Raw genomic sequence first — 61,428 nt, forward strand, 5'->3', positions numbered from 1 at the left:
TTTTGCATGGTGTGTGTTCATCAGAATATCCTCCGTTAGATTTGCTTTAAGGACAGATTACAACTGTGACCGGCTAAACGATCACAAATGAACATATTGCATGGCTTGTGTAAATTATTCTTAATGATCAAAGCATATAAAATGTAAGCATTGCAAGTGTGTCAGTTCACAATTACTTCACATTTTATGTTTTTTCACAAAAAATGAACCTTTACATATATACTGTGATGTATTATGTATAGGGAGTTAAATTTTTTTGCGATAAGAAACATATTACATTATTTATTTAGAGATATTCAATTTTAGCTATCTCAGCAATCTTGAAATATTAATACCAAAATGAAAATGTTTGCTTATACGGAATTGTGCATGGTGTGTGTTTATCAGAATAAGACTCCCTTGAAACTCTGGGTTTTTTAAAAACAATTTCTTTTAAGATTCCCCGTTTAATTTGCTTTAACTTGTACAAAACGCCTTTTTGCATTGGTTCAATCTTAGCTTATTGGATTGCACCTAGAGTTCACTTGCAATTGATTCGATCGTTTATAAAGAAAAAAAACTTTCAAGAGGGTGTATCTTATTTCTGCTTTAATAACGAGATACAAATTAAGTCACATGTTAATTGATTTCAATCATTTTTAATATTATGTATATTTATTTATTTTATCTTATTAAATTAGTTTTTATTTATCTATTTATTTACTTGACTTACATATGTATTCCAGTTCGCCCCTTTGGTAGCATAGGGTCGCAATGCAATATACATGTATTTATTGAATAGGAAATTTTATATTCTCTTTTGTTTTACACAAAACTAATATTGTTTTGATGTGCGACGTTTTCATTCTCTTTCTAAAACTTTGCCTGTATCACAAAAATTCATACATATATATCATTAAGGCAGTCCCAAGCCTTCTTAAAAGGATTAAGTTTTGCTCTTACATTTGTGTTTTCAAGAGAAAATCACTTTAAGCCAAATTTTCCCGAATTCAATGTTATTTAACTTCTCGTCTGGGCGTTGAATATACGCAAATGTAGAGCTATTGGTGCATTTTAGTTTTATATTCATGCAGAAATAAATCATCGTGGCTTTCGAACTAATTAACTCGTCGAAGATTTCTGATGAAATCCGTAGAACATTCGTGTTCTGATGAATTAAATGAAGGTGAGACGGTAAAATATTTCTACTTTTATACCACCAAACTAAATGTAACAGCTCCGGGTTTCTTGTGTAAGATTAAGTCTAATTTTAAAATAAAATGGATTATATTTTCATAATTCTGTCATTTCATGCACGATCTTCTTAATGTAAATTGCTAAATTATCGAATTGTTAAAAAAATCAATTAGTAGTTGCTACTCCGATGACCTACTCTCTCAAAGGAATCAATATTCTTGTTTGCTATAATAGAGGGAATGTGGCCCTTAAAATTTAATGCAATGATTACTTGTAATTAAGAAAGGACAAATTTAAACAAGGCTGAAGCTGAATCATTAATGCTAACAAAGAGTTGAAGAAGTTTCACTGTGCAATCAGCAAAGGTAGTTTCAAAACAAGAAATTGTCATTGTAAGCTAAAAACTTGCGTCTCTATTTATATTGAAGATTTGGGGGCATAATCCTGTGTAAGTAACATCGAAGGGTATATTGTTTTTGTCCTGTCTGTCTGTTTTCATAACTAGACCATAACTATTGCACTGTCAAGGGTAAGTGTATATCACTATAGTCTACGCCCCACTTTACAATCGTGTTACCATATGCATCGGAGGCAAAATGTTTCACAAACACAACTTGTTCTGTAAGTGTTTTCCCCGCAAAATATTGTGTTCTTGTGACAAGACTCTTCCTTTGGTACAATTACCTTTTCACCTCGTTACATTACATTTGAAGAGCGCATTTTGTTAAAACACTGAGGGTTACTAGAAGAAATTTCAATGAATTTTCATATAGACATATGACAAAAATAATCAATAAATGGCACATCTGTGACTTCGTTCAGGGTTGCGTTTTCCTAATTGCTTTTTCTTTATGCTATTTTTTTTTTTTTTTTTTTTTTTGCTTTTATTTATTGACAATTCAATATAAATGCCAATTTGACTAAAATTTTATAATCGAAGTTTTAGTAAACCTTGAAAATAAATGAATTAAAGCCATATCTGGTGTACCGTAAAAAAGATCAACAAAAGTAGAGAGTCTGCTATTGCAAACAATAGCGTTCCATGGCAACTATTGATAATTTTGGACAAGACAATTTTTTGTTTCACTAAAACAATACCCATTAGATAAGCTTGGACAACCATCAATTCGTATCAGTCCTTTCAATACTTTGATTTAAAAATCTAAGTTAAAGAACTTTCACTTTCCCCCTGTTTCCATGGAAACTATTGACAATTTGCAATTTTTAAATCCATTGAGCACAATTACAGATACTAATCATTACTTAAATAAAATTTCATGAACAATGTTCAAGGTAAAAGAGAGAACACTCGCGGGCAAAATTCGACGCTTTTTGCAGGTTTCCATGGCAACGGTAGACATTTTGAAACTGAATGACCACACAACACAACTACAACCAATGATCCTCCTTTGAGGAAAGTTTCAGGAAGATTGTCCCAGCCATCTCCGAAAAACAGCCTGGAGAACGAAAACATGCGTACAATCGCAAAATGTCACCCGACTTTGTTCGGGGAGACATAATAACTAGAAAGTTTGCTATTGCAAGCAATAGCGTATGTCACCCCGAACTGGACAAGACTTTCATTTTTTCATCACTAAAACAATACCCATTAGCAAAGCTTGGACTAGCTGCAATAATGTAACCCTCTCAGTTTTGTTTTTTTGTTGTTTTTTTTTTTTGTTTTTTGTTGTTTTTTTTTTTGGAGGGGGGGGGGGGGGGCAAAAATTCCATCGCATCTCCGTAATGGTGCAAATGCGGCAGTGAATCACTCCCGCACGGATTTCGGCTCAAATCATCAGTAAACGGCTATTTTATTAACATCTCTTACCTGGACTCCAAAAAAGTAATTATGCAAGACATATATCGATCCAAAAATATTCACAACGACCCATATATTGTCGGTTATTTTTCGTGTATGTCAACATCACAACTTGAATTTATCCGCCATGTTTACTGACCTTGATAGATTTTAGTTTGGGACAGCCGATGAGAATTTAGAATCTATAGGAGCGGATTTTTTAGGAATTCCCTTATTTTAAGCATACATATCGCTGTTGGCGTAAATATAACACTTGAAATGGTTTTATTTATCGATATTTTTTTGATACATTTCAGCACAGTCGTTTATAAACATCGACATTTGCTTTATTAAGTTGTTCTAAATTTCAAGCGAAAGTCTCAGTACGTCACGCGTGATCTGTCATGGCTGCTGCTGGTAAACATGCAGATATATTTTACATGGTTTTCAAGTTTAGCGGGCTATGTTGTTGACAGTGAATAAAAATTCCGTCTTATGAGAAGTAAGTTGACTGTAAAAATAATTTATTTTGCCTTCAATCGCCCGTATTTAAAAAATATATTTGCACCATTACGGAGTTGCGATGGAATATTGTAGCCCTCTCCAGAAAACATCAGATGAAAAAAAAATCGGAGAGGGCTACATTATTGCAGCTAAGCTTGGACAACTATCAACTCGTATCAGTAATTTCAGTACTTTGATTTAAAAATCAAAGTTAAACAATTTTCACTTTTCCCTGTTTCCATGGAAACTATTGTCAATTTGCAATTTATAAATCCAGTGAGCACAATTACAGATATTAATCATACATCAATAAAATTTCATTAAGAATGTTCAAGGGACAAGAGAGAACACTCGCGGACAAAATTCGTCGCATTTTGCAGGTTTCCATGGTAACGGTAGACATTTTGAAACTGAATGATCACACAACACAACTACAATCAGTGATCCTCCTTTGAGGAAAGTTTCAGGAAGATTGTCCCAGCCATCTCCGAGAAATAGCCTGGAGAACAAAATCATGCGTACAATCGCAATATGTCGCCCGACTTTGTTCGGGGCGAAATAAATAATTAAAATAAAAGATCATTTTATTAGACTTAGTTACTTATATTACTTTAGGTAAAGAAAGGAATCTCCTGTAAATCGCAATTTTACGCGTTTCAAAGATATCAAAAATTAAAGCAACATGAGCTGCATTTTTGAAAATATTATTTTGCTGTTAAAATGTGTCATTATGATAAATTTGTACGTAACTCAAACCTTTATGATTAATTAGACTAAAATAAAGCAGACGAAAAATATACAATCCATTATACATTTTTATATGATAAATCAGTATAGTACAGGATGACAATAATGTAATTTTGATTCAATCAAAGCTTATAAATAGTTCTTCCATCGAAAATATGAACAACAGAAGTTCATTAATGTTATTTTTTCTGTCATTGAAATAGTTACAATTTTGCAGCAAAAAATTTCGACACCAAAGATGCAGAGTTGTATGTGTTTCACAGCATATATGTGTGTAATCAACCAACAAAGATAGTTTCAAAACAAGCACTATTTATATCGAAGATTTGGGGGGATATAGTTTTTTATCTGTCTGTCCATCTATCTTTCCGTTTTTATGCCCCCGAATCGAAAGATCCTAAGGGTATATTGTTTTTGCCCTGTCTGTCTGTTATCAACTTTAACCTTGCCCATAACCATTGCGCTGTCAAGGGTAAGTGTATACCACTTCTATGGCACGCCAAATTCACAAAAATGAGCTAAACCTAGTTTCACAATTGATAAACTAGGTTTATCGACTGTAAACTATAGTTTACAAATCGTAAACTATAGTTTTCATCTGTAAAACTATATTTAACGAATGTTAACTATAGTTTACGAATGATAATCTAAGTTTATCTGTCTGTAATTAAACGTTAACAATAGATTTTGTTGATAAACATAGATTCACGTTTGTAAACTATAGTTTACAATCGTAAACTATAGTTAAGAGTTGTTCATCATAGTTTCACAAATCGTGAAACTATATTTATCAGATCGTTAACTATAGTTAACGGTTTGTAAACTATAGTTTACAAATCGTGAAACTGTATTTCTCAGATATTCTATGTTTTGCAATCGCAAATGATTGTTTTCGGTGTTAAATATAGTTTACGGCTGTGAAACATAGATTATCGCGTTAACTATGGTTTACAGATGTAAAATATAGATTAACGTTGTTAACTATAGTTTGCAGTCCGTAAACTATAGTTTACAACCGATAAACCTAGTTTATCGACTGTGAAACTATGATTATCTCATTTTTGTAAATTTGGCGTGCCATACACCTCAGTCTACGCCCACTCTAGAATTGTGTAAGCATATGCATCGGGAGCAAAGTGTTTCACAAACACAACTTATTCTGTTTGTGTTTCCCCCGCAAAATATTGTGTTCTTTTGACAAGACTATTCCTTTCATACAATTACCTTTTCATCTCGTTACATTACATTTAAAGAGCGCATTTTGTTGAAACACTGGGGGCTAATAGAAAAAAATTTCAATGAATTTGATATAGACATATGACTAAAATATCAATAAACGGCACATCTGTGACTTTGCTCAGGGTTACGTTTTCCTAGCTGCATTTTCTCTAACGTGTTAAGTTTTGTTTGGTTGTTTTTGTTTTTGTTTTGTTTTTGTTTTTTGTTTTTTTTTTCTTTTTTTTTTTTTTGCTCTTGTATTTCTCTTTCAGTTCATTCTAAATGCCAATTAGACTACAATATCAAGGTTTTAGTATACCTTGAAAATAAATGAATTAAAGCCATACCTGGCGTTTTTTAAATAAGAAAGATAACCAAAATTAAAATAAAAGTTCCAAATTTAAATAACAGACTCATTTAAAGTCAATTTCACTATAGAAAAGGGAGATCATTAGAGTTATTTAATGAGTTATTTAAGGAAAAAAAATTAATAAAATCTAAATCACAGTTTTAGTTTACCTTCAAAATAGCGACCAAATTAAATAAATAAAATAAACTAATAAATGAAAACTAATTACATGTATAAATATTAAATGAATAAATTTTTTAAATGTAAAACAATAGCAAAATTGTGTTTAACTAAAAGAAGATAAATTATAAAAACAAACTGTAACATTGTATTATCTTGAGTTTAACAATATGTCTTCAATGAGCTGTAATATATCTCCTAGAGAGGTGCTACATGTAGCTAAATCTATTTTCACACCGTTTGTATCTCAGCATGACAAACACAGGGGCTGGTAAACATACTATATATTTTTCATTTTACATAATCACTGTTTGTAAATTAATAATAATTTGTATATATAGTGATTATTAAGTATGTTACCAGTATCGGCAGAAACACAGTTCATCGTTATATTTCAAAAATGATTTTTAAAACATGATTTTTCCAACACCGGTAAATGAGGGATTCAAGAATTCAAATTATATGCAATGCATTAATTAATTTTTTTTTTTTGGATACACATGTAAGTACATGATTGTATGTCAATTTTATTACAGGGAGTTATGTAAAAAAAAAAAATTCTTCCATCCGCAAACATTTGAACATTCATGATATTATCAAACTTTGTTTTCATGCGTGTTTTAATTTTATCACGTTTTCTTTTCCTTACTAATTGCAAAGACAGGAAAACGTGACCTATTTTCTACATGCTCTATTTTCTCTCGTTATTTGTCTCTAGACATAGTTTTCAGAAGTAAAATTGATTATTTCCTCCAGATATTAATCCTTAAGGTACCACTAACCGATTTGCATTGTTTAAAAATGTAGATCTATTAGAATTAACTATTGCTTTAATATGAATCCAAGGATTACGAAAAGATAAGTCTACGTGGTTTTCTTCACGTTGGAAACATTGGTCACATTTATATAGGAATACAGCTGATTCATTGAGGACACTTTGTTATGACTAAGAGGAAGTCCTCCTTACGACAACTGTCTATACAAAATTCTGAAAAACAGGATGTTACCATAGCTACACAGTTAAATGCATTCAGGTATTTGATGCTTCGGAGCAATTTGTTGGCAGAAAACGATTTCCTTGGACTCAAAAGCAAGTGCTCAATTGACATGAAAAACTAGCTAAAATAAATTTATTATTTAAGTTTGTGCACTAGTTATTGAAATTAATGCTCTCTCAGCAATTTTTGTTTCATAACTCGGACATGTATTTATTACTGTAGATCACTTAATTTTCGCGACACCTTATTTTCGCGAGAGAGTCATTGACTCTTGATTAGCGAGACAAAATTTTCACGAATTGTGGTTATTGCTCTTTATAATCTTAAGGAATACTATTATACGTGAGAAATAAATTTTCGCGAGCACACTGTCTCGCGTAATTACGCGAAAATAAAGTTCTCGCGAATAAAAAGTGATTTACAGTATCTATCTGAAAAATGATTTGTAATGTTAAACTGAACCAGTCAACTGCTTAATTTTTTTTAATCCAAAAACTGTAAAAGAACTTAAAGTACTATTTACTTAATAGTACAAACACATAAACCGTCTTTGTCATTATCGACGTGTCCGGGCTTTTAATTATGGATGTTTCAGAGATGCATAAAAAGTTATAGTGATTCAGTGACATTAATACAAAGTATAAGATGAACTAGATTTATGCTTCTGTGTTGGCTGGTATTATTGGCGAACTGTAAACAATAACTGCAAGAGCTATAGATTTTTAAGGAGGAATTTGCTTTCTTTGAATCACCTTCCCATAGATATTTTTTCTATGAATGAATTGTTGATGGAAAGAAATCATCCTCAGATATCCAATAAACAATACAAATGATCGGAAGCAAAACACATCCTTGTAAATTGTTTACAGAGATAGACGACCTTCTAGAATATAGTTTCACGTTTTAGGTATATATCCTGTTCTTATCTTGACCAGTCTTTTTTTTGTAATAACTTTGAGTACATTTTAGAGATTCTCATAAAGTGGATTTATGCAGTAAGTTTCCCGATCGTCGGTGAAAGCGTCAGTCCACCTTAAGTCGATTCTCCAAATTTCATTTTTTTTTCTCTTGCATGGGCTAACCAGGAGTTAGAGATTGTCAATCCTCATGAAAATATTATAAAATAACAGACTTTAGCAAAATTTTAAACATGCAACATCCCCCCCCCCGCAAGTGACACTCAGCTGTTGAGGGTATATAAAAATTAAAAAATAACTGCTTTTACTAATTCCATGAAAATAGGATATAAATATACTTTCTCTCTATTATTAATAATCATGTGTAGCAGCATTTACGTTCTATAAAATCCACCTGTGGAGAAAAGCACAAAACTAAAGCTCATGTTAAAGTGTAATAAATATTTATTTGTGTAAAAAAAAGAAATTTACAATTACAGGTATGACAGTGTATCTAGCTGCTTAAACATCAGGGTATCCCTGGATCATATAGGATGGACATATTGGTCTTCTGCAACACTTGCCAGGAGGTGCAGCTTCCCAGTGGCATACATCAGGTAGATTAAGTTGTGGACACCTGTTTTAGGTACAAAGAATATATTTTTTAAAGGGTGATTTAAAAATGTCTGACGTGAAAGCATGCTTTTCATTTGTTAGGTAATAGTACTGTAAAACATCTTTATAGTAAAGTGCCAGAAATTAATGATTAAATTTGAATTGATATAAATATACTGGTAATGCAGGTCCTGTCCAAAGGCCACTCCGTTATAGTAAGAAAAGTCTGGAAAAAAAATAATTAACACATTAAAATAATTAGATCATTTAGTTGTAAATGACAAAGGAGAATAATATTAATAAAAATAATCAGATTGATTGATTACATGTTTACATTGTTTAACGTCCCATTCGAGAATAATAAAATTAATTAAACGTAATGAGATTTCCTCTTTTTTCGGTAGATTTATAGGCCTTTTGTACATGTACATGTATGACATTATTACCTTGTAATCATTTATGTTCAGGTACATGTATTAATAATCAAGACAATATGATGCTTTAATCAACATTGGCCAGGAACCTAACAAAGAATCACTTCATAAACTCACAGTGTGCTTGCAGTTTGACAAAGGACAACATTAGCCAGGAACCTGTTCAACTTTCCAACCACGTAGTAATTATTCAAATGAAGGAAACCGATAATCAGAGATATAAATCATTTCGAAAAAAAAGTAAGAAATTTTACCCAATGCTGAAATACAATTTAAAGATGCAAAAACTTTACATCTACTGGAACATAGATGTATGTCCATCAGCAATATGTAATTTAGCAAGTAGAGGAAAAAATATAGAATCAAAAACTTTAAAAAAAAAAACTTTATTTATCACAAAACGTCAACAGATGTGTTAACAACATGACAAACAATATTTATAGAATCAGTCTTGTGGATATCCGGTTATAACAACAGGAGGGGGACACTTGGGCTGACGGCAGCATTTGCCCGGGGCAGGATCCTCCCAGTAACAGTCGTATCCTGGAGGGAATACCAGAGATGGGCACCTACAGAATATTCAACACAAAGTTTGAAATCCGTATCTACAGAATATTCAACACAAAGTTTGTAATCCGTATCCACAAAATATTTAACACAAAGTTCGAAATCCGTATTTACAGAATATTCAATACAAAGTTTTCAGGAGAAGAACTTGTAAGTTGTAAGAACTTGTTTCTGATCCTTTTGTGTTAAACAATAAAATATGTTCAAATCAAATCAACAAAGTTTGTAATCCGTATCCATAAAATTTTCAACACAAAGTTTGAAATTTGCATCTACAGAAAATTCAAAACAAAGTTTGTAATCCGTATCCAAAAAATATTCAACACAAAGTTCAAAATCCGTATTTACAGAATATTCAACACAAAGTTAAAAATCCATATCTACAGATTATTCTACATGAAGTATAAACTCCTATCTATAGAGTATTGAACACTGAGTTAAAAATCTGTATTTACAGAATATTCAACACAAATTATATAGACTGTTTCCACAAAATATTCAACAAAAAGTATAAATTCCTTATCAACAGAATATTCAACAAAAAATATAAATTCCTTATTTACAGAATATCCAACACTAGTATAACTCCTATAACAAACACAATATTTAAAAGTCCATGAAAATTAGCCCTTTCACTTACACAGTAACATTAGATTCTGTTGCTTCACAACTTTCTCATATATGTAAATTTTAACGTACATGTATAGCTTGATTACAATTTTTGGTCTATTTTTGACACTCTTCTGACACTAAATGACCTTTATTTGAATTATTTCCCTGTGACTTACTTTTCTTTACACCGATAAAATCCATTCCTTGCATCTGTACACACACAGGAGAGTTTACAGCCATCGCTCCAAGTCTCATCTTGACGGTAGGTCAAACCTTTGTAGTAACAAATATCTGTAAAGTACACAGATTCAGAATCCTTTTAATAAACGAATAACTTCGACATTCATATTTTTTTAATCTGACCCAAAGTTCTCGAAGTTTCAATATATTGTATACATCTTTGAGATTGAAATTGCATGGTTTTTAATCACATTCAAGTGAACTCTTGGCAAATAAAATTTTGTGATCTTCTAATTCATATAATGTTTCATCTAAATAAATTCATGAGTTGTGGATAAGAGATATTGGCTTATGATACCGCCAAGGTTCATAACAGACTCCATCACTCTAGTATCCCCGAATTTTCAGCAGAGGTATAAAATATGTCATATATTCACATAACTTCATATGAACACTAATTTTTTTTTTTCAATTTTTTTTCCCTTGGGTTTGAACACATTATCAACTTTTCCGCTTTTCCTATGGGTGGCATAAAACATCTTTCCTTTTTATGCGCCATTTCTTAAAATTAGTTAAATTACTGCCATTTCTTAAAATTAGTTAAATTACTTCTACATGTATATAGATAAAAGTTAACGAGTCTTTGGAATCTTCGTTCAAATGAACAAAATTTATTTTTCTGTGAATATTTTTGTTTATAAAGCGACTTTGCAATCTCCCCTCAACACCCCCACATGCACAACGCATGCCTTAAAGTTCTTTACAACCAATAATAAAAAAAAATCTTTTGACTATGCAAATTTAATGAAATTAGAATACTCCTTCGAATTAAAGTCAAATAACATTATCCCAGCTTGATTGAACTGAGAAAATATGTCAATATCTCTTAGGATTGGAGATTATCAGGGACTTATACCAGGAAATAAAAGCTTGAAACTTCAAATTCACTTTGACATTTCCATGTATATGTATGGCACGCCAAGTTCACAAACATGAGCTAAACCTAGTTTCACAATTGATAAACTAGGTTTATCGACTGTAAACTATAGTTTTCAAACCGTAAACTATAGTTAACGATTCGTAAAGTATAGTTTTCATCTGTAAAACTATATTTAACGGTTGTTAACTATAGTTTACGAATGCTAATCCAAGTTTATTTGTCTGTAATAAGCGTTAACAATAGATTCTGTTGATAAACATAGATTCACGTTTGTAAACTATAGTTTACAATTGTAAACTATAGTAAAGTATGGCACGCCAAATTCACAAAAATGAGATAAACCTAGTTTCACAATTGATAAACTAGGTTTATCGACTGTAAACTATAGTTTTCAAACCGTAAACTATAGTTAACGATTCGTTAAATTTAGTTTTCATCTGTAAAACTATATTTAACGGTCGTTAACTATAGTTTACGAATGCTAATCTAAGTTTATCTGTCTGAATAAGCGTTAACAATAGATTTTGTTGATAAACATAGATTCACGTTTGTAAACTATAGTTTACAATTGTAAACTATAGTAAAGAGTTGTTAATCATAGTTTCACAAATCGTGAAACTATATTGATCAGATCATTAACTATAGTTAACGGTTTGTAAACTATAGTTTACAAATCGTGAAACTGTATTTATCAGATAATCTATGTTTTGCAATCACAAATGATTGTTTTCGGTGTTAAGTATAGTTAACGGTTGTGAAACATAGATTATCGCGTTTACTATGGTTCACAGGTGTAAAATATAGATTAACGTTGTTAACTATAGTTTACAGTCCGTAAACTATAGTTTACAACCGATAAACCTAGTTTATCGACCGTGAAACTATGTTTAGCTCATTTTTGTGAATTTGAGCGTGCCATAGTTAAGAGTTGTTAATCATAGTTTCACAAATCAAGAAACTATATCAGATCGTTAACTATAACTGTATTTATCAGATAATCTATGTTTTGCAATCGCAAATGATTGTTTTCGGTGTTAAGTATACTTAACGGTTGTGAAACATAGATTATCGCGTTAACTATGGTTTACAGATGTAAAATATAGATTAACGTTGTTACTATAGTTTACAGTCCGTAAACTATAGTTTACAACCGATAAACCTAGTTTATTGACTGTGAAACTATGTTTAGCTCATTTTTGTGAATTTGGCGTGCCATATACATGATATTCAAGATATCGAAGTTTAAGATACCAACGTTCAAATGCACTTAGTTGATATACAATATACATAAATTCATATGGAATACTAAAATAAATACATATATGTACCAAGTCCAACTGGAAAATAACATAATATTTCGGGACAGCACTGTCCAGGTTTTGCCGTTACTCTCCATTCGCTAGGAAGATTGCTGTAATCTACACATCTGTAACAAAAGATCATATTCTCAACACTAAGTATCAGATATAAATGTTTTCATTTGAAATTGTCACAGATTTATTACTTGGAAATTCATGTCAGTAAAATATCTTTGAGGCACACACTTCTGCAACAACCATTCACCGAAGAAGCAACCGATTTTTGTGGAACTCTTTTCCATGATTTCAAAATGCTGAATTTGATCAAAAAAATATTTACAGACTAGTGCTGATGTTTTTAGTGAGTAGCATTAAAGCAGGCGTTAAGCAAAATGGCCATTTTCTTTGTAAGCTTCTCCCGATTTTCATGTGTGTGAACTACATAAAGGAATATATATTTATATCTTCAAGTTTATTACACCACTTATTCTTAATTTGTGTTATTTTCTTTTCCTCGATTATAAACTAATTAACATTTCTTCTTATGACCACATGTTACTAGATCGAGAACGATACATACTGTCCAACAATTATTGCAAATGGAGGGAGAAAATCAATTTTTGAAATGGTTTTTGGCTTCACATAAAATCAGTTAGTTCTAATATAATTATATTGTAAAATGACTTACTTTTGTGGTGGTTTAATTTTCTCTATTTTCATGGTATGAGGAATTAAAGTTCCCCAAGAAATGATAAAATTACATAGTAATGATACACTTTGATATTTTCTCTTAAACCACAAAATCACTGCCCCAATTTTATCCTTTATATATAGAAAAAGAAATTTTGTTATCATAAAAATATGTGATTTCACAGGAATCTACTAGATCTATTGTATAATTTGACGTTATTTCCATGCAATATTTATGCTTTTTTTGGTTAGGTTTTTTTATGGGGGGGGAGGGGTTAATAAATGAAAAACATACATTTACGGAACTATGGTAATCCATTAGAAAGTCTGCAATCGGTCAGTCCGGGGGAAACATGTGAAAATATTAAAATTCCAATTTGAATTTGAAAAAAAGCTGTGAATTTTGAAAAGTCATAAAGTTTTCACTAACTTTTGAGATAATTAATCAAGACCCAGGGTTCAGATAGGTGCGCAAATGTGTTTTTTTTTTCATGTATAAAAACAAAGGCAATGTATAAGCCCAGTCAACATTATAACTCAAAAATAAAATAATGGGTTTTAATAGTCGAACATCTCACTCAGGGGTTAAACATCAACTTTTTTATGCCTCTAGTAAATCATTAGAAATGTTAGACTTTTTCCGTATATAGATTTGTATTGGGACAAAATTTTAAAGGTAAAACAATGGGACTTTTTGGTTCCCCAATGTGACCAAATTACCTTGAAAGTCTATAAATATAACTGCTTTTGCTAAGAATATGAATTCGAAGGTAGGGTATAAACAAAATGTCACTCTAAAATGACATGTATAACAGCATAATTTACTTTTCTATAACATCTACCTGTGGAGGAGAGCACAAAAACCAAAGCTCATTTTTAAGTGTAATAAATATTTATTTGTGTAAAAAATAGAAATTTACAATAACAGGTATGACAGTGTATCTAGCTGCTTAAACATCAGGGTATCCTACGATCACAATATAGGATGGACATATTGGTCTTCTGCAGCACTTGCCAGGAGGTGCATCTTCCCAATGGCATACATCAGGTAGATTAAGTTGTGGACATCTGTTTGCAAAAAAAAAATCATATCATGAGAGCATTTACAATAAAACACACTTATTTTGAAGTGATTTTCATTCCCGTTTAATTTTTAAATATAAACTTTAAAATCACTTATTTTCGTGGTTGTTAATTTTTCGTGGTTTTAATTGTATGAAGAGACCCATGAACTTATATCCACCATGAAATGTTCATTTTTCAAAAGATTCAAAGATAGTACTACTTAACAATCCTCCATCTACCAAATTAAATCCTCACAAAACTATAATTTTTCAAACTATAATTTTTCTTCAAACCAAGAAAACTTAACAAATTAGTAGAACACTTAATAGTTATACAAATTAAGCTTAGTCTAATAAAGAAGCAAGTTTTTTCTCTCACTGGCAATTTCTTTTGTTAGAGTTGTAACAGAGATGAGCAATTTTGAGACATTATAACTTATTTTTTAAAGTTTACAATACCTTTCAAAACCACAAAAATCATACATAGTAAGCATGAATTCATTACAAAGGTGTGTCACTTTGATCTTATTTGACTCCCTTTGTACAATGTCAGTCATGAAACAGAACATTATTGTAAAGACTTGTGGAAATGCACCTGCCATATAGTGAAAAGAAAAACTTACAATTCATTGCACTGGTAGGATCCACGTGCAGCATCAGTACATTTACAGGTCATTTTACATCCATCACTCCAAGTCTGGTCCTGTCCATAGGACACTCCATTATAGTAACAGCCTGAAAATATAAATCAATGTTTGAGAATATAAAGATAATTAAGCTTTATATGACAAAGGAAAAATATGCTATAGGTACTATAATCAATAGGCTCACAAAATGAAACACCCGCCTTTCATATGACTGTAAAAATCTATGTTTTGCAAATGAGGAGACACGAAATACGTGTCAGATCAAACAGAATCTTTCTCGGTAAATTCTCATTCTCATTGGTATAGGAGGAGTGGTGCACGTGGGTAAGAGATGGGTATCGCAAAGCGTAACGATAGACATACAGACGGACGTCACCTCCGCTTTTCAAGTGGACGGTATAATAAATACTTTTTTTATATTTGTTGCGTAAGGTCCCTCTCGAAAATTTTCAACTGATATGCTCCAGACGCCATCACTTGTCCGTGGAGAGCTGCATATTTTGACCTTTATACTCTGCACTCATGGCCATTGAGGGATCATTTTCGTTTCAATACCTACAACTTTTTTTTATATTAAGAGGCAGTCCACCGAAAAACCAGGCAGTATTGTATTGATAGACGGCACATCGAATGTGACGAATATGTGATATTTTATTGAAAACAATATCAATGTAGTCCAAATAGAATAAAGTAATCGAAGATTTGTTTGAAAATTACTTATTTAGTAAAATATCCGTTTCTTTCATGTAATTGAGTTCCCCTATAAACCATTGAATTTAGGTCAGAAACAAAGAACTGTAACTTCCAATACATTTTTAACAGGACTATAATTCAGGCTGAGCTAAATCATGAAATATTTCATTTTTATGTTTCAAAAATAAAATCGGTGGGAAAAACACTTGTGAATTAGTTTTCTGGCAAAATATATAGACGTTTTAATGAAATTTTGCAGTGCAAGAGTTATCTGCCGTGGCATCGGTAAATCTGCTTGACGCCTTACTATCGGAATCCTAGTGAAAAAAAATAGAATCGATACACTAAAGAAAATTATTAAACAAAAAATAACTACTTTATTTTCAAAATAGAACTCATTTACGCCTGCAAACGTAATATTTGGATAAAAATGGGCTGTATTATTCAGGAAGAATCCACGTTTCCATTGATGTATCAGTGACGTCATATACCTGACTAATACTGCGTCACAATCAAATAGTTACAAGACTTCCAGAAAAGTTTGTAAATTCTTTGCGTAAAAGTGCAAAGAAAAATAATTAAAAATAAGTAATTTCTCCTTTTCTGTTCAATTTCTCTACACAGTGCAATATCAGAAAATGCTAAATAATTTTTTTTATATTTTATACATTTTATCAATACTAGGATATATACGCAAAAATAATCAACTTGTATAGTGTTTTTATTGAACATTCCATATGTAATTGGGATGTGAAAGTTTTTTCTTCTGATAATCAAGGAATCGTGAATATTTTAGATTTACGCAAAATTTAATTTAACGAAGTTGAGATGTTTACTTCATGATATTTGTAAAATCTTTAATATATTTATCTATGCAGTCAAATAAAAATAAACAAGCAGCGGTACAAGTAAAAATATGAAACAAAAAACCCTGAAAAATAAGTTACAATAATATTTATTGCGGAAGATTACTGCTGAACGGAAGATGGTTTAGTGAAACGTCTCTGTTGTTTTTTTTTTATTTTTAAAAAAAATATAATTTGGAGATCGAGATAATTACATACATGTACTCACGTTTAATATGGAGTCAAAATATGTGGCTATGTTGGCCAATTCTAAAATGTTTTTATATTCATGAAACCTGTTTTTGAACAAATGATGTCATGATGCCGCCACATCCCCCCCCCCCCCTTGCCATTTTGCTTGCGATTTATGGGCTCTTAAATAATGATATATATATATATGAAAGAACTTCTTTCATTTACATAAAAAAAAAATGTAAAAGAGGAATATATAGGTGAAAAGGATTAACAGATGGCAGGTTGAAAAAAACTTGGATCAACCCGAGACTATACACATAAAAATATTTTCTGTATTTACACTGTAGGTACGTGCGCCACTAATATATTTAACTCCTTATTAATTCCTGGGGAAATATTAATAAAAGAAAAAAATACTTGGAAATAAGATATTTAATGAAGCTAAGCTGTTTTCTCTGAGTTGCTACATAATGCATGTACAAACACTTATTTAAATACCGAGTATCAAGAAATCAAAGATGTTTTACATACTGTAATCATCACGGTAATCATGTACGTAAAAGACACGAGGAAATAAAATAACTATATACATTTGAATATATGGACAATTAAAATCAATAAAAATATTTTACTGACTAAAAAGAAACAGATAGGAACTGCTTACTGCCAACTGCTTACTGCCAACTGTCAGCTGCTTACTGCTAACTGCCACACATATTTGAATAAATTTTATTTTTATATTTATGTGAATTTTAAAAAAGGTGCGGATCTAGAACATTTTTTCCAAGAGGGTCACTCATGTTTTAAAACAAGAGGCCCATGGGCCACGTCGCTCACCTGAGCACTGTGGCTAAAAGAAGAAATTGGTTTATTATTGAAAAGTTTAAATCCAAAAGTAGTCCCATGAGCAATGGTTTTGCTATTCTTGAGAAGAAGATTTTTAAAGAATTTTCCTATATATTTCTATATAAAACTTTGGTCGGCCATTGTGGCCCTGCTCTACCCCCGGGGGTCATGATTTGAACAAACTTGAATCTACACTACCTGAGGATGCTTCCACATAAACATGATCAATTATGGCTTTGTTATTCTTGAGTAGAAGATCTTTTAAGAATTTTCCTATTTATTTCTATGTAAAGCTTTGGTCGGCCATTGTGGTCCTGCCCTACCCCCGGGGGTCATGATTTGAACAAACTTTAATCTACACTATCTGAGGATGATTCCATATCAATATTATGAACTATGGCTTTGTCATTCTTGAGAAGAAGATTTTTAAAGAATTTTCCTATATATTTCTATGTAAAACTTTGGTCGGCCATTGTGGCCCTGTCCTACCCCCTGGGGTCATGATTTGAACAAATTTGAATCTACACTACCTGAGGATGTTTCCCCATAAGTTTCATCTTTCTTGGCACAGTGGTTCTTGAGAAGAAGATTTTTAAAACATACCACCAAATTTTCATTAATTCCAAATTATCTCCCCTTGAATGAGGGCCTGGCTCTTCATTTGAACAAACTTGAATCCCCTTCATGCAAGGATTCTTTGTGGCAAGTTTGGTTGAAATTGGCCCAGCGGTTCTTGAGAAGAAGTCGAAAATGTGAAAAGTTTACAGACAGACGGACAGACAGACAGACAGACGGACGCCGGACAAAATGTGATCAGAAAAGCACACTTGAGCCTTCGGCTCAGGTGAGCTAAAAAATCCAATTCAGAAATTTCTTGACAAGAAAAAAAACGTAAAGTCCTTTCCTTAATGTGAAAATTTATTTCGGCCGGGGAGAGGGGGGTTCCATGCGTCATACCTTCATGTTTATGACATTTTGTATACCAACTTAACACGAAGCTGCGTTTTCGGAGGGAGGGGTGGGGTGGGGTGGGGGTGGGGGGTGGGGGGTCGGGGTTCTAAGGTCCCTTTTAGTTGATTTATTTTATACATTGAATAACTTTTAGTTGGTTTAGTTTGTGCATTAAATAACTTTACAAATTTCAGAGGGGTGGTCCGGACCTCTCTCTCTAGATCTATGCATGTAAAACATATCTTATTTGTAAAACCAAAGAGATATAAATGTTTGATCGGCCTTTTCTACGTGAAGGGTCCAAGATCAGTTTTAGTTCGTTTAGTTTATACATTAACCCATTACTGTACAAATTTTAAATGCCCCCACCCCACCCCCAAGATATTTGCATGTGAAACATTATAAAACAAAGAGATATACATCTTTAATTTGAGGAAATTTTTAACTATAATGGAAAATATAAATTTATTTTCAAAACAGCTTTATCTGCGAAATGACAAATCTTTTTTTTTTTATTATTTTTCTCTTTTCAAAGGTTTTGTTGTCTCCGGGGGTGGGGTGGGGTGGGGATGGGGGTGTTACTTCTTTTAAAATTAAAAGCAGAAAATAGTCATTTTAATACCTATTTCAAAAAAGAAAATAAAAATAAACAATGTACTTTATCAATGGCATACACTGTATATTGAATATTACATAAATTAAAACATTATGGTCATTTAGTCAATTTAATTTACCAGGGTGACCTCTTGGGAAAAATGTCCTGGATCCGCGCCTGTTCTTTTTTTGTTTGTTTGTTTGTTTGTTTTTTGGTTTTTTTTTTTTGTTTTGTTTCTTTTTTTAAATTCATATAAATATCAATAGAAATTCAAAATTTATTCAAATATGTGTGGCAGTTGGCAGTAAGCAGCTGACAGTTGGCAGTAAGCAGTCAGCAGTTGGCAGTAAGCAGTTGGCTGTCGTATATGGCATTCCATACCGTATATGGCATTCCATAGATAGGCATATTATTTCGCTGGTAAATTAAAATGAAGAACAAAGTTTAGGAAATATTCCTAAAAACCATACCCGATTGAAATAAAATCGATCCCGATCGAAAATAATTCAAAATTTATAAAGTTGTCAAACTAAATGCAACTGCCACCTATAAGACATGGATAAAAATAAATAAAGTAAATTTTGAACTATATAACAACAAAAGAGCCAAATTTAACAATACAGTTATAGTATTTTCTTCTTTATATAATTCCGATCGGGATCGGTTTAATTTGGGAAAAATCATAGATATGCGATGTGCCACCTATTGCCTGGTTTTTCGGTGAACAGCCTCTTAAAAACATCGTTGATGTTGATGCCTCATATCTTACTTCTGCATGGATAATAGTTGACGACTCTTTGGAATCTTGGTTCAAATGAACAAAATGTTAATTTTCTGTGAATATTTTTTTGTTTAAAAAGCAACTCTGCAATCTCCCCTCAATACCCCCATTAAAGTTCTTTATAACCAATAATGAAAAAAATGACCATGTAAATTTAATGAAATTGGAAAACTCCTCTGAATTAAAGTCAAACCACATTATCATCAACTTGATGGAATTGAGAAAATGCGTCAACATCTCTTAGAACATGAGAAATTTAGGGAAACATACTGAGAAATGAGTGCTTGAGACTTCAAATTTACTTTGACATTTTCAGGAATATGGTTTTTAAGATATCGGACTTTAAGATACCGAAGTGCAACTGCACTTAGTTGATATACAATATACGGGGGTTGTTCAGAAAGTTTGTGGACTTCTGTCATGTATCTCTTATTTGACGTCATGATCATGTGTTATCCAAACTTAGTAGAAATATTTAATTAATTCAAATGATTTGTATTCTTTTTTTTTTTTAAATATCATGATTTATTCAAAATTTATCTAAATTTAAAAATGCAAAAAATCGGATCGCGGAGCATGTCGAAATATAGTAAGAAACTTACAATTGTCTGTACATGTAGTCATATTGTCTATAAATTGGAGCAAGAACAAAAATAAATCCCTAGAAAATCAAATTGAGATTTTCTACATCGACTCGTATTCCAAAATTATAGCTTAATATTTTGCTTCTTTTAAAAGAAATCAACATGAGATCGAGAAGATATGTAATCCTCATTGAAATCGACAAAAAACGACGTTTTAGATAACAGTGCTGCAGTTAAGGATTTTACTCGGAAAAAATCCTTATTAACCTCTAAAAATGTTGTTGAAATTTAAAAAAATATCACAATCGAATTGTGTATGTGTACGTGTACAAACAGTACAGGCAGTATTTAAGTGACAGAGACTCTGTATCGGATGAGGATAATCTATGAAGAACCGGTTTAACTGTAAAAATCTGAGAAAAACTTGATAAGTTGGAACGTAAAGGAAAAACATGTTAAGCACTTCAGAGTTGATTATCCTGTGTAAGCAGAGTTAATTAATTTTTTTAAAAAATTGAAACACTGACAAAGGAAATTGATACGAGAACAATTGTAATAAAATAAACGTCGATTGAAAAATCAAATGGAATGAAACTTCACACATCAACAAAACAAATATTTTTACATATCATATTGTGCTTATTCAATTTTTTTTTGAAAGTAATAAAACGAAGATTGATATCGTCCATGAACTTTTTGAACAACTCTCGTACATTATTTCATATGGAAGACTAAAATAAATAGTTACAAATAATTCGTACCATGGGTAGGAAAACCACAATCTAGACAGGGACAGCACTGTCCGGGTATTGTCTTTACTTGCCATCCGCTAGGCAAAACCTCAATATTTGGACATCTGTAACAAAAGATCATATTCTCAAAACTAAGTATCAGATATAAATTTGTTCATATGAAATTGTCACAGATTTATTTCTTGAAAATTCATGACAGTAACATGTCTTCGAAGCATACTCTTCTGCAATAACCGTTCACCCACGAAGCAGACAAGCCGAAAAAGCATCATCAACCAACACCCAGAAATGAACCGATTATGTGGAACTCTTATCCATCCTTTCAAAATGCTGAGTTTGATCAAATAATATATTCACAGACTATTTCTTATATCTTTTTTAAGTATAGCATTAAAGCAGGCGTTAAACAAAATGTATTTTGTTATGTAATCTTCTCTTAATATTCATGTGTGTGAACCACTATATAAATATTGCATGTAGTTGAGTGTAACATTGAAAATTGGTTGACAATGGTTTTCGAGGGGTGAACATTTTCAATGTTACACTCAACTACATGCAATATCTATTATATTATACTGAATGTTTTATACAAATACATATTACAGTGAACCGTGCGCGCATTACTTCCGCGCAGTCACTATTTTTTGTAATACCACCCGTCGTCAAGCAATGTTGACTGTTGCTATGCAGGAGGGCGTGGCTTCATTATTCAGCGGGTTGAAGTGTTTTTTATCAAATGTTTCTCGACGAATCAGATTCAAGTAATTTACAGGAAAGTATAATATAAAGAAATATATATACGTGTATTTCTTAATATGTGATTATATGTGAGTTGTAATTATAACTCTTGGCTTATCATAACTTTCCTCATTCATAAAATTTAAAATATTCTTCTGATGACCATCTGTTACTACAATGACTGGTATCCGGCTCACTACTGATATTTATTGTTTGAATCTGCATATGATAACATGCTGAACTTTTTATTAATTAAAGTATATTCTAAGTTTATGGGGTAGCTATTTTACAAGTTATATAGGTTTTTTGTCCTTTTCACACGGTCAACAAAACGCATGTTGTCCGAGAACAGTCAATAAATGTTTTGTTATACTTTTCATTTTAACATTTTTTTGACATACATGAATCTTGTACTATCTTCCATGGTGCAACTTCAGGTCCGTTAGTGTTGAACACAAACGAATGCAAATGAGATTAAGCTCCGCCATTCTGTGACGTAAGCAGTCCAATATTCATTGACCGGTCCAATATCTCATTCATTGTCAAATATCAACTTTTTCATGCCCGCTCAGTAAAACATTAGAAATGTTAGACTTTTTTCGTATGGATTTGTATTGCAACAAATTTTTAACGGTATAACAATATTTTTTTGTTCCACAAAGTGCCCCAATTACCTTGAAAGTCTATGAATATCTGTATATGCTAAGTATACGAGTTCGAAGGTATATGTAGGGTATACACACAATGTCTCTCTAAAATGACATGTATTACAGCATTTCCTTTTCTACTACATCTATCTGTGGAGGAAAGCACAAAAACCAAAGCTCATTTTTAAGTGTAATAAATATTTATTTGTGTAAAAAATAGAAATTTACAATAACAGGTATGAAAGTTTATTTAGCTGCTTAAACATCGGGGTATCCTTGGATCACAATATAGGATGGACATATTGGTCTTCTGCAGCACTTGCCAGGAGGTGCAGCTTCCCAATGGCATACATCAGGTAGATTAAGTTGTGGACACCTGTTTAAAAAAAATTAAAAACTGTTTAAAAATCTTATCATGAGAGCATTTACAGTAAAACAGGCTTATTTTGAAGTTATTTAGTTCCCGTTGACTTTTGAATATAAACTGTAAAATCACTTATTTTCGTGGTGGTCTAATTTTCAGGGTTTTCATTGTATGAAGAAACCCATGAACTTGTGTCCACCATGAACTGTTCATTTTTCACAGGTATTACTACTTAACCATCCTTCACGTACGAAATTAAATCCCCTGTATTTCTTCTTCAAACCATGAAAATCTGACCCCCCGAAAATATGTGATTTTACAGTAAAAAACTGAACGGATAAAAAGAATAAGGTTTAGTTTAATAATGAAGCAAGTTTTTCTCTCCCTGTTTTTCTCTCACTGTCTCCCTGTTTTATATGTTTTATTTATAATATTTAATAGTACAGTAAGACACGCTCTAAGTGTGGTGTCAGAGATGAAATTTTTTTATCCATTACAACTTAATTTTTTTTTTTAAGTTTACATTACCTTTAAAAACACAAAAATCATCTCATGGTAAGCATGGATTCATTGCAAATGTGTGTCACTTTGATCTAATTTGACTCCCTTTTGTACAATGTCAGTCATGAAACAGAACATTATTGTAAAGACTTGTGGAAAATGCTTCTGCCATATAGTGAAAAGAAAAACTTACAATTCATTGCACTGGTAGAATCCACGCACAGCATCAGTACATTTACAGGTCATTTTACAGCCATCACTCCAAGTCTGGTCCTGTCCATAGGACACTCCATTATAGTAGCAGGTATCTAGTTAAGGATTAAGAATATTCAGATGATTTAGCTTTTCAGAACACAGGAATAATAAATCAGTACTTTTTAATATTAAAAACATTTTTGATTTTGCAAAGTTTTACATGTATTTTCAAGTCCCGTCAAGTTTGATATATTAACAAGGTTTGAATGTATTGCATATTCAGAAATAAATAATAAGGCATAAACATCTGCATCAGATATCAAGATATCATGGTTAAATAGTTAAAAATTAAGGGATTGGGAATTCCAAATAAATTTAACATATCCATGGTATTTGCAAGATTAGTCTTCAAGATACAGAGGTTGACTGTAGTTAATACATAAACAAAAGAAATCATCTATAACTCACTTGTTGAGCTCACTACAACATTAGGACAACACTGGCCAGGAACTTGTACTATTTTCCAACCACTTGGTAAGTTTTCAATGGAAGGACATCTGAAATCAGAGATTTATCATTTTGTTACCAAATCAAAAAATATTACCCAAGCTAAAAACTTGTACCTGAAGTATATAAATAAAAGTATGTGCATCAAAGATATATAAAAAGTAGCAGAGAAAAAAAGATGACAGAAGAATCAATATTTTCAAACTTTATTGTCCATCACAAAATGTCAACATATTTGTAAAGAACACAATGATAATGATTTATAGAATTAGTCTTGAGGGTATCCAGATATAACGACAGGAGGGGGACACTTGGGCTGACGGCAGCATTTGCCCGGGGCAGGATCCTCCCAATAACAGTCGTATCCTGGTGGAAATACCAGAGCTGGGCACCTACAGAATATTCAACACACAAGTTTGAAATCCGTATCTACAGAAAATTCAACACAAAATAAAAAACTCTGTATCTGCATAAATTCAACACCATTTTTTATCTATTTTTGGCACTCTTCTGACACTGGATGACCTTTAGTTGAATTATTTCCCTGTGACTTACTTTTCTTTACATTGATAAAATCCATTTTTTGCATCTGTACACACACAGGAGAGTTTACATCCATCGCTCCAGGTCTCATCTTGGCGGTAGGTCAAACCTTTGTACTGACAGACATCTGTCAAACAGACGGATTCAAAGTCCTTATAATAAATGAATAACTTCAACATTTAAACTTTAAATATGACACAAAAGTTCTTAGGTTTTGATACATTGTAAACATCTTTGAGGTTGAAATTGCATACTCATTTGAATGACTGTTGACATACAGTTCACATAATTTCATATGAAACACTAAAAAAATTTTTTTTTATATTTTGTACCTTGGGTTTGAATAACAATGTCCACGATAGGACAGCACTGTCCAGGCTTATCCACTAATCGCCATCCCACAGGCAAATTATCAAATCTTGGACATCTGTAACAAAAGTTCATATTCTCAAGACTTAGTGTCAGGTATCATTATTTTCACAAAATTGTCATATAGATTTATTACATACTAGATATACATAACATGAATAATGCCAGTAAAACAGATGACTTATCTTTGAAGCATAATCTTCCGCAACAACCATTCACCGACGAAGCAGTCAAGCCGAAAAAGCATCATCAATCAACAACCAAGAAATGAACCGATTTTTGTGGAACTCTTTTCATGTTTTCAAAATGCCGAGTTCGGTGGAATAGAATTTTTTATAGGCCATTAGTTATATTGTTCAATGCTGTAGCATTAAAGCAGGCATAAAGCAAACTGGTCATGATTTTATCATCAGAGTCTCTTGTGATTATATATATTCAACTTTATACCACTTATTCAAATGCTTGTGTTATCCTTTTGTTAATCATATTTTGTCTCATTTAATCAATGAAAATGACATCCTATTCAACCATGTATGATATGCATTTTACATGTACAAAATTTAATTTACTTTCATGGTCAAACCAGTTATTTAAGAATAACAATGATACTGCTGAACAAATCATTTGCTGGCAAATAAATGAAATCAAATTTGAATAACTAACTAACATAGCTAGCCAAGAATCCATACAATTTTATAATTCAATAATTATTTTCCATATTCAAGCAAGTGCATTTTACACTGTAACAAGCTTTTTTTATGGGGTTGGGGGATAAAATGAGGGATGATGTTTTAAAAATCTTACATTTGTGTTCAAATATTTTTCTTCCAGGTATAACAACAAAAGCAATAAATAAGCCCAGACAGCCTTAGAACTCCAAAATCAAATAAAACTTACAGTCTCAAGCACTTGGCAACACCATCATTACAAGTACAGTTCTTGGCATCAGCACTGCAGCCATCTTGCCACCAGGTACCATGTGCGTGAGTTACACCATCCGAATAACGACAAGACTTGGCTACAAAAAAACCCAGAGATTATTAAAACTATATTTCTATTATGCTGTAGGCTAAAAATTGCCCAATAGATGTAAGTTTGTAGTACCTGAAAGCAATTTTTGACTCATAAAATAAGACTAATGTGTAACTTGTATAGCTTTTTAATACTTGTCAGAAACAATGTACATGTACCCTCATTTAGTCACATTGAATGGTAGCAACATGTATTTTAAATGTGTTTAAATATTTAATAACATAAAACTGCAGCAAATAGAAAATATCACTTGCAGGTGGTATAATTTTGACAGTATTTTACAGCTACAGTGGGTGATGATACTTACGTGCAGCTGTGGTCATTCCTGAATCGCCTGAGCACATCTTACAAGTCTTCCTGCAGTTCCTCTGGGCCCACTGTGAGTAGGCTATTGATGTACAGATACTGACATCCATCTGAGCACATACTTCTGGGGACTCGTCGTGACAAGCAGCCACCGTGGTAGCTGAGTCACCTGCATATTGTGTATAAAAAAAATTGATTATAAACTGAATTTGAATCCAAAATTTCCCTATTAGACACTTGATTAAAAAAATTCTCCTTTATCAAACTGCCATCAAAATTCTCTTAGCTAAGCTATTTCATGACAGAAATATAAACTAATTCACAGAATATTTATAATTCTCAGGGTTCTTACGTGTGAAGGGTGCATTTATTTCTGATTATTGTCAACTTACAGTAGTTACAGAAGAGTTGACAGTTTTCTCTTGCCCATGGCTCGAACAATCCACCACAGGATTCCTTGCCGAAATCGGCACAGTTGTCCAACTTGTCGCGGCAGCCAACAGGTGGTGGTGTGGTGGTGGGTGGAGTGTGGGCACAATCATAATCTGTACGATAATAAAATTTCAAAATCCCTCAAAATTACACCACCATTGTCTCAAAAACGACAACACACTGTTACATAGTCACACAGAATATGTCTATAAAATATCACAAAATATATGGATGATTTCAAGTTTCAGACAATTGAGACAAAAATAAAGTGCAGATAAGAACATACCACACAAGTTGCAATAGTTGGGGCAGTTTCTCTTGGCCCATGGAACATATGGAGCCACACAGGCCTGTTGTCCATAAGAGTCGCAGGTGGAGAGAGTGTCCTTGCACCACTCGCACGATGGTTTGGTGGGTTTGGGGGTGGTGGTGGAACCAATGGGAACCACATGAGGACAGTTCAGTTTCTTGCAGCAGTCTCCTGGGACTGTATCCAAAGTGCAGAAAGATGGAAGTTCAGTGTATACTGGGCATCTAGTTAAAAAAGATGACATGTTTTTGAAAGAAACCAGTTGTAAGATATTACTGAATTTTTTCTATTCATGATCAGACTTTCATATTTCTCACTTAAACATTTAATATATCCAAAAAATTCTATAGATACAAACTAACATTAAAAGGTCCCCCCCCCCTTTTTTTTTAAATCTCTGCTAAAATAACTGACTAATTTAAATCTTTTGCATGTAAAGCCCCAAAATTTTGAGAAACTCGCTTTGAATTCAAATATCTGTCATCATAAAATTGAAAAGCTACCGAGGTGTGCAAGAGAATTGTCCACTGGTGGCATCGTCACATCTACAGTCAAAGTCACATCCATCACTCCAAGACGTGCCCTGTTGATACTGTTTTCCCTTGTAAATACAGACTGTGTGAAAAAAAGAGAGAACAGGCATTGCAGTGGATATAAAAAAAAGTGGTACCATTGATGCTAAATAAGATGCAAGACTTAAATGTGTCCAGCAGCTCTATATGGTTCAACTTTTAACACTTTACTTCTAAATTGTGAAACATATTAAAAGGGTTTCCCTCCATTTCTTTATCAAATATTACTGGTTTTCACTTTTTAATAGAGATCTTTTTTTTTTGTATAATTATTCAAAATCGGTATTCTCATAATAATTTCATTATCATGTATCTTTATATAAGGATTGAATATACAGCAATACATGTAAATAGCTTTTATAAAAATTTTGTCTTTCTTATAAATACCAAATGCCTATGTCATGAAAATAAAGTGTTAATTGCCATATTTTGTGATCTCCAGTAATACTTTGTTTTAAAAAAGAATGCTCTGTAGTGAATACCATTTCTGCTTCCGCTGATGTTGGAATATCCTCCAGATCCCATCTGAGCATAGTTTGTATCGGGTCTGAAATTGACGTAGCCTCCGCTCAGGGACGGTACGATGGGGAAGGAGGTCTGGACTTTGGTGGGGTCTACAACCTGTCCGTTAGCCAGGGTACATCTGGGTTCTGAGCAGCACTTGCCATCCACACGTACCATGTAACAACGGCTTGACTCCAAGTTATTGTAGGTTGGGCAGCTACACAAAAAGTATTTGATGCATTAAAAAATGGCAAAATATACATTTTATGTGTTCATAAATATATATCTACTTTCATGACTTTTTCTTTCTTCCTTGAGAAATCAGCATTTTTGGACTTATTTAGATTCAACCCAAAAACATTTGTACCAACGAAAAATTTCCAAGTTTAATGTTAATTTTAGATAAGTGCTCTACAAAAAATCTTACGATGAGATGCATTCGTAGTAACCAGAGGCTCCGTCCTTACAAGTACATGTGTAATCACAACCATCATTCCACTGTTCTCCCTCATTATAGATGAGATACTGACGACCACTCTTGGATGGGAAAATACACTGATCTATCAAAGAGAGTCAATATATTAGTATAGAACATGCCTCATGAATGTTTGAGCAAATATCCAGCATAATTAAGTAATATTAATGATTTTGTGATGCATTGAAAGATAACAGTCAACTCAAATGTGGGGAATGAATTGTAATAGATATCTATGTTTAGCAATCTCAACATCACCACTAAAATTGCCAAAATTGAAACCTAACTAAATAAAATTTCTGCTTATACAGTATTAGATTAAATCTAACCAATGCACTCTTTGATAGAACTATAGTCCTTTAAGTTGAAGTAGTGACCTTGCTTACCTCTAATTCTAGAGATCTGACTCTGGGAGATGAGGAATTTCCTTCTTAGTACTTGTGTACGCTGGGAGATGGGGAAACCCCTCAGTAGTACTAGTGTATTCTGACTCTGGGAGATTAAGAAACCCCTTGGTAGTACTAGTATACATGTATTTCCTTACCTCTGATGCTGGTGATCTGACTCTGGGAGATGGGGAAGCCCCTCAGTAGTATTAGTGTATTTTCTTTACCTCTGATGCTCGTGATCTCACTCTGGGAGATGGGGAATCCCCTCAGTAGTACTAGTGTATTTCCTTACCTCTGATGCTGGTGATCTGACTCTGGGAGATGGGGAATTCCCCTCAGTAGTATTAGTGTATTTCCTTACCTCTGATGCTGGTGATCTGACTCTGGGAGATGGGGAAACCCCTCAGTAGTACTAGTGTATTTCCTTACCTCTGATGCTGGTGATCTGACTCTGGGAGATGGGGAAACCCTGTCCTGGGAAGGCTGTTACTGTGTTCTGTGGGGGGTTGGTTGGCATGGTGTAGAAGGTCTGACCAGACAGTCCTCCTGGGGCAGGAGTGATTTGAATTCCTCCAGGCATTGTTGGAGCTGGAGTGATCTGTTTTTAAAATAAACATTTCATTAAAATGAATTCAAAAATCTTGCTAATTGTCTATGCTGTTTTCTAATTTTTTTTTCCATAATGTGTTTTACTCTTGTTCCACAATTTCAGAACTACTTAAGATTTTCTGAAGAAAAAAATCTGAAATTAGGACAGTTTGCAACAGACAAATGTATTATACCTGCACTTCATTTGGTGGTATGTAGGAGCCATTTGTTCCTGGAATGTCACAGCTGAGTTTAGGACAGCACTGTCCAGGAATGGCTACCTTTCTACAGTATGTGGGGAGGTTGGGTGGATAAATTGGACATCTGCAAAGATGGATTTTATACATTTATGTTCAGAAAGATAGAAACATAAAACTGGGACATGAATGAAATGTAAGTAAATGAGGCTTACTTGGATACACATTTGTATTCTCCCTTCTGAGCGTTGACACATGTACATACGTAGTTACAACCGTCCTGCCAGGATTCACCCTGTTTGTGTTCTGTTCCCTTGTAGATACAGGCCTGGTAGCCTATTTAGGAACAAACAATTTCTCTGGTCAGTATCATATATACATTTAAATCAAACAGTTGTAGGGAAATGGACACATCATTTATTTTGAAAAAAAAAGATAACTGTTTAAACACATAGGCTCAAAACTAGAAGATAGGAGCTTTCAAAATCTTGTGCTCATAGAAGGACTTGTATATCATTCTTTTTAAAGGGTGGGGGTTTGGGGGAATCTAGTGAATTTTCAATACACATTCTATCCTCCAAATACTAATCTTCTTTACAACATCTTCCTCCTAGTTCAATTTTTGTATTCAACTGGTCAAAAATAAAAGCAATAATGTACCTCCCACTGATGTGAATGGATTGAGGTCGCCTGGTTTGATTTCGTTGGATCCGTAGATGGTGTTATGGGATCCGATGGGAACAACATTGAAGGCATTGGGAGCAGGAGTAGAGGATCCAGCCATGTTATTGTACACTGGCTGGTAGTTGATTGGTCCGCTCTGGCATTTGGGAACTTTGCAGCAAGTGTCTGCGGGATCGCTTACCAGGGTGCAGTAGGATGGAAGACCAGAATATACTCGGCACCTGGCATCACATCTGTAGTTGTTGATCTTGGCATCCACACAGATACATCTGTAATTGCAGCCGTCATCCCAAGTGGCGCCTTGTACGTGCACTGTGTTGTCAGTGTAACGACACATGTCTGAAAAAAGAAAATGATTTTAGACCCAATGTTAAGATTGCATTTGGTAAATATATCATTTTTGTTGTGATTCATGGCATATTCTAGTCTAGTTGATAAAAAGGCAGATCATGGTTAATTTCCGGTAATCGATGAGACCACTTTTTACCTGGAGGTCTGGTGGTTCCCTGTGGTACTGTGGGATAAGTGATAACCACTGGTTTAGGAGTGGTAACTGGTTGTGGTTTCTGTGTTGTCTTGCTCTCATCACATCTGGCTCTCTGACAGCAGGCATTGTTGGGATCCTGTTCATAGGTGCAGTACCAAGGCAGGTTGTAGTATTGTGGGCATCTGGAATCATTTAAAAGATCACTTCAGCATCAAATGAAAAAGCTTTAGGGGCATAATACAACTTTGGAAAGATTAAATGCTTCTAACATATTTTCACATTTTCCATGGTAGCTGATAGAATAGGGGATAAGTAGTGCTATTAGGAGAAAATATAGCTTAGAAAGGATTTAAATTCATGTACAATTATTTCCAAGATGTTTCATAAAAAGTGGTTATTATATCTGCAAATATCCTAGATAGGTTCCAATTAATTCTAATAAATGTACAAATGCTTACGTGTAAGTACACTTGTACTGTCCTCTGAGAGCATCCAAGCAAGTGCATGTGAGTTTACAACCATCTTGCCATTTCTCGTTCTGCTTGTATACTCGGCCCTTGTACACACAAACACCTGTAAATAAAAAAGTATTGTTGCCATACAATTTTATTCATTTTCATCACTGCAAAGAATTTCTATAAAATATTTATTTCCTTCACAAATAATCTCAAATTTTAAGACAAAAACATGCTCCAATAAATGTTTTTGAATTTCATAATTTATATTCTCATAATAGTTACAGTCAAGAAACTTTCCTGTGAAATATCATTCAATTAGGCATTGTAAAACAAGGAGAGATATAAAGAAAACTTACCACTTGTGCCATTAATCATAGTACTGAGAGGATTGTTAGGTCCTACGTTGCTCTGGCCGCCAAAACCTGGGTTCACAACAGGGGTGGCGTAGTATATAGGCATAGGTGTGGTGGCTCCTGTGTAACCTGGGGGGTAAGAAGGCTGAGGGTTGCACTCTGGAACCACACAGCAAGGATCGTTCTTATCTGCAACCAACTGGCAGTTGTCTGGGATCTGGTTGAACTGTGGACATCTGTCAAAAATTACAGAAATTTTTAATTTCTCTCAAATATGTTACATATAATATTAAACATTTTCAATCTTTCATATTTACTGCTACTGACTTGAACTCTAAAGATTAAAATATAATATTGGTATATGTAGGCCGTAAACTTTGAAATTAGTCTGTATTTGCAGAAAGCTGTCATAAAGAGCCTTGATAATTTTTTTTTTACAGAGTTATGTCCCTTTCACCACAAGCACTTTTATCTGGAAAATTCAATATTGACTAATATTCTAATTCTATCTATCCCTGATAAACTGAAATGATTCATTTTCATAACATTCCTGATGCTTTAGTGAAGTTATAAAATAAAGCATTATTATAAGCAGACTGACCTGGCTCTGCAGCTGTAGAGGTTGTTGTTGACGTCGTCACACGTGCAGAGTTTGTCACAGCCATCCTGCCATGTTTGTCCTTGTCTGTAGTACACACCCTTATATACACAGTATCCTAAAAATACATGTAAAAGGTTATACTCATTATTTAAGAGGAAACAATGAATGCTCAATTTCCCCAGAACCAGATAAGGTACCATTCAAGAGAACCATAAGAATAGCACAGTTAGGCTACGATGATATGAACAAACTTCCATTGACATTAAAAAGAATTTACAAGTTTTTGACACTCTACAATATTTTATACGAATTTATATCATCTTGCCCATCATGCACACTGGCACAGGATGAATCTGCACCATTTTTAGTCAACTGATTGATCACTGAAAGGACTGGAAAGGTGACTGAGTGGTAAGAGATCTGCTATTCAGTCACATTTCAGTGAACATTCAGTAACCTTTTAGTTAACTGGATGGCAGAGTTTTATCTTACGAGAATCATTTTCTCACCGTTAGTCTGAGTTGGTGGCTTGGTACCACTGTAAGGTCCTGGCTGATTGGGGTTGACATACACTGGTGTGGTGGGGGGCATGGTCTGGTACTGTGTGGGGATGTTAGCCAGAGGGGTGGGGTTCTTGGGGTTACCACAGTATGGGACTCCACAGCATTGGTCATTTTGATCTTGTACCAGTACACAGTAGTTAGGCAGATTGGGGAATTTCTGACATCTAAAAGATTTCAAATGACAATATATTAACAAGTCATAGAGCTTTGTTCAGAGAAAATAAAAACTCATGAATTTGGATGAAAAAGAAAGTTTAAATGATTATGAGATAATTAAATTATTTCTTGAGAATTGTTTTAATTCCTTTACCTCTCTGTGCATCTGTAACGGCCAGTCATATCATCCATACATTCACAGATGTAGTCACAGCCATCTTGCCATCTATCTCCCTTCTTGTAAATATTGTTCTTGTAGAAGCATCCTGAAATACAAATACCACCTTATTCCTGATTTTAATCCTTGGTGAGGCAATTTGTACCAAAGTTTCATTTTCAAGATAAGTTCCAGCTGATTATCAAAAGTCTTTTTACCTTTCCTTGGAGTTGGAGTAGCATTGGATCCACCGGTAGCTGGTTGTGGTTTACCATTGACCATAATAGTTGGTACAGGTTCTGGTGGTGGTGTGCCGTTTCCGGTGATGGTTCCGTAGGCGGGTTGGAGTGGTTTGATCACGCCGGGGGTGGGGGTGGCGCCTGGCTGGACCACGGGACAGCTGGGAGCTTTACAACACGTGGGGTCACTGGGATCCGGAACAAGAGTGCAGCCTTGTGGTACTCGTGGGTATACATTACATCTGTTCAAGGAAAATTAACAGAATTTGTATTTTTTAAAAAAAATTTAATCCTTTTTGAGTAAGTAGCATTAAAGAATAGGTTGTACTAGAAATATTTATAGAAATAATACAGGCCATGTTAAAAATTATGGTGATGAAACAAACTGCACATTATCCAAAATTATTTTGAATATAAAATTGTCAAAAAAAATATTTTTTTATCTACAAGAAAAAATTTGCAGATGAAGTTGTAAGTACATTTCATGATACATTATATTTTTTGTTAACATACTGTTTCATGAACTTTTATATGCATAACAATTTGTTCAAATAAACAGACTTTTACCACATTATGCCATTAATTAATAAGAAATATTTGAAATATTTTACATGACGTTGTGTACCCCTCAGACTGTTATGGCACTAAATGGTTTACCTCTGTTGACAGCTGTAGTAACCAGACTTGCCATCCACACAGATACACTTCTTCTCACAGCCATCGAACCATTCCTGTCCCTGTCTGTAGGACTGTCCGTTGTACACACACACCTCTGTTTATCATAAAAGATAATACCTTTTCAAAATTTAAAATTCAGTCAAGACACTATCTGCTACTTGGAAGAAAAGTTAATAAAAATCAATATGCAGAGAATAATATCAAAATGTATCAATAATTTAGCTGACAGCTAATTTCTTGAAGATTCAGCGATTTCAGCGTCCCCTCCTACTAGCAATTACAAAATCCCATCCCCCAAAGAAAATCCCCTTACCCAGAGGTGGGGGAGCTGTGTAAGGGTTTGGCATGCCTGGGCCGGGGGTGGTCTGTCCTGGGACTGTGGGGGCAGCAGTTGGCTGGATGGGGCAGTACACTGATTGACAGCAGGCATCATTTGGATCCTGGGTCATTGTGCAGTAGGATGGAACTTGTGGGTGTCTGGCACACCTGTAAAGGAACAAATGGGAACATTATGAGTTTAATCTTTGTTGGTCAGTCAATGAGCCAACTTCATGATTAATACTTAATTTCTAAAATGCTTTAAATAATGTCAATTAAAATCAAGAGAAAAAGATAAACCCATACCTTTCGGTACACTTGTATCTTCCATTTTGTTGATCGATACACTCACACTGGAACTGGCATCCATCATCCCATTTCTGTCCTTGTGAGTAAGCCTTGCCCTGATACACACACATCACTGTAACACAGAAGTCAGATTTCATCAAAAAGTCTGTTCAAGGGCCCACAGGCCACAATGTTCATTTTAAGTTACCAATTCCTTTGGATCTATTAATTTCTTGGACAAACAATCAACCTGCAGTTTATTTAAAACAGGGGGGGGGGGGGGAAACATGTGATAAAGCTGACCTTCAACGCAAGGAAATAAATTTTAAAGAAGGAGTACATATAAAATGTATAATTTGCTGGTTGTTCTGTTGCTACTTGGTGCAGAGGAACTTACTTTTGCCGTAAATCTGAGGAATGCTTGGTTGTCCAGTGGCGGGCTGTTGGGGGGTTCCAGTGAAGGTTCCCTTGTTTCCAGTGACCACAGTGAAGGGGTTAGTGGAGTTGACATCAATGCAGATAGGGGCCTGGCAACACTGGTCATTAGGATCAGTGACCAATCGGCAGCCTGGTTTGGGTGGTGGGTAGCTTGGGCATCTATAAAAATCATGGAAATTTTTAAAAATTGCTTAAGAAGTATTGAAAGTATAGTAACCTCTTTATGTCTCAATATATTTGAAGAAAAAGGTTAACAAGCAAAATGAAAAACCAAATCAAGTATCATGAATTTTCATCATGAAAAAAACAGTTAAACTTTTTCTACATGTGAAACAAACCTCTCATCACAGTTGATCTGACTGTTCATAGCATCGTCACATCTGCAGATCTTCTCACAGCCAACCTTCCAGCTTTCTCCTTGTTTATATGGCACTCCATTGTATACACAGAAGGCTACAAGAAAAATATTAATGAATTTTCTTTACCTCTTTCCTGATAGTTTGGTTTCAAAAGCTATGGATGTCCCAAAGCTATTTCCAAAGATAATACAGTGAATAAAACAGGGGTTCTTTCGTCTTGACTCACCTGGTTGTGGTGGAGGGTGAGCGGTGGGGGCCAGAGTTGAGCCTGGTCCAGGGGTGGGGGGAATTATGGCAGGGCAGTCAGGGAGAGGACAGCAGGGGTCGTCTGGGTTGTACTTCAGTTTACAGGTCAATGGAATCTGGTTCTGGTTGGGACATCTAATTGCAAAAAGAATATTTTTTTTGGCAAATGACAACCAATAAATCAAAATCTTGATGGGCAAGATTGATAATTGGGAATTGTAAACATTACAAGCAATTCAAGGCAATAAACATAATTGCTGAGACATAGTAAGCACACAAATATCTGACCTCTCTGTGCACAGGTAGCGACCAGTTGTAGAGTCTACACACTCGCAAATGTAGTCACATCCATCTTGCCATTTCTGGCCCTGTTGGTACATCTGTCCCTTGTACACACACATATCTGTAATAAATGTGTTGTTTAAATCTTTTCTTTTAGAGAAAAAAAAACAGCAGGCTGCCTACCCTTACATTTACCTGGCAAACATTTATGTGCACTTCAATTAATCTGGAATTAAGAAATTTAAAACTTGGATTTTAAATAAATATATTCTTATAAACTTGAAAAAAAATATTTTTAAAAGGTTAATTAATTCAAGTGACCTTCAAAATTTGCAATTTTTCATATTTAATTATATTATTATTCTTTTGAAAATAAACTTAGAAATAATTGACATACGAGGAATGGGTGTTGTTGGTGCAGGGGTTCCAAAGATAATAGCTCCATTGGGATTGACAACAATCCTGATGGGTGTGGTCTGAGCAGGGGTGGGGGACTGGGTTCCTACGATGACTGGGGGTACTGTGTTACCCTGAGGGCACTGAGGCACCTTACAACACTGAGGATCCTGGGGGTCAGGCACCATAGTGCACTGAGAGCCAGCTTCATATTGAGGGCATCTTATCAAAGAGAAAAATGATGATCAAATACTGTCCAAGAAAAAATGGAGTTTTAAAATTCTTTATGGAAGGTGTTGTCAAAAATTTTGAATGTAATAACTGCTAGGTGCCATGTAATATAATTTATGGTATAATACACATCTAATCTGAATAAAATTATTGAAACTGATGGCATTTTCTCCTTTAAAAATCAAAAATAGTTTTCAAGTAGCAATTATCTGTTTTTTAATTTTTTTCAAATGCTGACATATCACAACTATGCCTAAAGAAGGAAAAATATTTTAAAATGCAATACCTTGGGGTGCATCTGTAGTGTCCAGATCTGGCATCATCACAGACACATTTCTGGTCACAGCCCACATACCAGGCCTGTCCTTGTGTGTATGTCTTACCGTTGTAGACACAAACCTCTGTAAACAATCAAATAACCATGTAGACATCACTTCTTTTTACATGTTGCATTAGTCTCAGTTTATTTACGATATTAAACAATAAAATTGGAAGTAAATCATCAAAGTATTCAGAAAGGTTTAAGAATTCAAAGTCATCCATTCAACATTGCTCCACCTATTCAATACTAGTCCTCATTAAGCCCTATAGAAATGGTCATGGGGGGAAATATTGACTAATTTTTAAAGAAACAATGTTAATATCTTACCTCCTGGTTGGGGTATTGGGATGAGTGGAGCAGTGGTGATTTGCTGTGGTGGTACCAAGGTGGAGCCTGGGTTTGGTACAAGAGTAACACCCACTGGGGTGGTGTTCTCTGGGGGTACTGGGGTGGTGCCAGGTGTTGGTGGTGGACAGTACTGCACGCGGCAGCAGTTGTCTGTCTGGCTGGGTACCATGAAGCAGTTAGGCTGTACTGGGAAAGTGGGGCACCTGTACAATAAACAGTTATTTAGACCAAGTCCCAAAACAACCATATACATTTAGATGAAGTCCCGAAACAATGATATACATAGTCTTAGAAAGGGAAATTAAGTATATCCGATTAAAATTATGACAACAACAAAAATTTGCAATAATTTAAACTTTTTTCCTAGGTTTTCATTTCATTTCAAAATATAAAGAGCTAACAAATTAAAACTGATTAACATTCATTAATTCACCTCTCAGTACACTTGTAGCGGCCAGTGGCTTGGTCGATACACTCACAATTGTAGTCACATCCATCTTGCCAGGTCTGTCCATTTGTGTATTGTTGACCCTTGTACACACAGAATGCTGAAATAATTTTTAGACATGTAAGCTTTTTCAAACTCAGTATTTATAGCTTTAAAGCTTCTAAATTTACACCTTCATTAAAAAGATACTGAAAGCATACAACATTTGGCTGTGTATTCTTTCTAACACTTTTGGCAGGGATAAACTTCCGCTACTTCCAGTACAATGCTAAATTCTTGCACATATATACATAAATAGGAACACTTACAGTTGCACTATTTCAAATTTACGCTAACTTGTTCAAAAATCAATTTTCGCCAAATATTGTACATGCGAAATATAAAACATATTTACGGTGAATCAAGATGGAAACCCTCATTAGATGTACCACTTACTTGGTTTGGGTGACGGGTTGTAGGGGTTCTGTGTGGTAGGATTATATCCCACAATCTCTCCTTTAGGCAGTGGTGTAACATAAGGATTGTATGGGGTGGTAGGCTGGTTTGGTGGTGGTGTGGTTGTGGGGTACAGTGGGTTGTAGGGGGTCGGTCTGGGGGTGCTACACACTGGAACCAAACAGCAGGGGTCATTGGGGTCAGTTGTCTTGGTGCAACCAGCGGGTAAGTTAGGATACTGTGGACATCTACAGGAGAAGTTAGAAAAATTAACTTCAGGAATGAAAGGAACGCAATCTATCAAAGAATTGCTCAAATGAAAGTCAAATTCTCATATCTATAAAACAATACTCTTAAATTGAAACATTAGCCACTCTCTGATAACATTTTTTGACAATTACAGTTAAACCTCATTATCTTAAACTCAATGGGACTGAGAAAAAAAAATAATTAAGATATCAGAGGATTCAAGATATTGAGGGTAAAATCCGAAAGAATATTTGGTTGAAACTTCCAGATCATTTCAACATATCTCTGGTAATTGAGATAACAGTGTACGAGATACCAAAGTTCAATCTATTGATTTTAATCCAGAAAGTTTTCCTCTACCTGTCAAAGCAGTTGTACAGGTTGTTGTCAGCATCATCACATCGACAGGTTGTGGAGCAGCCATCCTGCCAAGACTGTCCTTGTGTGTAAGGAACTCCCTTATACACACAGAAAGCTACAAAAGAATCAAGGAAATTATACATCAAAATTATTGGGGGGGATGGTTATGATAAAGTAAAATAATTTCTTGTAAAATTTCAGAAAACAAAGAAGTGTAAATACTTGGTGGTTTGGTGGGAGGTGGTGTGGGTTGTCCTGGGGCTGGGGTGGTGGTCTGGCGACAGACTGCCACCTTACAGCAGTAGTCATTGGGGTCTGTCTGTAGGGTACAGCCAGGAGACAGACGGGGGAGGGAAGGACACCTGCCAATAATTAAATACATACTCTATAATGGTGAACTTGGATGAAGGCTCAATCTTGACAATCTCGTTCATAAATTTGCTTTTCCATGAATACCAAGGACATGGTATATTTAAAAAGAAAACAAAATTAAAGTAAACCATGCTTACAGTGAACAAATATCCTAATATAGAAATCACACTTCTAGCAAAATCAATCTTTATTCTCTGTTGTTTAAGATTTACTATGAACTAATATTGGATACAATGAACTACATTAATCAAGTATTAAAATTGTTCTTGTTACTTTGCTTAAAAGGTGTTTTACTGTATTTCTTTTATAGATTTAACATTTCATCCGATGCATGCTCTTTATAAGGAGCATGTAAGCTCCCTTCAACCAAGAAATAATAGCCCACCTCTCTGTACATTTGTATCGTCCTGTCATTCCATCCTCACATATACAGGTGTACTTGCATCCATCTTGCCATTTTTCTCCTGTCTTGTAGGTCAAACCATTGTAGATGCAAACTGTAAACCATTCAAAAAACATATTCAATTCACCTATGTAATTTTATCCTACTTATCTTTGAACATGTATTAAGTATGAAAAAATGCATAAATACCTTGAACACAACTTTCATACTTATGCATAAATTTACAAGTAATAGGAATAATGTTAATGGTAGAACATAAATATTTTGATCATTATTGGATACTCATGATGAATTTTAGGAAAAAATAGCTCACCGTTTGGTGGAGGAGTGTTTGGCGAAGGAGAAGGTGTGGGCTGTAGAGTGGGTAAGAAGGGGTTACTGGTGGTTGGTGGAGTGGGGGGCAGGGTCTCCGTGATTCCGAATCCTGTGAAGGAGCCAGGCTGTCCCTTGATGGTGACTGGCTGGTTGGGTCCCGGGGTGGGTGTGGCACAGCGGGGTACCTGGCAACATGTGGGATCATTGGGATCTGGGATCAGTGTGCATGATGAGGGTAAGCTGTCATATGTGTTACATCTGGAGAAAAAAGGGGCATTTTAGTAAATTTTGGATATGAAATGCCATGATACACAGGGTAAGCTGTCATATGTGTTACATCTGGAGAAAAAAGAGCAGTTTAGTGAATTATGCATATGAAATGCCATAATAGACAGCAATCAAATCAGAATCAAATAAAACAAGCTTAAATTTTCCTCTATAAAATACAACTCTGGCAGTGCTTTACAATTCATTTTAATAAATTTATTTCTCTTCAGAGTTCATGAAATGTTTGCATGAAGTAGACTAAACCATTTTCTCTGTCAATCAATACAGTGCACACTAACCTCTGGCTGCATCTGTAGTAGCCTGTTCTTCCATCTTCACACACACAGACTCTGGCACATCCATCATACCATGTCTGGCCCTGACTGTAGGTCTTACCATTCATGATACAGATATCTATGAAAAATCACAGAAAAAAAATTATGATACCACTACATTTTGTAAGATGAAACTTTCTTTAATATTGCCAAAATATAACAAAACATACTTGCATTGAATACACCTGTAACAAATTTATTTGTATGTGCTTTTCATTCCAGTTTAAAAACATATCATGAACTTACAGTATAGGAGGTAATAACTTAAATTAGGTTTATACCAACTACAATTTTTTTCCTCCCTGTAAATTCCTGATAATCATGCAATAGCATATAATTATATAATTACAGTCAAACATTGTTATTTTGAACCAATTGCAAAGAAAAACTTTGGGTTATCATAGGATTCTCTGATACATGTATTAAGAGTAAAATATAAACAGATTAGTGTTTGCCATTTCTAACTCATTTTTATATATCCATGATATTCCAAATACAGAAGTTCCAAATATCTGAGTGAACTGTACTTACTTTTGGGTGTTGGCACGGGAGTGTTTGGTGGATTGGTCAGGTATGGGTTTGGTACCGGGGTGGTGCCTGGTTGTGGTGCCAGGGTACCTGGGTTGTTGGGGTTGATGCCAGTGACGGGGGGTCTGGTTCCCGTGCCGATGTTGAATGTGGGGACTGGAGCTGGTGTGGGCTGGTAGCACTGCAGCATCTTACAGCAGGGATCTTTGGGATCGGTGACGATCTGGCAGTTAGGTGGGGGTACTACTCCATCCATAGATGGACACCTTTAAGGAAATAGAAACATCTCATGGCTTCAGAAGTTGAATAAATTTCTAAATTACTGACATATTTCATGCTGAAGTACAATACATTTATATTTGCTTTTATGGATATCAAACAAATTCCTTCAAATGAAGATGCAAACTTAATTTTTTATCTACAGTGAACACAGGTGGTCATCTTTTTGTTATTAATTTATTAGACTGACCTGTCCTTGCATCGGTATCGTCCAGTCTGCATGTCCAAACATTCACATGTGTAGAAGCAGCCATCCTTCCATGTCTGTCCAGCATTGTAAGAAATTCCCTTGTACAGACATCCATCTAGTGAGGGAAAATTTTAGTTGATTGAAGAATATTTGTCAAAAAACATATATTTTCTCTCCACTTGGTAATTATATATACAAGTATGCAACACAATTTTTAAATTGCATTTATTTTCATTGACATTTAAAAATTAACTATATTTTAAACAATAAATTTCAATTAAAATTCCTTAAAGTTTACATCCATTTAAAGATTTCTGAATGCACAATATCCAGATAAGATAAGTTTCATTACAAATGAATAGTATACTTCTAAGAAGTATAAGTACTTACGTCCTCCATTTGGTCCTGATCCATAGGCTACAGCTGTAGGCATGGGTAGAGTATATGGAGTGGGGGATGGTGTGGGGGCGGGGATCTCTCCTGGCTTGGGTGAGGGAGTGGGGGCCACAGTTGGGGGTTTCATCAGTTCTGGGTGGCAGACAGGTTTCTTGCAGCAAGAATCAGCAGGATCAGACTCCATGGTACATCCATCAGTGAGTTGGTATACTGGACATCTGTGGACAGGAAACAGCTATATTATGATTCAAGTTGATTGGACTATTACAGATAATCCACATACAAAAAGAAAGTGAACCATTAAAGCTCCCAACTACAGTCAAACTTTGTTATATAAAACTCAATGGGACCCATTGAAAACTTGAGAGATACACAAAGAATAAGTTGTTGTGATTTCTAAATCAGCTTGACAAATCCATGGTTTTTGAGATATCAGAATTTGAGATATCAAAGTTACATATTTGCTACTTTTAGAGAAAATCTCCTTTTAAGACTAAAAAATTTTTTCATACCTATCATCACATCTGTAGAATCCTGTGGTTCCATTCTCACAGATACAAACCAAATCACAACCATCTTTCCAAGACTGTCCTTGTTGGAAGGGTACACCCTTGTACATACAGACAGCTAGAAAGAACACATTGCCAACTATAAGTTATTGAAGTACAAGCTACCTAATTTTTCAACTCATAAGATTAATGATGAAACCAAATTAATGTTGCCATGTTTTTCAAATTTTCTTTTTTCTCAATGAAATGTGTAAATATTGTACTTCATGATAAGGAAATTGTACAATTTTACTGTGAAACCCTAAAAGCTGTATCAAATGTGTAATGCATTAGTAGGTCATTTTTGCTAACCTGGTCTTCCGTTGATGGTGGTGGGTGTTGGTGCTTTGATGACAATGGGGGATACGTTGGGGGGACAGTATGGCTTCTTGCAGCAAGGCTCATTGATGTCCTGAACCAACTGACATCCTGGGTTCAGATCTGTGATTCTTGGGCATCTATCAACAAAGAATACATCTCATTTACTGACAAAATTCTCACTGCAAAATAAGCAGCAATTTTCAGATTAACAAATCATGTTTCAAAAAAATATAATTCATATGATATAACTTGCTTTCACTGCCTGTAGAAACTTTTTAAGTTAAAAATTTATGAAAATATTAAAGACCAGAATCTACTTGCTCTTTATAAATAAGTAGACATCTTACTTTTCAGTACACTTGTAGACACCAGTCATTTGGTCTTCACAAACACAGTCATAGTCGCAGCCATCCTGCCATCTTTGTCCCTGTGTGTAGGATTTACCCTTGTAGATACAAGTGTTGGCTGAAATAAATCATAACATTTTTTATTTTTTTAGCCTCATTTTCTAACAAGCTTCTGTATTCACATATAACAGAACACCTAAACATTGTCTTAGCAAAATGCTTGCACTATTCAAAGCAGGGTTGAAGTTGTGGAATTTCCATTTAAAAATTTTGATATATGCAAATGAAGAAATCATGACCAATGCAATTTGGCACTAAAAAAGTACATGTATATTCAAAAATATTTGTAAAATTTATTGCAAAAACAGACAGTTAAATTTTAGTTAAAAATATTTTCTTTTTATGTAACCTACTGAAAAGAATCAATAAATAGGAATTGTGGAACATTGTGACCTTGTATTAGAGACTTACGTTGGTAAATAGCTGGAGTTGTTGGCACTGGTTGGCGAGTTGTGAACTGTGGTGGCAGAGTATAATTTGGAGGATAGGTTCCCTGTGGGTATGGGGTGTATGGCACGGTCACACCTGGTGGGTAGGTTCCTGAGGGGAAGGGTGTCAGGTATGGGGGATAGGTCTGTCCTGGGATTAAGTAGGGCTGGTTTGGATTTCCACCTGTATATCTTGGTGGGTATGTTCCACTTGGGTATGGTCTTGGTGGAGGGACGGTTCCAGGGGGATAGGTTCCGCTTGGATATGGAGTCTGGTTTGGTGGATAGGTCTGGTATGGTTTGAACGTGATTGGAGCACCACCTGTGAAATAACCAGATGATGGTTTGATTGGTGGATAAGTACCGCCAGGGTATGGTGTGTAGGTTGGGTAGGTCAGATTGGGTGGATAAGTGGGTCCTCCTGGGTAGGGAGTGGCTCCAGGTGGATATCTGGTTCCACCATTGTATTGAGGATAGTTAGTGACTACATAGAATGGAGTATAACTGGGTGGGAATGTTCCCTGTGGATATGGTGTGATTGGTGGGACAGTCTGTCTGGGAGGGTATGTTCCACCAGGATATGGTGTAAGGTTGGTGGGGTAGGTCTGACCTGGAATGAATGGACTCTGGGTGGTGGGTTGTGGTTGCTTGAAAGTGAATCCCTGAGGATAGAATCCACCTGGGTATGGTGTTCCCATTGGGACAGTGCCAGTTGGAAATGTTCCATATGGGTATGGTGTTTGATTTGTTGGATAGGTACCGCCTGGTCTGAAAGTGGATGGTTTGTAATATGGTGGGGGAGTGTTATTTGGTGGGTAGGTTCCTCCAATGAAAGGTGTGTATGGGGGCACAGTCACACGTGGTGGGTATGTTCCACTTGGGTAGGGGGTTTGATTGGGAGGGTATGTCTGTCCTGGCACAAATGTTGGAGGTGTCTGTCCTGGTCTGAAAGTAAAAGTAGGTGGATATGTGCCTCCAATGAATGGAGTGTACTGGTAAGGTACTGTTCCTGTGGGATATGTTCCACCTGGATAAGGAGTCTCTTTAGTAGGATAGGTCATTCCAGGCTCCAGGATGGGGACCTGTGGTTTTGGAGTTGGTGATGGACGGGGTGTGTATCCTGGAGGATAGGTTCCACCAACATATGGAGTGGGAGGTGGGACAGTCCCTGTTGGGTAGGTTCCCTGTGGGTATGGTGTTCTGTCAGTGGGGTAGGTCTGGTATGGTGCAAAAGTTGGCTGAGTGAAGTATGGTCCAAAGGTAAAGCTTGGTGGGTATGTTCCACTTGGGTATGGAGTGTAGGTTCGTGGTGGCACAGTGCCAGTGGGATAGGTTCCACCAACGTAGGGTGTACGTCCGGGAGGATAGGTACCACCATGGATCAGTGGAGGGTTAGTAAAGTAAACCACCACAGGGCTGTAAGGAACTGGGGTTGTTACTGGACTAAAGCCTGGAGGATAGGTTCCACCTCCTGGATAGATGGTAGGTTGTGGGTACGTTTGCCTGGTTGGATAGGTGCCGCTTGGATATGGAGTCAAATTGGGTGGGTAAGTTTGTCCTGGTTTGAATGTTGGGATTTCAGATGGATTTGGTGAGTAGTTGACTGGATAAGTTGCTCCTGGGTATGGTGTGTAAGTCCTGGGTGGCTGTGTGGGAACAGTTCCTGGTGGATAAGTGCCGCCTGGGTATGGTGTACCTGATGGGTAAGGTCTTCCTGGGATCAGGATGGCAGGTGTGGGGCTCGGTGTGGTGTACACGGGACCACCTGTGAATCCTCCATAGAATGGTGTGGGTGGTGTGGGATTTGGAGTGTATATAGGTCTCTGAGTGGGACCTGGGGTGACTTTTCCTCCTTGAATGACCAGAGGTGGAGCTGTGTTAAAGTTGCCTGTGGTGGGACACTCTGGGATCTTACAGCAAAGTGGGTCTTTTGGATCAGCAACTAGTTTGCATTCTGCTGGTGGTGCCTGGAAGGTTGGGCACCTGTAAAAAAAGTAAGACACCATGAAATTACAACGAATACATGATTTATCAAGAAAGAAAAAGGTGCATAAAAATATCTACACTGTATGTCCATTACACATACTTCCATGGATACATTGAATAAGAATGCATTACCTCTGATTGCACCTGTACACACCAGTGACACAGTCTTCACAGATACAGGAGAAGTCGCAGCCATCATACCACTGCTGGCCTTGGAGATATCGCTGTCCTTTGTACTCACAGGTACCTAACAATCACAATAACAATGCAATTAATTAAAACAATTATCAGACTAAAAGTTTCAAACACCGGTGATGTGTAGAAAAATCAAGTGTAAAGCCATCATTTTCCGCATACAGTTGAGAACCTACATTTTGGCTGTGGCTGAGGAGTTGGTTGTGGTGTGGGCTGGACAGTGTACTGTGGATTGGGAGGCTGGTTTGTGGGATTGGGATTAGGATTAGGACCAGGTGTCATCTGAGGATTGGGAGCAGGAGTAGGCTGGGCACACTCCACAATGTCACAGCAAGGATTGGCAGGATCTTTGTGAAGTCTGCATCCTTCTGGCAAGTCAACGTAACGTGGGCATCTACAATGAGCATCCTTAAATGTAGTGTTCAGCCTTTTCAACCTCTACCCACCCATTTCCTTTAAAATTTGATACATGTATATAATATATGTAATTAAATTTAAGGGCAAAGATTTAGACAATTATCTTTAAACTGTATGCATATCAGGCATTTTAATTAACAATAAATATGTAAAACACAGATCAAATGCATGATTAGTACTACTGCAGAAATTTCTACAAAATGCAATGCAACTCATTTGTGAATTGTTGTAACAAATTGTGCTGAATAAGAACTTACTTGGGATTACATCTGTATTTTCCGTGCTCAGCATCATAGCAATCACAAGTGTAGTCACATCCATCATCCCATTTCTGTCCTTGCATGTAGGTGACACTCTTGTATACACAGAAACCTGCCAATTATGAAGATTGATATTCACAATATGAAGGCATACAGTCTATAAGAAATTTCTAAAGCATATCAGTCAAATGGACACTGACGTTTGGCAAAAGTTATTAAATCCCTCTCAATCAAAGTAGGAAAATACATGAAACTGAATTATAAAAATAATGGGTCTGATCTATAATGAAATGAAAACCGATCACATACCAACTGGTTTTGGTGATGGTTGGGGTTGTCCTGGAACTGGGCTTGGTGTGGGCAGATTGACCTTTCCTGTGATGGGAACAGGCTGAATGGTGGGTACTGGTTGTGTCTGACCTGGGCCTGGTGTGGGCTGTGGGCAAACTTCAACCAGACAGCAAGAGTCCTCAGGGTCTGTCTTCATTGTGCAACCTGGAGTCATGCTGGCAAATGTGGCACATCTAGAAGAAAAAAACAAGAACAGTTGACTTTTTTATACAAACATTTTTCAACCTCTGAACAGGTATTTTCAAAATTAATCTCCATAATTTTCACACATCTTGATGAAAAAACAAATTGAAGCAGTGTCAAATGGAAGAGGGGGGTGGGGTGGGTTAATCAATGTTTTGGGGGATTTTATCATATATATTCCCTCAGACTGACCTCTGGTTACATGTGTAGATACCGCGGCTGGAGTCGTCACAGCGACACTTGTAATTACAGCCATCCTCCCAGGTCTGTCCTTGCAGGTATTGAGCATTCTTGTACACACAGAATTCTGAAAAGAGTTACATAAATTATAAATCAATTAACTCACCAACAGATACTTTTGAGTGAATAATACATATATTACAAAATTATCCCTAACAGGTCTTAAGGAATGCTTAATTCATATGAATAATTGATATGCATTATTGAAAGATTGATCAGATTAGCTTGAAAATATCAGAAATGAAAAACATGTATGATTTTAGGTTGGTTGATTGTTATTTCAATTCCAGCTTTGAGAATATTCACAGGCAAGGCTATAGATGCAGACTTATAAAATCTTACTTTTGTGGACCTACCAAATTGAGTTTGAGCATTACTTATTTTGAGATCAGTGACCAGCAGACTTACGTTGTTTTGGGGGGAGTGTCTGAGGGAGAGCTGGATTGGGGGTGGTGGTGGGCCCTGAACCCTGACTTCCTCCGGGCTGACCGGGAATGTCACACTGTGGCTTCTTGCAGCAGGGATTGGCAAAGTCATTGACCATTCTGCAGGTGTCTGGCAGATTGGTGTACACTGGGCACCTGTTAAAGTGGAATTATTTTAATTCATCAGAATAAAAACTTTACCTTTAAAGCTCTCAACAGATGTCTATCTGTCTACACACTCATACTGTTCAATGATAAAAACAGATATCAACATAATAAAAACAGATATCTACCTGTCCACACATTCGTAGTGACCTCTGAGGGCATCAGTACAGGTACAGGTGAAGTCACAGCCATCTTCCCATCTCTCTCCTGCCTGGTACTCTACACCCTTGTACACACACTTACCTGCAGAAGATTTCAAAAACGATTCAAAACATTGTCAGCAGGTACCATTTTCAATAGCTGTAGGCTCATTTTTTTTTTTACGTCTGAAGAATGTTTGAAATTATTTCTTTTATAAAAAGGCAACTAATTTATACATGTATAACTGAGAATCATGAATTGCCTTCAAGCGCTGATAGACCTAACCCTGTTTTTACATACCAACTTTTCCTACAGTCTGTCCCTGGTAGGTCTTTGGGGGGATAGGGTGAGGCTGAGGATTGGTGGTGTTTACGGGGGTACAGTCGGGGACTCTGCAGCAGGTGGGGTCACGTGGGTCAGTGATGTAGTTACAGCCCGGCTCAGCGTTCAAGATTTCTGGGCATCTGTATTATCAGATATATAGTTATTTATTATCCCATCAATGAAATCTTTTGTTCAAAATAATTTCACAAATATAAAATTGCAGGCTGTTAAAGCCCTGTATGACCGACCTGCTAAGGCATCTGTAGACTCCATTCTCAGCATCCTCACAGGTACACTTGTAGCTGCAGCCATCATACCAGGACTGGCCTTGCTGATATTGTTTGCCATTGTACACACAGAAGTCTGTAGAAAATATTCCTCAAAACTGTATAACTAATACAAGTTATAGATATCATTAATTGTAATACGCTGTGTGTGTAAAACTTGACAGGGTTAAGAAAATAATCAAGATCTCCAAAGATTCAAAACATTATGGACAAAATATCATTTTAAAAATGTATTCGGGATATTGGCGATGATGTTAGGTCATAGTTAAACTGTATCTAATAAAAAATATTCAAATTACATAGAAATACCCTCAGTATTTGCTTTATTTGTGGTGAAATCAATTTCTTTGGACATTAAAATTTTGCCTTGATTGAAATTTAATCAAGCTTTGACCACTTACTGCCTTGTACACTGGGGGTGGTTCTCTGGCCCTCAATCTGTGGATTATGGGGGATAAATTTACACTCTGGGACTTGGCAGCAAGGATTATTTGGATCCTGTGTAAGTCGACAGTAGGGCTGGGGTACATAGTCAAATGTTCGACACCTTAATAAACACAGAGAAACATGTTTGTACAATTTGTAACACTTTTATATTGAAAATGTTCCCATACACATTAAATCATATCAAGTTTTAAGGGTAAGAGAGAACATAAGATTTGCAATCCACAACGATTCTTTCTAAAATCCTTTAACTTTTAATGCCCTTATCTTTCACTTTTATTGCAACTACATGTAATAGGTTGCCTTCCATGTTGGTTACCTACTTGTCAATACATTTGTGTTACCTACTTGTCAATAGATTAGTCTTACTTACTTGTCAATACATTTGTAATGTCCGACAGCTCCGTCATCACAAACACAGTTGTAGTCACATCCATCTTCCCAGGTCTGTCCAGCATTGTAACGCTGGCCCTTGTACATACAGAAACCTGAAGAGTCCACATAAAAAATTTAATAAAACTTAGATTCCTTATATTCCAAACATTTAATTAACATGATAAAGTACTTAAGGTGAAAATATATGATTCTTAAGGTGAAAATATATGATTCTATGTATTTCCTGCAGCTGTGGCCAATGCTTTTAGATAAAGAAGAGATAAAAAATATATGGGGCAATTAAAACTTAAATACCTTGTTTGACATTCACTGGGGCAGTTGGTGCTACAGGTTGCATTCCAGTAGTATTCAGGATGACCCAGGGTCCGTCGGGGTACACAGTGGGATACATGGTGGGGACAGGGGGCTTCACCATTCCAATGCCAGAGGTAGCTTGGCCATATGAGGGTACAGGTACAGGGACTTGGCCAGTGGCTACATCAAATCCACATTTGGGAACCATACAGCAAGGGTCATTGGTGTCTGTGACCATGACACATGTAGCAGCTAAGTTAGGGTAGGATGGACACCTAAAATATAGAAAAAATTAAAGTTTATAATCTGAAGCTTCTTCCAGCTTACAGAATATATCAATTAATTTTTTTAAATTAAAAATGCATTTCAATCTTAATGTATCATATACCTGTAGGTATCCAAGAGAAACATGATTTAGTCCTAATCAAAAGGATCATTTAATGTCACTACTTAATATCCTGGCTGTTTTGAAATTTTATCAGAAAACAAGTTTTGCAATCCCCCCTTCCCCTGGCTAAATGCAAAATATAAAAGGAAAACCTAAACAAGGATACATACTTTTCACGACATTTATAGTCCCCTGTGGCAGCATTCAAACATGAGCAAGTGTATTTGCAGCCATCATCCCACATTTGTCCTTGTGCATAAATCTGACCATTGTATAGACATCCCTCTGAAAAATATTTCAAATAAATAATGCTGAATTTACTTTTCCTTACTCCACTTACTCTAGTAATATTTTCCACATGGGTATAATATATGCTATGTATGTAGTCACAAATTTTACAATATGGAAATTCATCATGAAAGGGTACTTGAATGAAATTTAAGACATACAAAATTACATAATTTGCTACCCTCAGATTAAACAGAAATTGTGATTATGGGGAATAATGACCCCAAGGCAAAAAAAATGTTTATAGTAAATGCATTCTCATTGGTGGAGGAAGCCCCACATACTTAGTGTGGGGGCCTGAAATCCAGTTCCACCAGATCCGATCTGTGTCTGACCGTAGGGGGGAGTCTGAATGTGGTTGCCAGGGGGGTACAGTACGTTGATCAATCCTCCATTTCCAATAGAGTTGATGTTCTGACTGGATGTGTAGAAGACTCCAGACTGACAGTTAACCTGGGGACAGCATTCTCCTCTCTTGGTGACAACATTGCAGCCAGCTGGCAAGTTGTTATACTGTGGGCACCTGGACAAATAAAATTAGTCTTTAATTAATATAAGATGGTTAAAAACATCATTGAAAATATAAAAATCTAAGAGGCAGTTGAACAACAAAATAGAGGAACATATATTTCTCCTTACGCATCATTGCATCTGTAGTAGCCGTAGTGGGCATTTTCACATGAACATCTAGTGCTACAATCAGGTTCCCAGGACTGGCCTTGTAAGTAGGTCTTTCCCTTGTAAATGCACACATCTACAAGGAAGCATTACTATAATTGAACTTCATTCACTTATAAAACAAAAAATTCAAAATGCAACCAAATATGGTACCAGTAAATGGAAATCCTTAATTATGGAAACACATTAACTTAATATTCTTTGTTTGAAGTAACCATAAACAGTGTGTACATGCATATATAATCTTCTCTTTACTTACCTCCAGCAGCTGGCTGAACAACAGAGTTCTCTGAAATATGGAACACAGAAAGTGACAAAATATGATACAATTCAACCTCATTAGATTTTACATTCACTTATCAGTATTTATAGAAGAGGAACGCTAGCTTTTAAATTTTTAATATGACAAACAATGTGTAAATGAGCTTTTTGATTTTTTTTGTTCATTATTTTAATAATTTTTTTTTTTTATATAAAATCTTACGGCAGATGCCACAGTATTTTCTGCAGTTGTTTGAGGCCCACTGTGCGTATGTGGTGCAAGTGGATTTTCCGTACACTTTACAGTTGGTTGCAACATCTACACAGGGCTGGGGTGGTACCATGTTTTGACCTGTAGAAATATAAAAGTGCATTAATTTACCTCATACACTTTCTACACATCAAATTTTAAAAATTTAGGCACCTTATATTGACCTATTGGATGCAAATTAACCTCATGAGAAATTATTTCAGCAATAAAAATATGTGTAAACTAGGAATAAATACAAATTTATAGACTTTGTATGCTTATACAATTACAAAGAATGTCAAGATGCAGAGGCGACTATCATAATCGCCCATACCTAACAAGTAATTAGATTATATACTAGTAGTACAGACCTGTTCCTTCACCGCTGGTAAATCCATATCCAGTGTAACTACCCTGCTGTTGATCAAATTCACAGGAGGGGGTGGAGCAGCAGGATCCTGGGTCCTTGTGTAGGTGACATCCCCGGGGCAGGATGGAGTAGGTGGGGCACCTGCACAATTAAAATATTGGTCTTATACTGTAACATCAACAACTGTAGTATAAAAGCTGTAGTAATTAAGCAAATCCTAAACCTTTTGACCCCATTCATTAAATTTAATTACTGTAAATCACTTTTTATTTGCGAGAATTTTGTTTTCGCGTAATTACGCCAGACAGTGTGCTCGCGAAAATTAAATTCTCACGTATGATAGTATTTCTTAAGATTATATAGAGCAATAACCACAATTCGTGAAAATTTTGTCTCGCTAATCAAGAGTCAATGACTATCTCGTGAAAATAAGGTGTCGCGAAAATTTAGTGATCTACAGTACGGTAATTTATGTTAAGAAAAGGACCTGGGTACTATATATACAGTATTACATGTATATGTAGTAGAAAGCTCATTATCTGACTTTTAAGATCAAGACTTATCTCCTTTAAAACACAACATTTCCTAATGTATAACTCTGCATTTGACTCCAAACAAAACTGTAATTTTAGTTCTAGCTCCAGACAGTTCTAATAGACAAATGAAAATCTGCAGCTTACAATTGTTCACAGGAGTAGTATCCCTTAGAGGCATCAAGACAAGTACACTGATACTGGCAGCCGTCTTTCCAGGTCTGGCCTTGGAAGTACATCTTGGATTTGTAAGCACAAGTAGCTACAAAAAATATCAAATTAAAATGAAAATTTCCATCCGAGACTAATCAAATTGAATATCTTTCTCAAAATAATTGTCACTTTAATTTTATGTAATGCTGATGAGATTTTATCACTCACGTATTCCAGTGGCTGTGGTAGCCATTGCAGTGTTGTTGAATCGGCTGACTGAAGGGTTAAAGTTGCAAACTGGCTGCAGACAGCATTCTCCTTCCTTCTTCACCAATGTACACATGGATGGAAGGTTATAGTACAGAGGACATCTACAAGAAAATATTGAATGATTTATGTGTTGTTTTCTGAATCTAACTTCTTTAGTTATATCTTTACAAAATTTAATACTGGATATATATGTATTTTGTATGTAAAAGGAGGAATAATTCAATTTTTTCATAATTTACCTACTACCTATTTCAGTTTTTGAAAAAAATCAATAAATTTGGGAATGTTTGACTAATGCGACATTGCCTGATAAACTTCTATATAACTTTTTAAAATCATATTGGAGGAGGGGGTGGGGTGGGTGGGGAGAAAAATGAATACATTTTAAAATTCCATTTATCTTCAGTTTCTTATCAATTACTTTTAAATTCTACAATTACGTATACAAATAGCCTTTAATTTAGAAATAACAGAAATTCATGAAAGGACCATTATAAATGACAAAAAGCATGAATAAATATATTAAAAGTTGAAAATATTTAACCTGTTGTAGCATTTGTAGTCTCCCTTGTTTCCGTCCCTACAAACACATTCATAGTCACATCCATCTGTCCATTTCTCTCCAGTCTGGTACATCTTTCCTTTGTAGTTACACATTCCATCTGTATAGGCATATATCAGATAAGGATTATGAAGTATTACAAATTATAAAACATTGTGACAACAACAATTCCTTTAAAGCCTTCTATGTTTTTTTTTTTCAGAATATGATTTTGTCTAAATGTCATTTTAAAATTGAATACTCACAGAATCCATTGGAGCTGGCTGAAGTACCTGAAAACAACAAGAGAAATATGAAGCTACATTTACGGTAAATTAAGATGTTTAATAATTAAGAATTAAACTTCAAAAAAAAAAAAATTACATTTAGGCATCAAAAAATCAAAAAGTATTTTTTAATATGAAACATTTTATAATTTAGTTTTGATCAGTTTGTTTATTCATATGAAATTAACATCCATAGATTGTCGTTTCAAAGAAGAATTAAAAAATTAAAACGTTATTTTTTTTTTTTTTTATAATTCAAGTTTGAACGATGTGACTAATAGTATTATTTTGTTTAAATTCCAAACTAGTCATAGCCACTTCATCACAAAATCGTATGCACTGACCACAGAATCCACAGTAGAGTTTGCAGTTGTCCTGGGCCCAGCTTCCGTGGGAACTACACACATCTCTGCCGTAACTCTCACAGTTTGTAAGCTTGTTGGTGCAAGATGGGAACTTGGTAATGTATTGGTCTACAATTAAAATATTACATATAATGATCTATTCATCGATTGTTTATTCCATTACTATCAGGTTGTGCTCAGTGCTCACATCGGAAGTTTTCCAAAGATACTAATGCAAACAAAGCGATATCAATCCGAAATAGGTCGTCGCGAATTCCGTTTTCACGACTCACAATAATTCATTAGCTTTTTAACATAGGCGCTCCCCATGTAATTCTGTAAATGACGTATGATAAGTATATATAGGTCTACCCCTCTACACTATAAAATAACCGGGTTATTTTATAGTATAGAGGGGGAGACCTATATACACTTATCATACGTCATTTACAGAATTACATGGGGAGCGTCTATGCTTTTTAATAATACCTTTACCTATAAAAAATATATTTTGTCTGCATCTATATCATACATGTACTTACAAGAACATAGTCCACAAGACTTTTTGCAGTTGGCCTCAGCCCACTTTGGATAATCTCTGCATACGTTGTTTCCGTATTCGTTGCAGTTTGTGATTTTGTCGGCACAAGTTACGGTAGAAGAGCTGGCAAAGTTGTAAGTGCTTGAAACTGTTCAAAGCAATTAAAACAAATATTTTATTTGGGATATTAGATTACCACAAACATTTTCCTTAACCATGTTTACTTGAAGATTTCAACACCACCGGAAAGGGGGGGGTGCGTTGGTGCAATCACACCCCTTTAAAAAAAAACTTTAAATAATATTTAATATTAAAAAAATTTTTTAAATGTTGTTTTCTTTTTGTTTATTTTAATGTAAAGAAATATCTTCAGGAATGCCATAGAATTCGCCAAAATGCTACCCATTTATATGAAGAAAAAAAATCTGGTTCTGAGAGAAGGATATCCCTCTCAGATACACTCCCCCCCCCCCCCCCCCCCTTTTTCACTTCAGAAACCAAGCGACCTGGATTTAATTACTAACCAGAGCATGCTTGGTTGAGAACCTGGTTAGCCACTTTTTCAAGTTGATCGAAGTCGTTGACAGTGATCACGTGACTTCCAGCTGGCTGGTTGGCGATAGACTGAATTTCTTGTTGGTTGACGTTGCTTCCAATGCCAACAACATTAAGTCCGATACCGGCTTGTCTTGCAATGTTAGCTGCATTGATGGCGGCCTGGCTGTCAACGGTACCGCCATTTGTCAGCAAAATGGCGATTCTTGGTACGTTGCTTCTGGCTCCACTGGTAACAGAGAACATCTCGTCTGTGGTGAATTTGATTGCATCGGCTGTGTTTGTTCCTCCACTGGTCATGTGTAGATTCTCCACGGCGTGTAAAACGTCTCCACGGCTCCCGTACAGTTTCAGAGGGAAGCCCATGGTCGGATAGCTACTGTACTGCATGACGCCCACCTGAACTTTGTCATGGCCCACATCCATGTTGGTGATGATGTTCTTCAGGAAGTTTTGTGTTTTCTGGAAGTTTTCACTTCCGACACTTGTAGAAGAATCTACCATGAAGACAACATCGGCCTTGTGGAGACATCCTGTAAAACCAAAAGGTACATTTAGCACAAATGTACACAATATACGTTGAAGACGTATGTTTTAAATGTTAAGTGCTTCAAATTGAGAATTTCGCATGATATACCTGTTGGAGCTGGAAGAGTGGATGTGTCTGGTGGCAACTCTGCAAGACAGCAAATGAAAAATTATGACAATTGTTCATTTAATACCATTCTTTAGACTATATGATTGGTCTAGTTGAAGACATGAGCAGACTATATTAAATATCTTTTTAGGAGTTTTCGGAATATTTTTCCTACCATTGCAGATTTTGGTGGCGAGCATGTCAGACAAGCTGTTCAGAGTTTCGTAGTTATCAGCAAACATGGAGTATCTGAGGTCTGGGTTGCTGGACACGGATGTCAGTTCGTCCACATCTACCCCACTGCCCACGCCCACCGTGTAGATAATGGCATTGTTATCCTTTGCCGTCTGGGCTTGCAGTTTTGTGATAGCCTTTGTGGTGGACGGCCCGTCCGTCAGGAGAACAGCAATGTGTGGCACATCTCCTCGGGCTCCATGCGCTGGGCTGAAGCTCTGCTGCGACATGAACTTAAGAGCATCAGCAGTATCGGTGTTACCCGGGAAATACTGAATGCCACTAATTGCTTGCAGAACATCACCCTTCCGCGTGTAGTCATTGAGGTAGAATTTGTTGTGGACTCCAGAACTAAACGTCAGAGCACTAACGTGGACCTGGTTCTGTCCCACATTTAATTTATTTGTCACATCCTTAAGAAAATCTAATTGTTTATTAAAATTTAATTGTCCTACGGTGTCTGAAGAGTCTATCATGAACGTCACATCAGCTCTTGTATTGCACCCTGAAAGAATACGGTAAGTTTGAATATTATCAAGATATAATATCAGATGACTAGTCTGTCAATTTTTCACATAATGAAGTAAAAAAAAAAATGGCTTCCCAAATTGAAAATGTTTTGTTTCAGAAATGTTGACTTATGTCATATTGTTTTTTTTTTCTATATGTGATTGACTTTCAAAAATTTTAAAATCAGTTTCAAATATATTTTCAAATTATCCATTAAGAGTACCGCCCTCAATACAAATCCTTGTAGAACTCCTTTGAAATCTAAGCTCGATATGGAATATGTGCACAAATGCAATATGTACATAAGTGGAATATTTGGTAGAATTTTACAAAATCTGTTACACCCAGATTTCCTTTCATTTATTAGAACGTTATAACAGATACATGCCCATTAAGATTATACAACACGAGCCTTATCAATGGGATTGTCAATTCCAGGTCTGGGAAATAACATGTGTTCCACAGACAATGGTGTAATTTTGATAGATGAAAATTGATGATTGAAATTCAATGCAAATCATATTTGTAACATGCGTTTATGTTTTTCCATGAAGCAATATGTTGAAATAAAAATCCATTTGAATTATATAAAGTCATTCAGCAAAGTAGAATCTTTTCTGTGTCCTCCTGATTTATTCAATACTCATGCAATTTCTTTTAGGAAGCCATGTGCTTTCATTTATGTTGAGTTATGCTATATTAAAGTAATTTGTATGGACATTATACAGCAGTGAAAACATTTTCTTCAGAATATAAATTTAAGTTGCATCATGTGATGTTGAACACGCGAAATACCAAAAGTTTATCGAAATAATACAACCAAGTACTAAACCAATGTCTATTTATTATTTCTTATATATACATATTCTATTTCTTTATAAGAAAGGTTGTACATTATCAAACCCATATCACATACTGGAATGTTAATTTATTTTGTAATTAAACAAATAAGCAAAAATTCTAAAAGTAATTAAACAGTTTTCAAAATTAAAAAGAGTTTAATAAAATTTATTTTCCAATTTGATTTCAAATTTTAAAAAAAGTGTATATACTAAAAACCAGCAAATCAGAAATATTATTCCATAGCTGTGAATGCACTTTCAAATTTCTATTTCTATTTTAAAGTGATGAAGCATATGCAAATTAAAGAAGATGATGCTCAAAATCATAAATGTTACGTAATATTTAAGAAAAAAAAACAAATACAGACCCGTCGAAAGTGCCGCCGCGCCATGGACGGCGACTAACCAAAGAATGAACGTAATCATCCTTTGGATTGTACGAAACGAAATAGTGAAATCAGAGAAAGGCTTTGCATATATACTGCTATCTCATGTATGGGCGCCAAAGGTGAGGCTAGGCCAATGTATTTTTCATTGCAATATTTGTTTTGAATCGATTGATAATTTGCGTTGAAACTTTTCAATTTAAGAAAGTTATATGACTTTATCATTCCCAACTGAACAAAATGGACATTCGCTGCTTTTTATACATATAAGAGTTTTGCAAAAATATATTTATTTTTTAACTTTGATACAGAAATTTCTTTGCTTGGCCTAAGTCTTTTTGTGTAAGCTGATAAGCTTTGGAGTGCCCGTGTCAGGTCGCAAGATCAGTAAGGGTCATCCATCTTATAAGCATTTCCGTAAAATTCTTCTAGAAATAGAAACAACCTTCGCAGAACTCCTCCAGATTTAGGCATGGTATCTTTGAAAAATGCACCCGGAACATCGATGATTTTGCAAGTTAGAAAACATTTCCTTGTCATGAGTAATAAATGCGTGTGCCCAATGAGAATGAGCCTGGTGTTTTTCTTCGTTTTATTTTATTCTGACTGTATATGTGTATTGTATTCGTTGTTTCAAGGTTCACAAGTTTGATAAGATCACCTAAATGTGAAGACTTCATCTCTTTTGGAATCAAGGTAGGATTTGATGGGGCATCTATACACTTAGTATAATACACAGTATAATTAAAATATCATATATGAAATGACCAATTTTTAATTTACTTTTGAATTTTGTATTTTATACGCTCTGGTTAGAATGTGTCATCCCCATTCCCAACTTCACCCCACCTCTTATTTTTCCTATCACAAAATAACAAAGTGTAAAGTCTGTCTTACATAAAAAGAAATAGATCTATGTAAAAAAAAAAAAATAATAATCCAGAGTGAAACAAAACCAAAAATGAATGTTTAAAAAAAAAAAGATGTACAAGAAGCAGGTTTTCTTATTCATGGACCCTTTCTTTGGAAGATATGTGAAACATTCTCATTTACAATTTTTGGCTCTGACATTAGTTTGAAGTTTAATATTTTCGTGTTCAAGTTAATGAAAATGTATTGTGCCTTACTACTGTTTGTCCCTTTAATTTTTTTTTTTATACCAGTGCTAGAATATACATGTACTTGTAAGTTTATAAGTTGGCACGGTATGTAATTTTTCAATGTAGAAAAATTTTCAATAGTTTAGACATTTTTGCATTTTATATTATAAGTATTTAATGATATACATTATTGAGAACCTTTTGAAAACACATTGTCCATTAATATAAGGTTTTATATTTGAAAACAATATTTAAAAAGTATTTTAAAAATCTCCTCTTATACAAGGACGTGGGCACATCTCCAACGCAAGTGAGGTGTTGCTTTATATTTTCGGGGTGGGGGTGCTGTTACAAAAGAATACAATTTTATGTAAACTTCAATACTTATAATTTCATAATACCTTCTCGTCAGTTATATAAATACGTGTATCATGACCCTAACTGATATGTACAGTTGTATAGTTATGAACAATATATACTGCATTAACCTTCGAGGTACATGTAAGCATATCGATATGTTTTAGATAATATTTAGGAGAATGATTAGGGTTTTTTTTTTTAGCTATATTGATTAAATTCAAAACATTTACTTGAAGTCCCTCTTTTTCAAGGACTTCGGGATATTCCAAAAGTTTCTTTTAAAAAAAGAAATAAGTAATTAATTTACATATATATTTTTTAAACAAAGATGTAAATACAGTATGTCCTAATTCAGTGTAGCCTGTACAGATTCGGTCAAAGTGATCAATTGAAGATTGGTTTATTCCTTTATCCAAACACAACATTAATCATTTCACCCCAATTTTAGTAAATTTCATTCCGCAAATTCAGAAATACCGTTAAAGAATGTATTTTATTCTCGGAATTGTCGCTTTTTTCAAGAGCAGTTAATTGGGGTTGTTCTTTTTGCACAAAAAGTATGTTTTGAATGTCTTTATTTACTGTGGGTATTTAAACATATTAATTAAAAATTGTCCACTTTTTCTCTAATTAGAGGCTTGGTCGCATCGTATCTCGGAAAGAAGAATGTTGATAAAACTAGAAGTAAGAACCCTTCGTAGGAGTCATATGAAAACAGCTTTAATCAGCATTTGGTATACAGCCTACAATATGATCCATTTCCAAAAGTCGCAAAACATGGGAGAGTCCGTTGTATAACGCACATCGTAGATAGCTACTGCGCTTTATTAATTAACAGGGCATGCAAGTTCTTTCTGGATAAAAATAAGTTAGTGCTTTATCAGATGAAGCGAGGTGAAATCTTTTAAATTTAATATTGTTCAAATGGTAATTTATTACATATTATTGATAGATTTATGTTTCAGATTTAATCATAATACGTTTCTAAGATTTTACTAACTTGTTTATTTCGTTAAATTAACATTTTCCTTTCAAAAAGTTACAAGAAGTAAATTAATCACATTAAACATAGGCGTTGGAACGGTAAGCCCCCCCCCCCCACTTTATTTGTTTTTTTTTTGCAAAGATAGACATAATATGAGGCATTGAACATCGGGGCGTATTTGTAGGATTACCCCCCCCCCCCTTTCAAATGTTACGTGCAGTTCAGGTTAAAAAAGAAAAATTTAGTATCAAAAAAATTTGATCCTACACCCCATCCCCCCCCCCCCCACACACACACCCTCGCACACGAAATAGGATTTCCATGTTTGGTCAATGGACACATTTGCCTTTTTTTGCTTGTTTGTATGTTTGGTTTTTTTTTTTGTTTTTTTGTTTTTTGGTGTGGGTTTTTTTTGCTTGTCAAGTTTGATTGTAGGTTTGAATTTTTTTTTCTCTTTCACTTACCCCCCCCCCCCCCCCCCCCCGTTTCAGTTTGCTTCCAACGCCGTTAATTATATACAGAATAAATTTGAATAACTTCTTTCAATCTTGACAGATACAATTTCTTCTGGCTAGATTACCAACATGAACCACAGCTTCTCGGGAACTTAATACTATACCCCACCCCAACCCCATTCCACTGTTCCGTGGTCTACGCACCACAAAGAAAATTACAAGTACATTGATTCTGGCAATGCAATATGGGACTAAATATTTGTACCTGTACTTTATTACTGTTCAGATATAGAAGTAAACAGCAAGGAATTCGTGAAGTTGTTACTAATTTTCATAGTCAACATTTAAAATTTCATTTTTAGCATATAAAAGTGTTCTCCTACTCTTCCATAATTTTTTTCCCATTTATACCATCAATATATGTATTCATGTTTATTCGCCTTTTCGACACCCTTAATTAACTTTTATTTCCTGAATGTCATATATGTCATCAAGTATCTTGTACAGTTTAGAAAATATCAACGGAAATTGGGTACGGACAGACGCATGGATACACAGGAAGTTTGCCTAAATAAGAATCCTCCCTTGTGTCATCTTAAAACAGTGTGTGCTGATTATAGGCATCTGTTGAGAAAACTTCAAC

The 61,428-nt window shown here is 35.0% G+C and overlaps 1 protein-coding gene across 2 annotated transcripts; it reads right to left on the reverse strand.

The window, feature by feature from the left end:
• Positions 1–22,721: 22,721 nt before the first annotated feature.
• LOC134246083 (uncharacterized) lies at positions 22,722–57,943 on the reverse strand. Of its 2 annotated transcripts, none has more exons than XM_062728470.1 (73): positions 57,868–57,943; positions 56,089–56,652; positions 55,914–55,952; positions 55,246–55,809; positions 54,723–54,869; positions 54,181–54,309; positions 53,816–53,842; positions 53,553–53,670; positions 52,967–53,109; positions 52,733–52,847; positions 52,054–52,193; positions 51,656–51,784; positions 51,431–51,460; positions 51,133–51,247; positions 50,778–51,016; positions 50,376–50,490; positions 49,818–50,092; positions 49,501–49,615; positions 49,085–49,230; positions 48,645–48,759; positions 48,373–48,536; positions 48,060–48,174; positions 47,750–47,922; positions 47,294–47,408; positions 46,877–47,091; positions 46,565–46,679; positions 46,067–46,284; positions 45,828–45,942; positions 43,693–45,692; positions 43,222–43,339; positions 42,866–43,011; positions 42,518–42,632; positions 42,000–42,223; positions 41,610–41,724; positions 41,144–41,406; positions 40,577–40,691; positions 40,009–40,268; positions 39,678–39,789; positions 39,143–39,282; positions 38,921–39,035; positions 38,312–38,559; positions 37,862–37,976; positions 37,408–37,631; positions 37,045–37,159; positions 36,529–36,749; positions 36,138–36,252; positions 35,830–35,984; positions 35,583–35,697; positions 35,204–35,403; positions 34,825–34,939; positions 34,514–34,686; positions 34,180–34,294; positions 33,502–33,764; positions 33,281–33,392; positions 32,917–33,134; positions 32,408–32,522; positions 31,810–32,042; positions 31,454–31,568; positions 30,996–31,177; positions 30,485–30,847; positions 30,040–30,160; positions 29,822–29,951; positions 29,469–29,637; positions 28,603–28,735; positions 28,154–28,392; positions 27,603–27,714; positions 27,076–27,323; positions 26,750–26,902; positions 26,359–26,526; positions 25,917–26,037; positions 24,069–24,157; positions 23,599–23,713; positions 22,722–22,916 (listed from the first exon to the last, which is right to left on the reverse strand). In XM_062728470.1, exons 1-73 carry the CDS (start codon positions 57,923–57,925, stop codon positions 22,799–22,801), a joined length of 13,704 nt encoding a protein of 4,567 aa, XP_062584454.1. In that variant the 5' UTR covers positions 57,926–57,943; the 3' UTR covers positions 22,722–22,798. The 2 variants fall into 2 exon arrangements, with proteins under 2 accessions (XP_062584454.1, XP_062584372.1); XM_062728388.1 differs by lacking the exons at positions 22,722–22,916; positions 23,599–23,713; positions 24,069–24,157 and adding exons at positions 24,297–24,499; positions 24,663–24,777; positions 24,983–25,077.
• Between the last annotated feature and the right edge of the window lie 3,485 nt (positions 57,944–61,428).

Source organism: Saccostrea cucullata, unplaced genomic scaffold (genome assembly GCF_032062105.1).
Source record: "Saccostrea cucullata isolate Sc308-1 unplaced genomic scaffold, CSIRO_AGI_Scuc_v1 ctg1722, whole genome shotgun sequence".
Lineage (NCBI taxonomy): Eukaryota > Metazoa > Mollusca > Bivalvia > Ostreida > Ostreidae > Saccostrea > Saccostrea cuccullata.

Bases quoted from the DNA above. Each gene is read 5' to 3' on its own strand.
- LOC134246083 (XM_062728388.1), bottom strand. From the start codon at position 57,925: ATGATTACGTTCATTCTTTGGTTAGTCGCCGTCCATGGCGCGGCGGCA. The intron at 53,671-53,815 runs GTGAGTATTCAA...ATGCCTATACAG, and splicing joins AGCCAGCTCCAATGGATTCT to ATGGAATGTGTAACTACAAA. The intron at 24,500-24,662 runs GTAAGTCACAGG...AATATTCTGTAG, and splicing joins TTTTATCAATGTAAAGAAAA to GTGCCCAGCTCTGGTATTTC.